Source organism: Myxocyprinus asiaticus, chromosome 5, assembly GCF_019703515.2.
Source record: "Myxocyprinus asiaticus isolate MX2 ecotype Aquarium Trade chromosome 5, UBuf_Myxa_2, whole genome shotgun sequence".
NCBI classification, from domain to species: Eukaryota; Metazoa; Chordata; class Actinopteri; order Cypriniformes; family Catostomidae; genus Myxocyprinus; species Myxocyprinus asiaticus.
In genome coordinates, this window is record NC_059348.1 from 1,931,740 (window position 1) to 2,003,828 (window position 72,089).

The 72,089-nt window shown below is 40.4% G+C and overlaps 2 protein-coding genes across 8 annotated transcripts; one reads left to right on the forward strand and one right to left on the reverse strand.

Annotated features, from left to right (window-relative positions):
- Window positions 1-4,435: 4,435 nt before the first annotated feature.
- LOC127440826 (gastrula zinc finger protein XlCGF8.2DB-like) lies at window positions 4,436-23,179 on the reverse strand. 4 transcript variants are annotated; one of them, XM_051697771.1, is made up of 3 exons: window positions 23,027-23,171; window positions 10,128-10,189; window positions 4,436-9,620 (listed from the first exon to the last, which is right to left on the reverse strand). In XM_051697771.1, exon 3 carries the CDS (start codon window positions 9,613-9,615, stop codon window positions 8,599-8,601), a length of 1,017 nt encoding a protein of 338 aa, XP_051553731.1. In that variant the 5' UTR covers window positions 9,616-9,620; window positions 10,128-10,189; window positions 23,027-23,171; the 3' UTR covers window positions 4,436-8,598. The 4 variants fall into 4 exon arrangements, with proteins under 4 accessions (XP_051553731.1, XP_051553730.1, XP_051553732.1 ...); XM_051697770.1 differs by having other exon boundaries at window positions 9,946-10,189; XM_051697772.1 differs by lacking the exons at window positions 10,128-10,189; window positions 23,027-23,171 and adding an exon at window positions 22,900-23,015.
- A 270-nt stretch (window positions 23,180-23,449) lies between these two features.
- Window positions 23,450-40,588, forward strand: LOC127440807 (gastrula zinc finger protein XlCGF8.2DB-like). 4 transcript variants are annotated; one of them, XM_051697732.1, is made up of 4 exons: window positions 23,450-23,783; window positions 23,938-24,022; window positions 38,287-38,498; window positions 38,595-40,588. In XM_051697732.1, the coding sequence occupies exon 4, from the start codon at window positions 39,331-39,333 to the stop codon at window positions 40,420-40,422; it is 1,092 nt and encodes a 363-aa protein (XP_051553692.1). In that variant the 5' UTR covers window positions 23,450-23,783; window positions 23,938-24,022; window positions 38,287-38,498; window positions 38,595-39,330; the 3' UTR covers window positions 40,423-40,588. The 4 variants fall into 4 exon arrangements, with proteins under 4 accessions (XP_051553692.1, XP_051553691.1, XP_051553690.1 ...); XM_051697731.1 differs by lacking the exon at window positions 38,287-38,498 and having other exon boundaries at window positions 39,326-40,588; XM_051697730.1 differs by lacking the exons at window positions 23,450-23,783; window positions 38,287-38,498 and adding an exon at window positions 30,964-31,195 and having other exon boundaries at window positions 24,007-24,022; window positions 39,326-40,588.
- Window positions 40,589-72,089: the final 31,501 nt, after the last annotated feature.

Consider the following 72,089-nt stretch of genomic DNA (forward strand, 5'->3'; position numbering starts at 1 on the left):
ATTTTGAAAGATTTTTATTCTTGTGAGCTGGAGTCTTTTTCTGTCATATGCAATATAGCAGCACATGCTCAACAGTCTCAGGAAGACCACATTTATTACAGTTACCTGATTCATGTTTCCCTACAATGTAAGTGCATCTGAGTGCAGATGCCCAATATGGAGCCGAAAAAATATTACTGTATCACCCTTCAATTGCCATAATTACTCCTCTAATAACCAACTTGTATTTGAATGTTGAATAGATGTTGTCCCTTTATTTCCTTGTCCCACCTCCCTTGCCACACCCCCATAACAGCACCTTTAATGAATCCTTTGGCCTTTTATTTTCCTCAATAGTGCATTGATGTTAGTTTTTAGAGGCTGTTTGGCTATATTATCCACCTCCTCATTACCCTCCACTCCAACATAAGCAGATACTCATTAAAAGACAATTATTATTCTTAGCTGAAATAATCTTCATCATTAATTAATGATGTTCAACAGCTGGTGATCAACTGGTGGCATTGGGAAAAGCAAAGGTTGTGAAACTGGCATAGCCACAGTTGGGCTAATAATGTTATGTACTGCATACCTATGTATTGAGCCTCCTTGTTTGGAGTCCATCCAAAGTGAACTAATTGAGCATTCTCATAATCCCAGCAATCCACTAATACCTTCTTAATGGGATGATTATTGAAATTACCTTTTATAGATGTCCAATACACCATTTTAAGTTGGAGTCTACGGATGTCCAAAGGCATTTCTCCCATTTCCTCTTGTAATGCTGAAGGTGAGCATCTGAACACATCACAGCATATTCTCAAAGCTTGAGATTGAATAACATAGTGATTTTCCTATCCCTGCACCAATTCTTGTAAATACTGACTGCACACACTACCTTGAGGAGTACCATTATCATTTAAGTATACATTTGAATAAATAGATCCCACCCTTGTATTGTCCGATCCAGTAAAAAATGAAGTATCCAATTATATGACCTCCCCTTGATGCAGTTTAATTAAAAGCCCTTCCACATCATGCTGTAAGCTTTTTCAATATCAAAGAACACTCCCACTACTTTATTCCCTTGAGCTTTTCTAATTTCAGCATCCGATGTGCTACATCACCTTCTTAAACCACTCTGATGTGGATAAATAAAACCCCTAGTTTTAAGTACATATGTTAGCCGAGACGTAACCATTCGTTCCATTAATTTACACAGGTTAGAATTTAAAGCTATAGGTGTATAATTTGTTGGTAGAGAGTGATCCTTCCCTGCCTTTGCAATAGAAACAATGACTCAATGCTTCCAAGAGGAAGTGAGTTTTTTTAATGGAAACCAATTATTTTCCAATTCTTTATTTCTATAGTATTAATACAGTTGTGCTCAAAAGTTTGCATACCCTTGGAGAATGGGTAATATATGTACCATTTTTAAAGAAAACATGAGTGAGCAGGCAAAACACATTTCTTTTATTTCTTATGGGATTCATATTCAACTGTAGGTTATAACAGAATGATAATCATAAAACAAAACATGGCAACAAAGAAAAAAATGAAATGACCCCTGTTCAAAATTCTGCATACCCTTAGTTCTTAAATCTGTGTATTGCCCCCTTTAGCATCAATGACAGCGTGCAGTCTTTTGTAATAGTTGTCTATGAGGCCCCAAATTCTTGCAGGTGGTATAGCTGCCCATTTGTCTTGGCAAAATGCCTCCAGGTCATGCAAAGTCTTTGGTTGTCTTGCATGAACCACACGTTTGAGATCTCCCCAGAGTGGTTTGATGATATTAAGGTTAGGAGACTGTGATGGCCACTCCAGAACCTTCACCTTTTTCTGCTGTAACCACTGGAGGGTCAACATGGCCTTGTGCTTAGGGTCATTGTCATGCTGGAAAGTCCAAGAGCGTCCCATGTGCAGCTTTCGTGCAGAAGAATGCAAATTGTCTGCCAGTATTTTCTGATAACATGCTGCATTCATCTTGTCATCAATTTTCACAAGATTCCCCATGCCTTTAGAGCTCACACACCCCCAAAACATCAGTGAGCCACCACCATGCTTCACAGTGGGGATGGTATTCTTTTCACTATAGGCCTTGTTGACCCCTCTCCAAACATAGCGCTTATGGTTGTGACCATAAAGCTCTATTTTGGTCTTGTCACTCCAAATTACAATGTGCCAGAAGCTGTGAGGCGTGTCAAGGTGTTGTCGGGTATTTTGTAACCAGGCTTTTTTGTGGCATTGGCGCAGCAAAGGCTTCTTTCTGGCAACTCGACCATGCAGCTCATTTTTGTTCAAGTATCGTCGTATTGTGCTCCTTGAAACAAGCACGCCGTCTTTTTCCAGAGCAGCCTGTATTTCTCCTGAGGTTACCTGTGGGTTTTTCTTTGTATCCCGAACAATTCTTCTGGCAGTTGTGGCTGTAATCTTTCTTGGTCTACCTGACCTTGGCTTGGTATCAAGAGATCCCTGAATTTTCCACTTCTTAATAAGTGATTGAACAGTACTGACTGGCATTTTCAAGGCTTTGGATATCTTTTTATATCCTTTTCCATCTTTATAAGGTTCCATTACCTTGTTATGCAGGTCTTTTGACAGTTCTTTTCTGCTCCCCATGGCTTAGTATCTAGCCTGCTCAGTGCATCCACATGAGAGCTAACAAACTCATTGACTATTTATACACAGACACTAATTGCAATTTAAAAAGCCACAGGTGTGGGAAATTAACCTTTAATTGCCATTTAAACCTGTGTGTTTCACCTTGTGTTTTTGTAAAAAGGCCAAACATTCAAGGGTATGTAAACTTTTGATCAGGGCCATTTGAGTGATTTCTGTTATTATTATGATTTAAAAAGGAGCCAAACAACTATGTGATAATAAATGGCTTCATAGATTACTATCCTTAAATAAAAGAGTTTTTTTGCATGATCAGTCATATTTTCAAAATCAATGCCAAAATTTCACAATTTCTGCCAGGGTATACAAACTTTTGAGCACAACTGTATGTCATGCATGACAGTCACCTAAGGACTAACACTTCGCAGTTTGTTTTAAGCATATTTTTTAATAATTTGTTTGATACCATGCATTAGGCTTATAGATGACATGTATAAGTGATGCAGGTTTTTCCACTTATATTTATTCACTGGTACAACAGAAAAAGTGCTGTGCAAGTCAAGTCATTTTTATTTATATAGCGCTTTTCACAACACACATCGCTTCAAAGCAGTTTTACAGAAAATGCAACTGTAATATCTATAAAGTCCAGTTTGATTATAATATGATTGTAAATTGTATATAAAAATAAATAATTAAGTAAATACTAATTGTATTTAAAAGCCTAGTAAGCAAGCCGAAGGCGACTGTGGCAAGGAACACAAAACTCCATAAGATGTTGCTTTTGCCATCATTCACTGTGTATTTAAGTTTGGCTTTTTCTGTATGTTGTTTCCCAATTGAATGCATGTTGTTGTAACGAATACCCAACTCGGAGGTAGGAGCTTCCCAGGTCTACTTGAAGGCAGCAAATTACCCCCTTCTTCCTCTGTTTAAATGCCAGCTCAGTTTTTAGGAGCAATGCTGCAATCTACTGTACAACATACAATCAACATATTCAGTTATTCCCTTCTGTCCTCTCTCTGTCTGATATTTCATCTTATTCACATGCTCCTGTCAGAAAACAAAGTACTGTATGTTAATGTTTGCCATTCAGAATAACAGCCATTAAATTCTGTGCATTTCACACCAATAAGTCAAACCAACTGAGATATACATCGACCTTTTACATTGCACATGGCTTTAATTTAGAAAATAAATAGAATAGATATCAATCAGCAATATTATGATCTCTATAAATCAAGTAAAAAAATTGCTCAAGGCTATGATAGCTTGACTAAAATGGGAAATATACATTTTAAATATTATTTAAATTTTTTGATAAGCCTAATTTTCGAACTCTGTTAAACTCTATGGTTCCTCATTATCATCTTAACACCTCTAAATGTCCACTGTAATATCCAATGTTGTGCGTAAATGTAATTTATGTAATACACTAAATATAATTTTAATAACATTGCCCCTTCATGTCCCATGTATTGTGCCCCCTAATGTACTGTGCAGCAGGTGGTGCTTTGTGTTTCTAATTTGTGTTAAATTTTTTTAAGTAATTTATTGGCATGATTGTGTTTACAAACAATATTGCCAAAGCATTAATACACACAACAAATAATTACAAAAAACAAAACAAATAAAAATAGAATTAAAATAAGGTGCCAAGTAATGAATAAAATAAAAGTTATACAAATAATAACAATATACACTGTATAATGTAAAATAAAATAAAAATTTAACAAAACATTAATAGAAATAGATACCCCTTGATTATGTTGATAAAGGCAGTGATTATCATTATTTTATATATATATATATATATATATATATATATATATATATATATAATGTGTTCACCTCCAAGCTTTGCCGCCGGTGCTGTTCTTTCCAGAGTTGCATGAGCAGCTTATTATGACTTGACGTTCTCCCTGTTCAGTGAGAGTTTAGGTCTCTGGTGCTTCCAACTTTGTAGTGATTGTTAAGCGCGCCATGCCACAAATTTGCGCTTCAGCCACCAAGGTCTCTGCCCCAGGAAATTGGCAGGCCTTTTACCCCTTCCATTATTATTTATTTTCACACAAATGTTGTTGCATCAGTATTCAATAAAAAGAAATACATTTTGTCTATCTTGATACATTTTTGTGACCAGAAAAAAAGGCAATTTTCCTTAAGGAGTGCCTTTAGCCCCATTGTACCCCAATATGAAAAGTGACATTTTGCTTATGTACTAGTATTTTTTAGATCTTGTTGCTGCCTTCGACACCACAGATTACGACATTCTCTTGAATAGGATTGAGAATTATGTTGGTATATGTGGACTTGCATTAGCATGGTTTAGGTCCTATTTAGCAGACAGCTACCAATTTGTCTGTGTAAACGAGGATGTCAAATCAAATAACAGTTAAGTATTGAGTGCCACAGGGATCAGTTTTAGGGCCTCTGCTTTTCTCCTTATATATGCTTCCCCTGGGAGATATGATCAGGAATCGTGGAATAAGTTTCCACTGTTATGCCGACGATACCCAACTATATATTTCTTCGAAACTTCAAGAAATTTCACAATTCTCCAAATTAGCAGAGTGTATCAATGAAATCAATGATTGGATGGCCAGAAATTTCCTTCTATTCAATTCTGACAAAAGAGAGGTACTAATTATTGGACCAAAAACCTCTAAAAATAAGCTGCAAAAATATAATTTGACTCTCGATGGATGTACTGTTACATTGTCTTCTACAGCGAAGAACATAGGTGTTATATTTGATACCAATCTGTCCTTTGAAAATCTAATTTACAGTGTTTGTAGAACAGCATTCTTCCACCTCAGAAATATTGCTAAGCTACGACACATGCTCTCTGTTGCTGATGCCGAAAAACGAATTAATGCATTCATGACCTCAAGACTAGATTATTGTAATGCATTACTGGGAGGATGTCCTGCAAGTTCAATTGGTTCAAAATGCAGCAGCCAGAGTGCTGACTAGAACCAAGAAATATGATCATATTAGCCCTATTTTATCATTGTTACATTGGCTACCTGTTAAATTTCGTATTAATTTTAAAATTCTGTTAAGTACGTACAAAGCTTTGAATGGTCTAGCTCCACAGTACTTAAGTAACCTTCTACCATGCTATGTTCCATCACGTTCATTACGATCGCAAAATTCTGGCCTGTTAATTGTTCTTAGAATATCAAAATCCACAAAAAGAGGTAGATCATTTTACTATTTGGCTCCTAAACTATGAAATAGTCTCCCTAACAAAGACACACTCACTCAGTTTAAGTCTAGACTAAAGATTCATCTATTTAGCCAGGCATACACCTAATTTATCCATCAACTCACAATTAGGCTGCTTTAGTTAGGTCTGCCGGAACCAGAAACAGTGATCATGCTCTATAACGCTGCAAAAAATGTAATGGCATCTACGCTAATATTATTCTATTTGTTTCCCTGTCTCAAACTCGGGATTCATATCCTGAGGTTACTAGAGCCGGCCAGATCCAGCTCTGTTCCTGCTTGGTGTCGGACTCCACTGCTACGTGTCTCTGAGTGATGACGACTAAGCCAGACATCACTTCAGGCTATTACGATGGACTTACCAACCATAAGACATGGGATGCTTCATATGCCACTGCCTGAACCTTGGACTTAATGACCTGTTGGTTGAACAGCGATACACCTCACTGATCTCTTCCTGCATCACCTTGGTCTAATGGTGGACTACACTCTTAAAATGGAATACATAGACTTTCAATTATTTGCCAACAAAAGCCTTCATCTGCCAACTAACAAAGGACAATGCATCAATGAGAACTTCTGCAGTTAATCCAGGCTGAACCTCAAAGACATTAGTCATTAATCTTACAGTTCATACTAAATCTTTGTATAAACACTGGCCGTTAACACTTAGTTTACTCATTTTAAAACATGACCTGCACTGCAAATAACTACTATAGGCATTATATTCATGCTGGTTAGCCAGAGGGGAACTGGCCCACACAGTGAGCCTGGTTTCTCCCAAAGTTATTTTTCTCCATTAACCAACATCTGATGGAGTTTTGTGTTCCTTGCCACAGTCGCCTTCGGCTTGCTCACTGGGGTTATAAATACAATTATTATTTAATTACTTATTTTTTAAAAATACACAATCGTATTTTATCAAACTACACAATGATGACTCTAAGACATTATAGATATTACAGTTTTATCTTCTGTTGATGCCTGATCTTCTGTAAAGCTGCTTTGAAACGATGTGTGTTGTGAAAGACGCTATACAAATAAAAATGACTTGACTGTTACTTTAGATTTTGCATATTTCAATCCGTTTGCCTATTATTTTTCCGTCATCTACTCCTGCTAAACACAGGGTTCGTGATGGAACGGATCTGTACCTTTAAGAGCGAGTGCTCACTAAAAAGCATGTCACTCACATTCCATTTCAGATTTCAAGTAATTTGAAGTTAATTTTGATTTGGACGTTACCAAAAGTGCGGTTGTCTGTGTCAGTTAGTTGTTTTCTGTGGAAATAGTTTCTGCACTTCCATCAGTTCGTCCCATTCATGGCGATCTGCAGAGACATGCTGTGGCATGAAAGGCAGGCACTATCACATCAATTATTTGACAGCGTATTGAACGAATCAGCACTAATCGCAGCCAGTGTCTCACCTCACGTGAATCCCTCCCCCCTCCCAGTGAATTTGAGGAGACACTGCCTTCCTTGCCTACTCGGAGGATTTACGACTGGCCTATGGGCGGCCAGATGTTTGTGGAGTGACACCCCTAGCTAAATGTGTCAGGAATACAAGGTCCTGTTCTATGTTTTTAATGCAGTCCATGGTAAGGCTCCTGGTTATGTCACTAGTCTTCATGCAGGTCACTAAAATCAGCTTACAGGTTACTTCCCGATCGTGCCTTTTCTGTTGCTGGTCCGAGATTGTGGAATGGTCTAACATTGGATATTAGATCCTCCTCTACTATCTTATTTGTTTTCTCCAGCTTTCAACACTTGATGGATACTTTGTTTTGTAATTTTTATCCTTGTCCACTATGTTTATGTTTTCTTTATTTGATGGTAACTCAGCAAAAAAAAAAAAAAAGAAACATCCTCTCACTTTCATCTGCTTTTATTTTCAGCAAACTTAACATGTGTAAATATTTGTATGAACATAAAAAGATTCAACAACTAAGACATAAACTGAACAAGCTTCACAGACGTGTGACTAACAGAAATGGAATAATGTGTCCCTGAACAAAGGAGGGGTCAAAAGTAACAGTCAGTATCTGGTGTGGCCACCAGCTGCATTAAGTACTGCAGTGCATCTCCTCCTCATGGTCTACACCAGATTTGCCAGTTCTTGCTGCGAGATGTTACCCCACTCTTCCACTTGCAAGATTCCAGACATTTCTGGGGGGAATGGCCCTAGCCCTCACCCTTCGATCCAACAGGTCCCAGACGTGCTCAATGGGATTGGGGCTCTTTGCTGGCAATGGCAGAACATTGACTTTCCTGTCTTGCAGGAAATCACGCACAGAACGAGCAGTATTGCTGGTGGCATTGTCATGCTGGAGGGTCATGTCAGAATGAGCCTGCAGGAAGGGTACCACGAGGGAGGAGGATGTCTTCCATGTAACGCACAGCGTTGAGATTGCCTGCAATGACAACAAGCTCAGTCCGATGATGCTGTGACACACCGCCCCAGACCCTGACAGACCCTCCACCTCCCAATCGATCCCGCTTCAGAGTACAGGCCTTGGTGTAACGCTCATTCCTTCGATGATAAACATGAGTCTGACCATCACCCCTGGTGGTCAATCCTAAACATTGAAAACATCCCTGCACAAATTGTGGTATTTCATAGCAACTTTGCTCACTGTGAAAATGTGTACAATACTTTTTTGAAACAGGAGTTAATTGGCTGAAACTCTTTCCACATGAAGGGCAGAGGTGTGGCATCTCTCCATTATGCATGCTCTCATGTGCTTTGAGGAATTGTTAAACTGTAAAACTCATTCCATGAGTTGAGCACTTATAATGTTTTTTCCTGTATGAATTCTTTCATGCTTTTTCAAGCATGCAACTCTAGTAAAGGCTTTCCCACACTCAAAGCACACATGAAGTTTCTTATTGGTATGTATTTTCTGGTGCTCTTTTAAATTGCGGACCCATAAAAAACTTTTGCCGCAATAAGAACACATGTGGGGCCTCTCAGTTGCATGAGTTTTGAGGTGTTTTTGGAGATGACTTGCCTCAGTGAAACTCTTGCCACACTGAGAACAGTGGTGTAATTTCTCTCCTGAATGCATCTCCATATGACCTACTAGGTGTGCTTGATATGTAAAACTCTTCCCACACTGAGGGCATGTGTAAGGCTTCGCTCCAGTGTGAATTCGTGTGTGAACAGCAAGGTTTCCTTTGTGTGTAAAATACTTCCCACACTGAGGGCATGTGAAAGGCTTCTCTCCAGTGTGAATTCTTTTGTGAACCTCAAGGTTTCCTTTATGCGTAAAATTCTTTCCACATTGAAGGCATGTGAAAGGCTTCTCTCCAGTGTGAATCCTCATGTGCTTCTGAAGACTTCCTCTCATTGTGAAACTCTTTCCACACTGATGGCATGAGAAAGGCTTCTCTCCAGTGTGAATTCTCATGTGATCATTAAGGTTATCTCTATGTATATAACTCTTTCCACACTGATCACATTTGTAGGGCCTCTTTCCAGAGTGAATTCTCATGTGATTCTTAAGGCTTGCTTTATGAATGAAACTCTTTCCACACTGATCGCACGGGAAAGGCTTCTCTCCAGAGTGAACTCTAAAGTGACACATAAGTTGTTCTTTAGATGTGAAACTCTCTTTACATTGAAGGCATGTGAAAAAAATTTGGGCTCCAGTTCTTCGACGTCTTTTTTGTGAGAAATTTTCAGTCTCTGAGCAACTAAAAGGTTTTTCTTCAGTTTTGAATTGAGGTTCTTCATACTGATGTTTCTCCTCCAATGTCAGTTCTTGACTTTCCTCTTTCACTTCCATCAGGTCTAAAATGAACATAGTTAAAATTAATTTCAAGCGTGAAAAATGTGACGAATAGAAATAAGTGACTCAATTTCAAATGGCAGTTTTTTATGTGATCCTCAATTGATGTTAATTCATTTAAAATTAAATTTCAAATCTGTATATTAATATACTTTGTATATATAAAATCTGGTTCATACATTTTCCTCTTGATTGTCCTAATTCAACTGTTAATTTACAGATCCTATGATGTTTTAACTTAGTCACAAAGTAACTGCATGAGGCTTTGTTACATTATGCGTGGTTTATACTAGATGCAGCCACTTGTTCACGAGGCTGTCGCCTCACCTCTGCAAAGCTCTGTTTCGCACGGTGACATGGCAATTTTTTATTTATTTTTTTCGCACGGTGCGCACTCAGTGCCTCAATCCCATTCGAGGAAAGGTCCTGCAGATGTGTTTGTGCTTTTGAGGCAGAGTAAAACTACTGCAAATAATGTTAAAAGGACAATGTTTTCACAGTGAAACGACCTGCTGCAGCTCCTCAATTGTTCTTGTTCAGAAAGACAAGTAACGCCCGTTCCTTTTCAAGTCTGAAAAAAAAAAACAACATCTAATTAATTAACACCGGTTACACATGTTATGTCGGTAGTGGTAGACTAAGGATGTGTCCGAAATCAAAGTTAGCTGTCTTGTTGCCTCGCTGCCCTATTAGTCAATGATTCAACAGACAGCTTTTGCGTACAAAAGGTACCTCCAGAAACTGGTTTCGGACAGGCTACTGAGGCAGCAAACTGAGGTTGCTAGGATACCAGCAACTGATTATCACCATCTCGTGTCCACTAAAGGTAACGCGTCTGCTTCATTCTTCCAACCGAACCACAATGGTCTAATAATCTAGGACAAAATCAAGAGAGTTTTGGCAATAACCAAGTGTATATTCCATAACTTCTATAAATACTAATTTCTTGCTAGAAATGGAATCAAAAGTTGGATGTCAACTGCCTCTTCGGCTGCCATTTTTTTTCTTCAGCTCAACCGCCGTGGATCTGCACGCACAGGAATACTGGATTTCATAGGCAGCAAAGGATACATCTATGCTATGTTTTGGACGCAGCCTGAAACAGAGTGGTTGGAATACTTCATGTGTCACTGCCTGAACCTTGGACTTAGGATGGACTTCACCAAAATTACCTGCCATAAGTTACCAGCCGGACTGCAATGCCCTTCACTGACTGTTGCCTGTACCGTCCAGGTAAAAGGATGGACTACGGTCTCTTGAAATGGAATACATATACAATGAATTAAATACCAACTAAACAAAGGCAGGGCTCCAGACTGCGACTAAAATGGTCGCAAATGCGACCAAAAATAATTGATTGTGACAATAATTTAGCATCTAGTCGCCACTGGCGACAGTTGGGTTGTGTGTGCTCATATGCAGTTTCGTCAGATATCATCTTGAGTTATTGAATACATCTTTAGAGCGCGCACCACCAGTGTGTCTCGCGCTGCTTTTCACCCGTTCTGTTGTGATGACTAGCTCGCTGCACCGCACGCAACAACAAACCCAGTGCAAGAGAGTCATGAACAAATGACTCTTTTGAACAGAGTTTTTCATGAATCACCCGAAAATAGGGATGGGCGGATCGATACTAAAGTATCGATACTTCCGATACTGATGTGGTATCAAGAATATCGATCCTCACATAAAAATATCGATTCTGAAGGGGTTTTTTTAATTAGTGATCTTATTATTTAGATTACATGAGTATTAATGCATCTCATAAGCTTCAAAAGTGGAAAAAAATTATTATATGAGTGAATAGTTGCATGGCGCCAGAACTATTTTTTTCCCTGCTCATCTTGACAAGCAGAAATGCTGAAATACACCAGCAGTCAGACAGCGCTCACACTTTCAGTCATAGCGCTTGTTCAAAGAGGGAGCAGCGCTTTCCTGAGGTAATGACAGAAAAACAGCATCTGGAGTTATTCACACTAAGTAATGACAAACCTAAACGTGACATGTATTATAAAGGGCTTGTGTGACCATTTTTACAGGTTTATTTAAATTTAGGGTTGTTAAAAAATTGATAACACTGTGTAACACAATTTTTGTTCCTGGGTAGTAAGCGTTATTTCCTAATTGCGTATGCCTCAAAGGTATAGAAAATGGCTATTATTCCCCACAAATTTGCTTTTGTGACCTGGACAGTGATATTTTAAAATGTACCTATTTCCAATGAGAAAATGGGCATATGTTGTTTTTTTCTGACTTTGTGAAAAGACACAAATTTGCCCATTTTCTCATTTCAGTTACACATCTGTAATGCTAGTTAACAAATGATACCCTTATGAAAACTACCCATGGATTTACTGTAGTAATAATGTATAAACCATGACTAGTAACCATTACTGTAGTAACTGTTTTTTTTTCCCCTTTTCTTTTTGGCAGTAACCAAGGTTTTTTACAATTAACCATGGTTTTACTACAGCATTACTGTAGAATACATATTGTACCTTGGTTTTAGTAATAGTAACCATATAATATCTATGGTTAATTTTGTGGTTTTATGGCTTATACTTACTAATTTTTAAAGGGTAAACAAAGCAGCCTAATAACTTTGTTTAGGCCTATAAATATATAAAATAATAAAAAAACGTAATAATTTAAGTTACTAATTTTATCCAAAGAATCGTAAAAATTCAGTTCATTAGAGGTATCGTATTGGTATCGGCGATTTTGGCCTAAAAGTACTTGGTATCAGATCGAAAAGAAAATAAGTGGTATCGCCCATCCCTACCCGAAAAGAACTGAGGGTTTGAACTCTGGAGCTCAGGTTAGATTCACTTTCTCAGTGAATCAGCCGTCAGTGTCCTCACATCTGGGAGTGCAGACATTTCAAAATAAGAGTCCCAAGTGTATTTCGGGCTTTTTATAATTAAAAGTCCCATACTGTGTACCACTTTTTTATTTCTTCTGTTAATTACTGATTGGGATTGGAGTAACTCAAACTGCATCTGGGATATCTTTCAGATTGCACTCGTGGTCTCTGTGTCTGGGCCATCCGGTATCCGTAAAAAAAATAAAAAAAATAAATAAAATATATATATATATATGATCAAGCTTTTGACACTTAGGACAGTTGAGGGACTTGTACACAACTAATACACAAGGTGCAAACATTCACTGATGTGCAAGAAGACAACAAACTACTATATGCATACTATCCTTTATGTAAATATCTGTATTGTAGATTGTGAAGAGCAGTACTAAATAAAAAAATCGTATCTCTTATATTTGTATAAATTATGAAAGGGGTGTGAACATTTGAGACAAAAGGGAATGCAAACCTATCTTCTCAACAATATATTCTGTTTATTAGACCTCTGATTAATGGGTTATCAGCTGTCTTCCTTTTCTTCAGCTTTCTATCTCGTTTCTGAACAGCAATCTAACTTGAGCAATTCTGTGATCTGGCGACTAAAAACAGCTAAAAACAGACCAAAACTAAAAATGTTTCAGAATAGGAGCCAATGGATCCTACGTCATTTTTTTTAGTCTGGAGCCCTGAAAGGACAATCCATCTACATGCATCTTTGTCACTAATTTTACAGTTCATACAAAATCATTTCGTTTAAACATTGGCCTCTAACATTTACTTAGTTTACTAATTTAAACCATGTCTTGTTCTACACATACTGTAAATAACTATTATTGCCATTATATTCATACTGTTTAGCCAGAAGGGAACTGGCCCTCAAAGTGAGCCTTGATTCTCCCAAGGTTATTTTACTCCATTAACAAACATCTTATGGAAGGCTTTGTTTCTTGACTCGGTCACATTTGGCTTGCTCACTGGGGGTCTAAATACAGATATTATTTACTTAAGGCACAATCTACAATTACATTTTTATCAGACTGCACAATGATGACCAAGACATTAATGCTTTAAATTCTGTTATAATTTCCTGTACAGCTGCTTTGAAACGTCATTTGTCAGTGTGAAAAGCGCTACACAAATAAGAATGACTTGAGTGGTTTAATTAAAACCCACCTCATAAGCATGATGAGATTAAAATATCTTTATTGTGTTATCATATATGATACAACTTTAAAGTTACAGAGGATGGTGTTGAGCAGACAAAAGTTCATAATAGTTCACAATTAACACACATAAACTGATAGCCTATGGGCAGCGCGACTGGCTCGTGTGCTGTAGAACAGGTTCTAGACTCGCTTTATCTAACCTTTTTGTTTTTTCATCAGTTTTGATACATATGGTAAGTAAAATACATCCAGCAGACAAACAATATGCCTTTGAATAAATACACATTTGACCACATAAACAGTAAAATTTTACATCGATAAAGTTAAAAAGCCCAGTGTCCTGTAAGATCATTCTTGGTCATTTGGTCTTATTATACTGTATATAATTTATACATGGTCGCCTGTTGAATTTTATATTTGTTACCACGATTATGTTTTAAAGGGAAAATCATTGGCGGTACAGTCACATAGTGCGGCAGTGTTCATGATTACATGATAAAGTTTATGATTCATCTTAATTACATAATACAGTACAATAGCGTGAAACATTATTGCTTTTTGTCACATTGTATTGCGTACACTGCAGCCGAGCGATCTGAGACAATGAGCCCCATGATGTCTGAGGAAGACTTCGGAAGATTTTATCCATTAGTCCGCTTTATTTCCAAATGTTCCACAGTTGCTGCTGTGTTTATTTCCTTTTTTTTTTGTAATTAACATTTTTATTGATTTATATGCACATGACAGTGGAAAAAAACTCAACACATATATAAAGAATCAACATTTTACATATAACCCTACTAATACAATTCCACCCTGACCCCTAACGAACACCCCTGTGGTCCCACATAACACACACACAATCCAAAAAAAAAAAAAAAAAAAAAAAAAATTATATATAAATAAAACAAATATATAAATAAAATAAACATACATGATTAAACTAAACTACACTCTCCACATCCCCTCCCCGAGAGTCCCCCCAAAATAACTAAATATTTGCACCATTTTTTAGCAAATAAGTCCCTCAACCCCAGCCTTCTACTTACCGCCTCTTCAAATGCAGCTACCCTGCCCATTTCCACACACCACTCCGAAAAAAAGGGTGCTCCACTTGACTTCCAGCCCCTTAAAATTACTTGCCTGCCGATCATGAGACTGGTCAGAACCCAATTTTTTATGTGATTATCCCCTAAATGCATGACCGCCCCATCACCCAAAATACAGAGTCTGGGACAAAGCAAAACCTGAGTGTTCAAAACATCACACAAATACCTCTGAACCCTCGACCAAAACTCCTGGATCTTAACACCCCCCCAAAAAGACATGGGTAGTGTCTCCAACTTCTGATTGGCATCGCCAGCAAGTGGGTGTGTCTTTAAGACCAAGCCTATATAATCTAGAGTGGGTCCAATAAAATCTATGTAAAATCTTAAATTGCATAAGGCGAACCCTTCCATCTCTAGATACAGACTTGACATTTTTAAGAATCTTAGTCCACACTCCATCCTCCAATACCAAATTCAAATCTTTTCCCATACTCTCTTGAGAAGTCAAGGCTCCATCCCCCAGACTCAGAATTAGTAGGGAGTAATACACTGATGCTTCATGGCCTTTTCCAAAAGCAGCAATCACCTCTCCCAAAGCACCTGCCGCTTTAGGGGGGTGTGTGCCACTCCCAAAAATAGTGCGGAGTAGGTGGCGACACTGTAAATACTTGCCAAAATATATGAACCAAAATGTTGAACCAAAATTTTCAAAAGGTCTCAATACTCCACCCTCATATAGGTCACCAAGTGCATTAACCTCCCTCACAATCCAATCTGACCAACAAAAAGGGGACTTATTCAGCCATATGCTCGAGGCTGCGTTTAAATAAATATCCGAATTAAACAAGCTGGACACTTTTCTCCATATCGAGTGCAAATGCAAAATAACGGGGTGTGACTTAACCTCTCCGGCTAGTTTGATCGAAAGGCTTTGTAGTGGCGAGATAGGGGCAAGAACTTCCTTTTCAATACAAAACCAGGGAGGGGCTCTCTCAGGTGGAAGCGACCAATGAGCCAAACGTCTAACCCATAAAACAAAATCTTGGGTAGGCCTAACCCACCATTATCAATTGGCCTATGTAACTTATTGAAATTTAACATGGGGCGTTTACCATTCCAAATAAAGGACTTCGCAATGCCATCAAATTGCTTGAAATAAGAGAGGGGGACATCTACAGGGAGAGACTGAAGCAGGTAGTTGAATTTTGGAATACAATTCATTTTAATAATATTAACCTTCCCAATCATCGATAAATGTAATGAAGCCCACCTGTCCACATCGCTCGAAAACCTTTTTATTAAAGGGTCAAAATTAACTAACTAAATCAGATAAATTTGCTGGGAATAAAATCCCCAAATCCTTAATGCCCTGTTTGGGCCACTGGAAGGTGCCTGGCTGGAAAGCCGTTTCTGGGCAGTATGCTGTCAGCACCAAAGCTTTGGATTTAGACCAATTGACTTAGTATCCTGAGAATTTGGAAAAGGAATTAATCATTCTGTGGAGGCAAGGCATAGATCTAGTAGGTTCAGAGACAAATAATAAAATATCATCTGCGTAAAGCAGAAGCTTATGTGCCACACCTCCCGCTGTCACCCCTGGAAAATCATCCTCCTTTCTTATCGCGGCTGCTAATGGTTCCAGGGCAAGACAGAACAATAATGGGGAAAGAGGGCAAGCCTGCCGAGTGCCCCTATTCAGAGTAAAATAATCTGAAATTAATCCATTTGTTTGTAGCTGTGTTTATTTCCTTAAGATTTCTTCTCACCTACCGCCATATTGCATGGTGATAGTGGGGGTTCTCTCTTACATCATTCTCCGAGATTCCCCAGCACACTTGAGTGCAAACACAGCACCTTTTTCAGCTCAAACAAAAGCTCTAAAAAAAACTTTCTACCTCCCTTGGGTTAAGGGAAATAGTAAGGTGTGAATCACTCTAAGGCTATACACCAATCAGCCACAACATTAAAATCACTTGCCTAATATTGCGTAGGTCCCCCTCGTTCTGCCAAAACAGCGCCAACCCACATCTCAGAATAGCATTCCGAGATGATATTCTTCTCACCACAATTGTACAGAGCGGTTATCTGAGTTACCGTAGACTTGTCAGTTTGAAGCAGTCTGGCCATTCTCTGTTGACCTCTCTAATCAACAAGGCATTTCTGTCCACAAAAATGACACTCACTGGATGTTTTGTTTTTGGCACCATTCTGAGTAAATTCTAGAGATTGTTGTGTGTGAAAATCCCAGGAGATCAGCAGTTACAGAAATACTCTAACCATCCTATCTGGCACCAACAATCATGCCACGGTCCAAATCACTGAGATCAAAGTTTTTCCCCATTCTGATGGCTGATGTAAACATTGCAGGCGGCTTGCAAATCCACAAATCCACAATCATGCCACTTTCACGTGTACAGCTCTTCGCGGCAGGCTCTGCGAGAGACAAAAATATTTTATCTTTCTATGAGCGGCTGCGGCAGCCGCGTTGGACTTTTGAAATTATTGAAATGCTTTATTCATAGTCAGTTATACAACATTTTACTGAGCTCATAGCAGACTGCTGAAAACATGGAAGAGTTGTATGATCCCTCAAAAATCTTGTAGAGATATTAATTTAAAAAAAAATGCCAGTGCTTGGGAGCTTGTGAGTGTACGAGTTTGTTACCCAGATAAAATAAAGTGCAAAAAAAAATTTTAAAAAAAATTAAGTAAACAGAACTCAGTCATGAAGTCCATGCTAGTCATAAACCATACAGAAAGTATTTTTCAGTTCTAATGAAATTATAAATAAACAAACAATAAATTATTGTGAATTGTTAAATAAGCAAGTGCCCTTTTTACTTTATCATTCGTTTATCTCATGTTCTCAGCTGATTATGACTAACTACTGATTTGACTGAACTACTGTATGAACTATATAAACCGTTAAAGAAACACAGAGAGCCCGGTTTAAAATCTGTTTGGTTCATAGCGTCTAAATTATACAACTGAGTGTTGCCAGGGTATTTCTCCACGAGGTGAGGTAAAATAGGTGAATTTTTCTCTCACAGCAATTGCAAGTCTGCTGCTGCTGTTGGTGTGTAAGAGACTTCACACAATAGATACAGTCGGCAAGGAGGCCCCACCCACTCGTGGGGGAAGCAAAGTGCTGTTACCATAGTAACTCATACATTCCTTTGAGGAAAACGGTGAGAAATTTAAAAAACGAAAAACAATATGAAAATGTGTTGTGTAGTTTTTTGCACTTAAAACAATGCCAGAAAACAGAAACTGATTGTTTATTACCTGCCAAATTACGGAAATATAAGCCCAAAGAAGAGCACTGTGGCTGCAAGCTGCTGAGCCATAAAGTAGTTTCTTAGCAGCGCCAGGTCACCTCAAGACAGAAGTTTACATTTATGATTGTAACGTTAATATTTAGTCATACGATTGGTATCTTAAAACATTTTCATTTATACCTTTTAATATGATTTATGATTATTGAAATGATTGTACACTTAAAAATGCTAAAATTTCATAGCAAGTTTACCAGAAAAAAAACACTTGTTTTCTGGTGTTAACTCATGATTATGTCTCTGCTGGAGCCACTGTTGTGAAGATATGATAATCGATTTAGGGGCTGTTTACACGACAACGTTTTCAACTAAAAACGGAAAACGTTTTATGCGTTTTGGCTGTTCGTTTACATGACAACGGCGTTTTGGGGCCTGAAAACGCAAACTTTTGAAAACGGGTTTCAAAGTGCAAGTTTTTGAAAACGATGCCGTTACCATCTCCGTGTAAACATACAAAAACGAGAATTTGTGAAAACGATGACGTCATGCGCACGCGTATTACGCGTTCAGTCTATAGGCATGCGAGCGAGTACTTCAAAACAACGCGCGAGACATTCAAAACTATAATGGCGGACTACAGGTCTGTGTTTGTGCTGCTCAAGAGCTTGAGTTTACTGATGCTTCTCCAGCAAAGTAATTATAGCAATAAAGCAACCTCATCAACCATCCAGACAAAATTGCTCGATGCTTTCGCCATCTTCATTGTTTGTATTCACCGCTCTGTGGAAGAATGCTTACGTGCGCAGGCGCGTAGTGTTTTTTTTTATAAAGTGGCATCACCAACTATTGGCCTGGCATGCATAATACAGCTTTAGTCGTTTTCGCGGATCCGTGTGAACGGAGATCATTTTGACAACGTTGTCGTCTGTACGTGAAACTTTTCAAAAACGCAAAGGAAAAACTTTTCTGTTTTTAGTACATCGTTGTCGTGTAAACGTACCCTTTTAGTCTTGAATCTGCTCCGATGTTTCCCAAATACATTAAAGCACGTATCTAGCACCGCAGCGCTCTTCTTTGGACTAAAAAAATCTGTTTTGAGTTTTTCGGCATTGTTTGGAGTGCAAAAACTACACAACAGCTTTTCATCATATTTGTCATTGTTAAAATAGCCAAATTTGTCAGACATTTCTCCCATTTTTCCTCATAGGAATGTTTGAGTAACTACTGTAACAAAGTTTTGCTTTCACCCACGCTAAACCCCCGGGAATGACGCGTTGCCAACTGTATCTATGGAGTTCTTGTTGATTGTAACTATGGCAATAGCCACCCCTGAAACCATGACGCGAGCACAGCCTTGCCTGTACATAACGCTTCCACTACGAAAGAGCGGCTTTCTGCTTTCTCAGTGCACCCTCATTTGCTTACATTCATTTCTGCCTTTTTTTTTTTATTCATGGTCCGGGGCTTTTTTAGGTCAGTAGTTAGATGGACCGATCAGATGTCTGCATATTTTCACTTTTCTTTGTGCAAAGGGCAAAATGGCACATTTACCAATTTAAATGAATATCATCTGCTAAAACCACATCGAATTATAGTCCTTACCAGGAAGATACTGTAACGTCTGTTGCTGTTTATGCCTGAGGACTTGCTATTGGCTGTTGTCATTGCATAATTAATGAGGTACGTCTGTGCAGGTCTAGGTACAGTTTGGGGTGTTATTAATTAAAAGTTATTGGGGGTAATAGTTATGTTCTAAGATTAATGTTAATTATATAATTTTATGTTATGACATGGGTTTATTTATCTGTCTAGTTGATTGCTTGAGCAAGTCATCAGTTTGATCATCATTGTCTATTAGCGTAAAGAAAGCACTGACTCAAAGGATCTTTAACCATGACATTTTTAATCGTGGTTAATAGTGAAACCATATTATAGTCTAAACTGTCACTGGAACAGTATTTAATGTCTAACTTTAAACTTATTAGACTTCAAGCAGTGCAGTTACTGACAGGTGTTTCATATGACATTGTGTAGTTAAAGATAAACATTTTGTTGTAATAGTGTAACTTTATAAAAGAATAAATAAATGAAATATGCCATTACATTTACTGTTTGTTTAGATTTTTTATTTAAAATATATAGTTACTGTAGGATCAATAATTGGATTGCATTTATGTCTCTAAAAAGTCTAAAAATAAGTCCAATAATAATGAAAACATGGACTGGGAAAAATATTACAGGTAAAAGTGAAATTCATAATTGTTTTTCAGTTGTCTCCTCAGAATGATTATACTGTAGCTTTGATACATACTGATTTAATCCTATCAGACTTTGGGTCTGTAAATTAAAATGAGCAATTTCCCATCCAGTAAAGGGCATATTAAATTATCCAGAAAAGGGCTGGGTTTCTCCATAACGTTACAACTTAAGCTTTAACAATCATCTTAACTAACGTCGCTCATTATTTTACGACGGACTAACGCCTGTTTCCCAAACAGTTCTTTATAAAGATGAACTTAAGTGCCTTGTTATGGGAGCTGTCCAGTCCAAATTGAAGCTGATCACTTTGGCCAGTATGTCCAGGTGTTTGTCTTCTCAAAATGAAAATAAGGTAGAAATACTGACAAACATGGACATGTTTGTAACCTTGTCGAGGTGCCGAAATGTATTACCAAACTATTACAGAATTTAAATAAATAAATATGGCTTTAGTAAGACAGAGTTTCAAATGTATTGATGCTCAATCATAGAGATTCAAGGAAATATGCTTTGCCAATATACAGTATTATTAAGCTTACATATTCAATTGAGGGTGCTCTAATGTTTGCATCCCCACAGAACGATCCTGCATCTAGCTGGCAGCTGCAATGACATGATTGCAAAATAACAAGATACCTTACTACTTATATCTTAATTTATTATCAAATGGTAGTGTTGCCTACTAGCTCACCTTGTACTGCACTACCATGTTTGCGTAAAACATCCTCGTGCTCTCTTGCAATGTGACGCTTGCTAACTCACAGTCTCTCCACTCCCTTTTGATTTCTTCTCCTTCCTCATTCTAAGCTTTAATTTTTACTTTGCATTTATGTATAAGGTCTGCAACTTCACTTACACGATGTTTGAACTCCATAACCTCAAACCTATTGCTTATTTCCAAAACCAGCATATCAAAAAGCGCATTCTGGGTTGAGCAAGTGGAGTGGAATCTTCAAAAAGGTGCTCTCCGCTCTAGTGGAATTATCACCGCTCCACTCAACACTCACGTGATATGCGTTGTACATACATTATGTGTGGTACTGCTTTGCTCTGGTGGTTACAAACCTTGGCGAAAGAGTTTTTTAGGTGCCACAAAACCAGATGTGATGGAGTCAACATGTTGACAGAGCAGTGTGCTTTTTTATTTGCTAATAAGACGACAGAAAATATGTTTGTATAGTCTAACTTTTTCGGCAAGACTCTCCTCTAGGGCTGCAACTAATTATTATTTTAATAATCGATTAACCTTCGATTATTTCTATGATTAATCTGATAAAAATGAAATTTTATTTCCTGTATTTTATTAAAATATGATTTTTCAAAAAACTGAAATGATAAAGTGCGTAAGGATTTGGTTTGATTTACAATATTGAATTAATGATTCTTACTCTCAAACTTTAAAAAGCCTGAATCATAAAAAGTTAAGTTTAAATGTATTACTTTCAGGGCATATGTGAAACAGTTGCTTATCTTGTAAATGTAAAAAAAAACAAAACAAAAAACAAACAAAAGCTCATCATTAAAGAGTAAATTGATACATAGGGCATGGAGTGGGACAACAGTGACTGGAGAACAGAAATGTTAATAATTTGGCCCAACTGAAAAATACATAATTATGTTAGATACATACAGTATGCTTGTACACTGTCGCTGATTATATACATTTAAGTATTTTAATATTATAGTTTTTAAAATAGTATTTTCACTGATTACATGTTTCTAAACTATTCTTTTCATAAAATTGTGTAAATAATGTTTGCAATTGTATACATTTACTAGAGATATCAGACATTACATGATGTGGCATTATCAGGACCGTTAGCATGATTATACATTATATTCAGCATTATACACAGTTTAATATAGTACAATGATCTGTAAACGCAGTGCAGACATGAGCAGGAGAAAACACTTTGAAAACCGGCACACCTTGACTGCTGAGACTTCAGTCTGATATCATGAAAGCTGCACAGTTGATTACATTGAAACTGAAATCGTGGTATGATGTTGGTCAGTTTAATCGATATGATTGCGCTTCTCCATTAAGATCGGTTTGACTGACGCGGATGCGCGTGCTCGCTTGCTCGTTAGAGTTTAACAGAGACTCGGCTGTGGTTTTGCGAAATACGCGGCTGATTTTGAATTCATAACATGTTTACATTATAAAACACAGAAAATAGCAGTAAAATGTAAGTGATGCGCTGGAGAGAAACAACTCTTAAGCGCATCAAACAGCTCAACCAGTCCACATTAAATTGTATGTTTATTATGATCTTCTTTGAAGTGTTTATCAAGTGCTCTCGTGCGCGCTACAAATTGTCTCCGTTGTTTTTCCAAACGAGTTTTATCATGCAACACATTTTTCACTGAGCTGTGAAGTGACGTCACTGGGCTGTGAAGTGACGTCACTGACGGGGCTTCTCCGTGCTCGCTGCAAATATCCAACTAATCGATAATGAAATTCGTTTTCGATGATTTCCATTATCGATGTTATTGATTAGTTGTTGCAGCCCTACTCTCCTCAAATTGCTGCTATGCTATGACAGTTGTTGATTGATAAAAATAAACCCCGCTGTAGCGCTGAGAATTGCACTCCGATACATTTCACAATGCAACGACGCGTGAAATCGAGCTTGTGTAGCAAGATGCGTCTGCGTTCACGTACTTACGTAAAGTATGTTTGGGCCTTAAATGCGTTGAGCTGCGAGCGCAAGACCCGCTGCGATTCCAAGCAAAAGTATAAACAAGGCTTTAGGTTCCTCAGTGATTAATGAAAAATCATGAATATACACCAACCTATTTGTTCCTCGGTATCTTCATTTTTTACTCTACATGGTTCTGAATCACTCTTGTCTTCACTCTCCTGTTTAATAAACTCCATCTTAACGATAATGTGTTCGCAGATTTCAGTTGATAAACCGTGAATTAATCCTGCTTGTTTGCAAAAGTGTTTTAGTCAAAATGGCGTCGGGGGCGTGTTTAATGACGTAACCTAATTAATTTTAACAAGGCAAACCTGATGGCACACACTTGGAAATTGTATGTATGATTTTTTTTTAATTGTTTTATATCCTGGCTATAATAATAATAATAATAATAATAATAATAATAATAAAGCTGACACGCACGCACGCTCTCTGTCTCTCTCTCTCTCTCTCTCTCTCTCACACACTCTCACACTCATACACACACACACACACACTAGATGGCGGTGTTGCTCCGATTGAGTGGCGGGTGATGTGTGACGTCACGCAAACATGGCGGCACACAGGCAGAACTAAACGGCTAACAATAAACGACAATAAACATTCGTTTTTTAAGCAGCACTTTTAACACAATGTATAATTGAGTCCAAGTTCCTACCTTACACAATCATGGAACCTGTTTAGCGAACGTTGGTGAAAACAAACATGTTAAACACGGTAAATTATCTTTTCAGTTGGTAGTTGTACAATTGGCTAAATAGCATTGCCGTTGTGTTTCTGTGTGGATAGTCGAGAGAGACGGAGAAATCAAGTGGAAATATCCCACATTGGACTGTACATCCTATAAAGTACGTACTTCATCATAACCAGCGCAAAAGTTCACACTAGAAGTATGCGAGTTGATATTTAGGCTAATCAATCTCACCAACATAAACGTTTCTGTACAAGCAGGAATAACTTGAGGTTTATTCACTGAAATCTGCGCGACACTTTATTGTACAGATGGAGTTTATTAAAGAAGAGAGAGTGGACGTGAGTGATCAAGAACCCTGCAGAGTGAAACATGAAGATACTGAGCAACAAATAGGTTTGTGTCCATTCTTGATTCTTCATGAATCACTGCTGAGGAACATAGTGCAACACAGCCTCATGCAGTTATAACTTGGTCACAATAGTTAGGAAAATCATAGGAGCTGTCAAATAACACAGTTGAATCATGTAGGGACAGACAGAGGAAAATGCATCTAAATCAGTGTTTCTTAATCCATTCCTGCTGGACCACTAACATAGTACATCTTGGATGTCTACTTTAACACACCTGATTGTAGGGTTGGGTAAAAATATGGAATTTTCCGATGCATCGCGATTTTCATTTGAACAATCTCGATATCGATTCTTAAATCCAAAGAGCACCCTCTCGTGAAGCTTACTGAAAGCATTGGATTATAGTTAAAAAGTACTTCAATATTTATCTTTTTCGAACCAAAATTGATCCAGCTGGAGTCGTGAAGATGACTTTTATGCTGTCTGTCTGTGATTTTTGGAGCTTAAAAACAGAAATCTCCATTCACTTGCATTTTAAGGACCTACTGAGCTAAGGTATTTTTCTAATTTTCTTCAGATGTGTTCTAGGGTGACCATATTCTGGTTTTCCAAAAAGAGGAAAACAGTGGTTCAAAACAGTGTTACTATGAATGCAAATTTTAATACAGTGAAAAAGACACTCTGTTAGCATAACATAAATATATATAAATAAATAAAATTTCCAACATTCTTTTGAATGTCCATGTACTAAAATAAAATATTTGATGCCATGAGTGTACCTTCATTTACTATTACTGTTATTTTGAATGGCCATAGAAAATGAAGCGATGTGATAATTTTACCTGGTCGCAAAAAGTAGTCCGTTAATTTACCTGATGAACTTTCACCTTTTGCTGACCTTTTATGCTTCGCAGAGCTAATGTGTGCTTCTATATCACTTGCACCTTTGTTAGCAACTGATACATAAGTGCCAGCTTTACATGTCATACATTCTGCTTCCCACGGATCTCGACATGGATGAAAGCATGATAATTTTTTTTTGCAAATCTTCTGTAAATATAACTGAAATATACCCAAATGAATCGATATCGAATCAAAGCATGTGAATCGGAATAGAATTGGGAAATTTGTATTAACGCCCAGCCCTACCTGATTGTACTAATTAGATAATATGTAGCTTGCTCCATAATTTGGACCTGATGTATAAACGTTGCATACGAACAAAATGGGAATTTTTCACGCACACATCTGAATTTATGAAATGATAATAATAATGAAAACCTGAATACAGTATAATATAGCAATTATTTTGACACTTGACAATAAATAAACAAAAAAGCCAAGGCATTGACCAACATAATCAGTCTTTCTAGCAAGTCAGTCCACTGTTGGCCATCTTTGGACTGCTCTCAGGAGACTATTTCCAGTCATGACAGTTTGGCGCCTATCTCCTGGAATGGAGAAAGACCAAAATCTCAAAAACGGTTGGTCAAGATTACAATCTTAGAACATATTTCAAATCAGCAATAAAACCTGACAATACTGGTTTCATAAATTGTGATTCTTTACCTCATATTACGCTAAAAAACGCAATTTTCCCAACTTGTATAACTAATGCGCATGCACATTTTAGAGTTGACTGACAGGTGGTGTCTGTATCTAAAAGGTGATTGGCTCTTTTAACTTTAAGGCAGGACTTCCTTTCTTCATCCGTTGACCATTGGGCGCTAAGAGCTCTTTGGTTGAGCGTTCCAATTTCTCCCATTCATTTTAATAGAAGTCGGCCATCTCTGCTAAATAATCTCTGAAATAATGCAGGGATTGATCTCTCACAACACACACACACACACACACACACGCATTAAGGGGAATTATGTAAATTACCTGCATTGACTGCATTGAATTGTTTATAGTTTGTTCTAATTGCTGCATGTTTTACCGCAGTGTTACAATGTGCCCCATCCGCGCAACTGGGATTTAAACTTGGCTCGTCACTTCTACTGGCTAGCTAATAATGAAAAGACTATGTAAGATGCTAGCTAACAGATTGGACCTTAAAATTGTACCAGGTGCTTTTCTCTCTGTTGTTTGTGAGTACGGGAAAGAGATCGTCAGACGTATCTGCCGCTCTCAGCAAGAAACATCAATAACATAAGTAGACTTTACCCAACTCTGCAAATTATTAAATAAATCACATTTTATCAGACTCAAGCTTACTATACAAAGTCATTTTTAACTGAAAATATTGAGGCACCAAATATACTGTACTTCATATCAGTGATAGTTAAACTAATATGACTGAAAAAGATAAAAATAGACCATGATGTAAATTTTACACCTCAGCCATCAGATATTTGTAGCGCAACCTCTGTATGTGACCTTTAAAGCTGGCACTTTCGTATCAATGGCAAAAAAATAATAAATACAATGAACAAGAACACTGGTGAGGGGAGAAAGCCCAAAAAAAGATCAGCCCGTGGATGTGCTCTTTAGAGAAGTAGGCTACACCTGGGAACAGCAGTAGGGCTGAAAAGTGTAGTATAAAATTCTTTTGTGTTTTTATTTAATTTTATGGCTATTATTATATGTATTAATGTTACTTTTCATTGAATGTATTAAATATATTTAATTTAATTAAATATATTAAATATATTTAATTATTACAACCCCGATTCCGAAAAAGTTGGGACAGTATGGAAAATGCTAATAAAAACAAAAAGGAGTGATTTGTAAATTCTATTCATCCTGTGCAGGGGTGGCATCACTACTCCAAAAGTGGTGCGGCAAAAAACAACAACCCCCGAGAATGCAGGATTAAATTTAGATTATCATAATGTGTAAATAAGATAAGAATGCATATGCACAGTATAATAAGCTATGAATGCATAGAAAAAACTGCATTGTGTCTTAATAAAACAGAAACTACAGTATGTACATTATATTTGTAGGCTTCATCTAATCAAATAGTGTTTCATTATTTTGTAGTGGGGTCTGGGGTTACACTCCTCTGTGAGAAATCTTTTAAAAGAACAGCACCAAAGTTTACTCAGAAATGAAAACTCCCTCATCATTTACTCACCCTCATGCCTTCCCAGATGTGTTTGAGTTTCTGTCTTCTGCTGAACACAAATTAAGATTTTTAGAAGAATATTTCAGCTCTGTAGGTCCATACAAAGTCAATGTGGCCAGAACCCTGAAGCTCCAAAAATCACATTAGTCATCATTAAAGTAATCCATATGACTCCAGTGGTTCAATGTCTTCAGAAGCGATCTTCAGTCAATCGCCAATGTAAACTTTCACTTTCCTCTTCTTGTGTTTTTGGTGATTCGCATTCTTCATACATATCGCCCCCTATTGGGGCAGGGAGGAGAATTTATGGTAAAAACTGACTTCACCCAAAAATGAAAATTAGCTGATAATTTACTCACCCTCAGGCCATCCAAGATGTATCTGAGTTTCTTTCTTCAAAACAGAATTTAAAATTTTTAGGATTTCATTTCAGGCCTCTTCCTTTAAAGGAGACCTATTATGCCCCTTTTTTACAAGATGTAATATAAGTCTCAGGTGTCCCCAGAATGTGTCTGTGAAGTTTCAGCTCAATATACCCCACGGATCATTTATTATACCATGCTGTAAATGCCTCTTTTTGGGTGGAATCAAAAACACACTGTTTTCGTGTGTGTCTCTTTAAATGCAAATGAGCTGATGCTCCCTGCCTCCTTTCCGGAAGAGGGCTGTGCCTCTACAGCTCGTGCTTCGGATACTACAGCAACAACAAATCAGAACCAATATGACTGAAAACGTAAATACCGGAGTTCAGCCATATATGTACATAAGTACAACTCTCTTATGTTCACAGAAAACGTACATAGTTTTCAAAAAGACAGTCACCTTACTGTATTGTGCATAATAAATGTGCGGTTATGAATTATACAGACAGTAAGCATAAAAATAATGACATAGCTCTGGTCTCCATGAATACAATCAGAGACAATGGTAAATTTAGCTGCATTAGCCATGGAATCAGCTAACGAGCACATTCGGAAAGGCGATTTGCAAACATTCACAAAATATAAAGTGCGATACTTACATCTTCAGGATATAAAGCTGGAACACGAACAGTTGGTACCATGCTTAAGAATAACATTTTTGGAAAATCCTGCTTTATACTGACCTTCATTCACATAGCAGTCCGGTGTAAAATGATTTGCTCAAACATACACAAATTTTGGTATGTTTTGGGGCACATTTGCTTCAAAAACAAAACTTGTCCACTGCGTCTACAGTGGCTCTGATGCCGGGAGTACATGAAGACTCTTATATTCACTTATACAGCCAACAACAGAACACTTATGACGCTTTATGAAGCAGAGACATTATTCTTCTCACCGTAGGTGCTCCAGCACGGAAAACAATGGCGGACTGTGTGTCGATCACTCATGGGAGGACCTATGATAATAGGGTGGAGTCCGTCACCAGTCGTGGGCGTGGCCTGCTCTAACGTGACGTCACTTTAGAGCGGATACGAAAACCAATCACTTTGAGACACTGTTTTAGATTAATAGAAATATAAGAAAGAGGAGTGGGTGTACTTTTAACATTGTAGGGTGGTTGTGTACACACACTGCCGACTCACATTTATGATCAAACATCATGTAAAAGTGAATTTTGCATAAACAATGCAAGTGAATGTACTCCAAAATGCATATTTAAGGTGCATCAAAATAATCCACACGACTCCAGTCGACAAATAAAGTTCTTCTGAACTCAAACGATTGATTATTTTTAGAAACAAAACAATACTTGTATACTTTTTAACTACAAATGTTCGCTTCCGTACATCTCTGTGACACGCGCTCATGAGAGGGATGACGTAAGCTCGTTGCGTGGAGGAGGAGGCAGGAAACGCATCATTGTTTACAAGAGAAACCTGCACTGACCATAGACCAAGCGCTGTTCACAAACCAAACAGTCCAAAACAATTTCAAAACAATATAAAATAAAAATAAAAAATCATTTCCAAATAATAATAATAAAAAAAAACATTACTGCAGTAAATAACCATCCTTTATTGTGGAGCAATGCCGTTACATTATCTACTTGTGCCTTTTCTTTAGCAGAAATATATAGGCTATATGACTGTCAGGAATTCAAGCCACACAAATTGTAGTTAGTGAAACCAAGTGCAAGAGAATTTACTGAGATTCACAGGATTTACAGGGTTTACGCGGTGAGATCAATGGTACAGGTGATATCACACACAAGAGAAGCTTCACGAACGTATTTATGCAGGCGGTGATGAGCGAGTGAATTGAGTGCAGGTGCGGTGAATTAGATATCGACTCTTTGTTTTTTCGATGGTCTGAAATCCTCAGGGGCAAAATGTTCACTGCACACCCTCCAATATTTGAGAGAATGTAGGGGTGTACTGATATCCAGGTTCAGCACGATAAGGCAATCAATGAAAAGTTAATATATTTTCTTTGGGGTTTCTGAAGGTTGAAGCATCCAGGATGCACACACCAAACGACCATTTTGAACAATACACTTATACAAATACAAATCTACAGCCTCCTCCTCCACGCGTGACCTTACCAATGATCTCACGTCATCCCTCTCATGAGCGCGCATCACAGAGATGTACGGAAGCGAACATTTGTAGTTAAAAAGTATATAAGTATTGTTTTGTTTCTAAAAATAATCAATCGTTTGGGTTCAGAAGAACTTTATTTGTCGACTGGAGTTGTGTGGATTATTTTGATGCACCCTAAATATGCATTTTGGACTGTTCACTTGCATTGTTTAAAGGAGGAGGCCTGAAATGAAATCCTAAAAATCTTAAATTCTGTTTTGATGAAGAAAGAAACTCAGATACATCTTGGATGGCCTGAGGGTGAGTAAATTATCAGCAAATTTTCATTTTTGTGTGAATTATTCCTTTAATTTTCTTTAATCAAAGGGGGGCAGCACTATCTTGTGCGCTAGAGAATACTGTATCCATATTTTCTGTGACTACATTAAGTTCTTCTAAACTTTTGGCATACTTAGTATTTGGGACAGATCTGGAAGATTATTAGTGAAGCAATATATAGTGGTCAAAAAGATAGTCCTACCAGATCGAAAACATGTTGGTGATTGAGTGACCTTAGCTAAGAACTACAAGTAGGAGATGAGGTACTGCTCGAAGATGTCATCGCTCTGCAGCAGAATTGCTATATTATCAACATCAGTTCCATAAAACAGAATTACATCTAGCCTATTAATATGCCAATAAGTCATATTAGTAACCCAATAAAAGCTAATTTTACATGGAGCGAGGAGTTACTACCACTAATAATGACAATAATAATAACAACATGTCAACTTTATATAGCGCTTTCAGCCAAAGCACAAACATAAAAGTACATGAAAATAAAACAACAAACAAAATATACTTACATTTTAGAACAGATCCTAAAAGTAACAAAACATAACATAAACAAACATCTTCTGTGTGAAGCAGCTGCACTTAGTAAACAAACTTCCCGTATACAGGATGGGTGTCAGTATAGAGTCCAAAACCACAAGTAGACTACTACTGATACCAATGGGACGAGTAAGAGCCAGCTAAAAAAAATCCCTTTAAAATTCCCTGTGTTAACAAAACAGTAAAAACACCACGTTTCATTTAGGAACATAAAATCCAGGTTGTTTGTGGTGATGAGCTCATTGACTAAAAAGGATTTGTTCTAAGAGAGAAGTATCTGTTTTTGGCCTCAGTAATGTTGGACTGACATCTAAATAGGCAGCGCATTTGATAGGTTTGGCATATGTCTTGAGAGGGCCTTAAGTCTTTCTATAACAGAATAGATATAGAAAAAGCTACAGGTGCACTGAGTTCCTGCTTGTTCTGTGAACATTTTGTGAATGTTGCTACTACAGTAGAGGGGACATGACACATTACTCAGAGCTGTTATCAGTTGTTTGTTTTCCACCTAGAGCAGAGGAAGGACAATGTGTGCCCTGGCATTGTGGCAGTGGCCGGAGAGCTCTTGCAGATGGTGGGGGTGGGCGAGCTGGGCCTGCAGGCTTTGGTGGTTGTGGGGCCTGCAGTTTGTATGTTGATACCTGGTGGCTCGCAACAAAGGAGTTGGAGAACTTTGTTCCAGCATACATCAGTTCCTCCATTTTCTTTGAGAAGCTCAGAAGTGGGGATGTTGGCAAAAGGGAGGACAGGTATGGTGTGAGAAGCTGTAGCTAGGCTGAAGTGTTATATTTGCTTCCTTGGATTTCTTCTAGAAAGTTGTCCTTGGGTGCTGAATCTTGGAGCAGTTTAAGTTGTCACAGTCACACTGTAGTATGCTCTGTTGGTAGGGCTCAGCCTGGATTGTGTCCCAGAGCAGTGGATGTTGTGGCTGCATTGTGTTATTGTTTTCTTTGCATCGGCCGAATGTGCATCAGTGTGTGCAAGTGTGTTCCTGTGGTCATCCAGACACTGAACAGGTGTTTTCCATTTAGGTTGAGTGGATTGGCACACGTTGCAGATGATGATGGAGGGGGAGAAGAAGATATTGTCCTTTAGCATTCTTGAAACTAGTTTGTATAGTTGGAGGTCATCTGATTTAAACAGTTCTCTTTGACTCCAGAAAAGATTAAAGTTTTCAATGTAGTTCAGACCTCTCATGTTGCAGGTTTTGCGCAGCCATGTACTTAATCTGAGCAATCAAAAAAACATATTTGTTCCATAGGCTGGGAGTGGAACACTGATGAATGGCTGAACATTCAATCTTCAAAGTGTTTCAAAGAGTTAATTGGCCCTGGCATTTTAGGGGCCCTAAGCACATTTTGAAAATGGGGCCTTACCAACATGTATAGCTCAAACACCCCAACATCAATAACTAAACAAGCTTAAACTGTGCAAATAAACAAGTGAATGTATTCAAAAGCATAAAGCTCATGCATAACTGCTTTAGAAGTGCAAAATTTAAAGAATATAATTTTCAAACTAACCAAACACATGCACTAATTAATAATTAAATTTAATGAAATTCCAAAAATTATTTACCAAATAATGGTAAGGTAGATGCTATTTACTCTTATTTTAAGTAGTGGCACATGCTACTTGAAGCCTGGCAGATAAAATGTGCACATGAATTGTACTGTTTTCACCAGAGTAGACAAAAAACATGTGTAAGCCAGGGTCAACACAAAAGGCATTTTTTACTTCTGGAGAATTCTCTGAAGATACAAACACCAGAAGGATTGAAGTACAAAACAAACTAAATTAAAATCAGGAAGCAACAAAAGCAGGATAAGAGACTGACTTGAATCTAGAGAACTCAGCAGGCAAAAATCACACTTAACTACAGAGAAAGTTCACAAAGACCAAACAAATCATACCACACAAACAGGGTTTAAACACCATAAAACAAGCTGTGAACTGAGCGGTGGTGCTGCCCTCTATCTGTGTGACATAGACATTAAAAGACCACCTGCTCTAAGGGTGGCTCCTGATACCCTTTTTGACACAACCAATGAGCTGCTGTCTAAAGTCCTGGATGAGAACAAAATGTTTTGTCTTTTATGCACGATTAACACATCGTCGGGAGCAGGAGTGCATTTTGTTCGTACCAACTAACATTTCGAAAATACGAAAACTTTAATAAATTCGAGAAGATATGTTAGAACACTTTTACAAACTATTCTGCTAGTGATTCATGAATGAGTCACAGTGAAAGTAACTCCCAACAGCTCTTCCATAAGTCCTAATCAGCAAAAGCATGCAGTGAATATTGTTAACAAAGGATGCTGTTCATTTGAAGACAAAGTTTGAATTCAAAGTTAGATCAAATTTATTTCAGTTTTAGAAGGTTTTTATTCTTTGTCAGTTTATACGGATATATCTTGTTTTTTAAACGTTTAGATATTTTTATTCTAAAATAACACAAAGATACTATATATGATAAAGGTTTAGTTTTATAATGTCACTTGTATGCTGAGGCAACGTTGAGCGTGTTTACATGCACGTTATTGCACCAATTATGCTTAATAAGCCGACAACGTGTGTGGTCAAGTAAACACCTTAAATGGCTTTTCTTTATTGGGGTAAGGTCATATACTATTGAATCAAAAATAGTTTTCACACGTAGGGATGCACTGTTGTGAGTTTTTGATGATTAGATTACCGTCTGAGAAAAAATCTTGGTTAACTGGTTTTGTGATTATTTGCACATTTTCTTATGTGTCAAAACTGAGGCAAAAAAAGTCATATATTACAATTGAATATGGTAGTGGAAGTGTTTCTTAGGGATATCTGGACTCCAAGCGCAGCCATTCAATAGGAAAAACTTAAAAAAAAAAAAAAAAAAATATATATATATATATATATATATATATATATATATATACAGGTGCATCTCAATAAATTAGAATGTCGTGGAAAAGTTCATTTATTTCAGTAATTCAACTCAAATTGTGAAACTCGTGTATTAAATAAATTCAATGCACACAGACTGAAGTAGTTTAAGTCTTTGGTTCTTTTAATTGTGATGATTTTGGCTCACATTTAACAAAAACCCACCAATTCACTATCTCAAAAAATTAGAATACATCATAAAGACCAATAAAAAAAACATTTTTAGTGAATTGTTGGCCTTCTGGAAAGTATGTTCATTTACTGTATATGTACTCAATACTTGGTAGGGGCTCCTTTTGCTTTAATTACTGCCTCAATTTGGCGTGGCATGGAGGTGATCAGTTTGTGGCACTGCTGAGGTGGTATGGAAGCCCAGGTTTCTCTGACAGTGGCCTTCAGCTCATCTGCATTTTTTGGTCTCTTGTTTCTCATTTTCCTCTTGACAATACCCCATAGATTCTCTATGGGGTTCAGGTCTGGTGAGTTTGCTGGCCAGTCAAGCACACCAACACCATGGTCATTTAGCCAACTTTTGGTGCTTTTGGCAGTGTGGGCAAGTGCCAAATCCTGCTGGAAAATGAAATCAGCATCTTTAAAAAGCTGGTCAGCAGAAGGAAGCATGAAGTGCTCCAAAATTTCTTGGTAAACGGGTGCAGTGACTTTGGTTTTCAAAAAACACAATGGACCAACACCAGCAGATGACATTGCACCCCAAATCATCACAGGCTGTGGAAACTTAACACTGGACTTCAAGCAACTTGGGCTATGAGCTTCTCCACCCTTCCTCCAGACTCTAGGACCTTGGTTTCCAAATGAAATACGAAACTTGCTCTCATCTGAAAAGAGGACTTTGGAACACTGGGCAACAATCCAGTTCTTCTTCTCCTTAGCCCAGGTAAGACGCCTCTGACGTTGTCTGTGGTTCAGGAGTGGCTTAACAAGAGGAATACGACAACTGTAGCCAAATTCCTTGACACGTCTGTGTGTGGTGGCTCTTGATGCCTTGACCCCAGCCTCAGTCCATTCCTTGTGAAGTTCACCCAAATTCTTGAATCGATTTTGCTTGACAATCATAAGGCTGCGGTTCTCTCGGTTGGTTGCGCATCTTTTTCTTCCACGCTTTTTCCTTCCACTCAACTTTCTGTTAACAGGCTTGGATACAGCACTCTGTGAACAGCCAGCTTCTTTGGCAATGAATGTTTGTGGCTTACCCTCCTTGTGAAGGGTGTCAATGATTGTCTTCTGGACAACTGTCAGATCAGCAGTCTTCCCCATGATTGTGTAGCCTAGTGAACCAAACTGAGAGACCATTTTGAAGGCTCAGGAAACCTTTGCAGGTGTTTTGAGTTGATTAGCTGATTGGCATGTCACCATATTCTAATTTTTTGAGATAGTGAATTGGTGGGTTTTTGTTAAATGTGAGCCAAAATCATCACAATTAAAAGAACCAAAGACTTAAACTACTTCAGTCTGTGTGCACTGAATTTATTTAATACACGAGTTTCACAATTTGAGTTGAATTACTGAAATAAATGAACTTTTCCACGACATTCTAATTTATTGAGATGCACCTGTATATATATATATATATATATATATATATATATATATACAGGTGCTGGTCATATAATTAGAATATCATCAAAAAGTTGATTTCACTAATTCCATTCAAAAAGTGAAACTTGTATATTATATTCATTCATTACACACAGACTGATATATTTCAAATGTTTATTTCTTTTAATTTTGATGATTATAACTGACAACTAAGGAAAATCCCAAATTCAGTATCTCAGGAAATTAGAATATTGTGAAAAGGTTCAACATTGGTGCCACACTCTAATCAGCTAATTAACTCAAAACACCTGCAAAGGCCTTTAAATGGTCTCTCAGTCTAGTTCTGTACGCTACACAATCATGGGGAAGACTGCTGACTTGACAGTTGTCCAAAAGACGACCATTGACACGTTGCACAAGGAGGGCAAGACACAAAAGGTCATTGCAAAAGAGGCTGGCTGTTCACAGAGCTCTGTGTCCAAGCACATTAATAGAGAGGCGAAGGGAAGGAAAAGATGTGGTAGAAAAAAAGTGTACAAGCAATAGGGATAACCGCACCCTGGAGAGGATTGTGAAACAAAACCCATTCAAAAATGTGGGGGAGAACCACTACGCACAGACGTATGCAAGACATGGGTTTCAGCTGTCGCATTCCTTGTGTCAAGCCACTCTTGAACAACAGACAGCGTCTGAAGCGTCTCGCCTGGGCTAAAGACAAAAAGGACTGGACTGCTGCTGAGTGGTCCAAAGTTATGTTCTCTGATGAAAGTAAATTTTGCATTTCCTTTGGAAATCAGGGTCCCAGAGTCTGGAGGAAGAGAGGAGAGGCGCACAATCCACGTTGCTTGAGGTCCAGTGTAAAGTTTCCACAGTCAGTGATGGTTTGGGGTGCCATGTCATCTGCTGGTGTTGGTCCACTGTGTTTTCTGAGGTCCAAGGTCAATGCAGCCATATACCAGGAAGTTTTAGAGCACTTCATGCTTCCTGCTGCTGACCAACTTTATGGAGATGCAGATTTCATTTTCCAACAGGACTTGGCACCTGCACACAGTGCCAAAGCAACCAGTATCTGGTTTAAGGACCATGGTATCCCTGTTCTTAATTGGCCAGCAAACTCACCTGACCTTAACCCCATAGAAAATCTATGGGGTATTGTGAAGAGGAAGATGCGATATGCCAGACCCAACAATGCAGAAGAGCTAAAGGCCACTATCAGAGCAACCTGGGCTCTTATAACACCTGAGCAGTGCCACAGACTGATCGACTCCATGCCACGCCGCATTGCTGCAGTAATTCAGGCAAAAGGAGCCCCAACTAAGTATTGAGTGCTGTACATGCTCATACTTTTCATGTTCATACTTTTCAGTTGGCCAAGATTTCTAAAAATCCTTTCTTTGTATTGGTCTTAAGTAATATTCTAATTTTCTGAGATACTGAATTTGGGATTTTCCTTAGTTGTCAGTTATAATCATCAAAATTAAAAGAAATAAACATTTGAAATATATCAGTCTGTGTGTAATGAATATAATATACAAGTTTCACTTTTTGAATGGAATTAGTGAAATAAATCAACTTTTTGATGATATTCTAATTATATGACCAGCACCTGTGTATATATATATATATAAATAGGAGGTATATAAATAGAGATGCTCCAACATAGGGGACAATACCGCTGATCTGCATCCCGGTGCAAAATGATTAGATTTGAGTCCTTGCGTTACTTCAGAACTACATAATTGTACGATTATTGTGGGAGTGCTACGTGTAGTTCTCGGTATCCAACAGTTTTTTTTTCTGCAACAGTTTATTAAAGCAATCTTTTGTCTGTCAGACACCTCACCATAAAGAATCAGCAACAGACTGCAAAATACTCTCCACAACACCTCACGAATAAACATGTGGACCATGCATAATAAAGGGAACATACATTTACTGTTCAATGTGGTGAATTTGTACACAAGCAATGCTTTAAATAATGAGGATAATATAAGACACAACTTCTCAAAGTTTACACGCTGATAGTAACTACACGTAATTGCGCTGCATCAACACGCATGAACATTAAAAAAGATGCAATTCATACCTTTAAAAGCACCACAGCAAATATTAAACTCACAAATAAAGTTTGTTGTTGGACGACTTGGGGAACATCCTGTCCCATTTGTAGGATGTGTATATTTGGCTGACTTCTGTCCTCTGACTTCTTTACATCCATTGTCTCCAGTAACCCTCATTCAAATGCTCCCAAACAGCCGATTTAAGTCACTTTTTTTGTGGATTTGAGTCTAGAAGATTGAATTCTGAATTCCTCTGTTATATTTTGCAATATGTGTGTTTAAGCCCATGTTTCATGTGAATTGAAAGTTCACGTTCAATCTGCAACACCTGGCCAAGCATCACGTGACCACCGTCCGCAACTATATCTACCGTCCTTAACCATAGCAACAGTCAGAAAGCAGCAACTGAAAAACTACATTTATATATTATATATATACATTTGTTGCTACATGTAAATAAAACATTTTATGGGTTTTAACCATTGATTCTAAATTCTTAATGTTAAATTAACCGTGAAACATTTTTAATAGTGAAACAGTTAATCGCGACATTCCTAGTCACACGTACGTTTTTGTCCATTTCCCCGATATCACTCTGCAATATCAGGTGCACAGGTTGCTGTTAAAATATGCTGGGCATTTTGTTTGCCGCAGCTCTGCCAGTGCCTTTAGTGCAGCTTTGCAGTCATCAGCCAAGAGCCCCCCCCCCCCCCCACACACACACACAATGAGAAATACATCCCAAGGCATTTGCTGCACATACTATACCTTAAAAACCATTGGTATATACATTTCTGTCCTACTATACACGCCAGCCCAACCTTGGGTAAGGTTGTGCTAGCCCAACTGGCACCATTAATGATTGCTCAGTGCCCCCGGTTCTGCATGGCACAGCCTCCCACACAACCCTATGCGTCAACCTCACCAATAACGCTAGCTAGCTTACTAGACAGACACAAGACATAGTGTTCGTACACACTTTATTTCAAACCACACAAATGTTTGATGTCATGGGCTGCCCCTCATCCCTTGGGATGGCAAGCTCAGTCATTATGACTTTTCTAGCTGATGTCGGCCATAACACTCACGTGTCCGGTTTCACAGAGGTAATAGTGGGCTCAAAAGGAAATTTCAGATGCTGGCCAATGTTGACCTCGATTATCCAATCACTTTCAGATACCAGGATTGACAGGTTTCTCTCCTTGCAGTGCCTTGCATGCCCCCTCCTTTTGAACAAAATCAATTAACTGAGGAGCATGGTGACATTTGTTTTCCTTTACTCTAAACATCTCTAGGATCTCTTCAAGCTTGTGCAGGACCTGATCATTCTGCCACCTGTACCATCCTTGCACCAAGGTGGTTTAGCAACTAGCCAACATGTGCTGCAGATACGCTGTTTGGGCCCACAGAGGAGACAAGTTTCCTCTGTGCCTTAACACTGAGACAAATTTCCAGAGCTTGGAAGGGTGTCATAGGTGGATCTTATTGGAAAACTTACCTTCCACAGGTCAGCCCACCCTAAAGCTCTTTCAGACATACTGCAGCGACTTTGCTGCTGCTGGCTGACTTGCTCTAATCATATAATCTTCCTCTTCCATTCTAGATACTTCTAGATTTGTCTGGGAGATGACAATGGTCTATCGGATCCAGGCCCTCTTTCAGCTGCTTCAAGACCAATTTCTCACTTTTTTTAATTAGCTAATTTTTTTTATAGTATTGCTGTGCATGTAAACATATTCATTTACAGTCCATATTATATCACATTTTCCTAGTGTCTCTGTTAAAAGTGGTATATCACATGTATGGATAGCAATATGTATTTGGAAATTATATGCAGATAATGTTAGTCTGATAAAAACAAGCATTGTAAACTCAATATATGTTTTTTTGGGGGGGTGGGGGAGGTTGGGGACTAAAGCTTGTTCATTTACACACCCTCTTCCAATAACTGGGATTTATGATGGAAATTAGGCAGAGGTTCTGGCATACATGCAAATGTATAAATATGAAAACTTTTGTGAATATTCAAAATCTGCACACTTTTAGGATGAAATCCAAGTTTTATACATGAGGCCCTTTAATTGTGTGTTGAAAAAGGGAAATATACAAAATATGTAGTGTTAGTGGTCCTCCAGGAAAGGACTGAGAAACACTGATCTAAATGAACATTGTGTACACGTCCCAAACTAGATTTGATTTAAATAACAAGATTTATGGATCACATAAAAATGGATTGTTGCTTTTTGTGATTAAACTGGAGTCTCCATTCTTTCTGTTCATGTCACATTTGTCCCTCTTGAATTTAATTTTAACTATTTAAAATTTTCATTTTAGACCTGATGGAAGTGAAAGAGGAAAATCAAGAGCTGACATTGGAGGAGAAACATCAGTATGAAGAACCTCAATTCAAAACTGAAGATAAAACTTATAGTAGCTCAGAGACTGAAAATTTCTCACAAAAAAGACGTCGAAGAACTGGAGCCCAAGTTTTTTTCTCCTGCCTTCAGTGTAAAGAGAGTTTCACATCTAAAGAACAACTTATGGGTCACTTTAGAGTTCACTCTGGAGAAAAGCCTTTCCCGTGCGATCAGTGTGAAAAGAGTTTTCGTCATAAAGCAAGCCTTAAGAATCACTTGAGAGTTCACTCTGGAAAGAGGCCTTTCCCGTGCGATCAGTGTGAAAAGAGTTTCGTTAAAAAAGAGAGCCTTAAGAATCACATGAGAGTTCACTCTGGAGAGAAGCCTTTCCCATGCAATCAGTGTGGAATGAGTTTCAGTCTTAAAGCAAGCCTTAAGAATCACATGAGAGTTCACTCTGGAGAGAAGCCTTTCCCATGTGATCAGTGTGGAAAGAGTTTTATTCATAGAACAAGTCTAAAGAATCACATGAGCGTTCACTCTGGAAACAGTCCTTACAAATGTGATCAGTGTGGGAAGAGGTACTTACATAAAGACAACCTTATTAAGCACATAAGATTTCACACTGAAGAGAAGCCTTTCAAATGCCTTCAGTGTGGAAAGCATTTCACAGAAAAAGGAAGCCTTGAGGTTCACATGAGAGTTCACACTGGAGAGAAGCCTTACACTTGCCATCAGTGTGGAAAGAGTTTCATTCAACGAGCAAGTTTAAAGTATCACATGAGATTTCACACTGGAGAGAAGCCTTTCACATGCAATCAGTGTGGAAAGAGTTTCATTCATAGAGCAAGCCTGAAGTATCACATGAGAGTTCACTCTGGAAACAGGCCTTACAAATGTCATCTGTGTGGAAAGAGTTACTTACATAAAGACAGTCTTAATGATCACATCAGAATTCACACTGGAGAGAAGCCTTTCACATGCCATCAGTGTGGAAAGAGTTTCATTCATAAAGCAAGCCTTCAGAATCACATGAGAGTTCACTCTGGAGTGAAGCCTTTCCCTTTATTTTAATTCCTACTGTGTGTTTTGATTGCAGTCCAACTCAGGAGCGTGAGAGTTTATGGTTGAATGGTGTACATTAATAATGTCATTTATTTGTCTTATAACCTACGGACACTTACTGTATATGTAATGTGGTAATTGTACATCATGTAATTATCAGAAATAAAAAAAGAAGCCGAAACTTGTTTTGTGTGGCCTATTTAATGAGCACAGAAGTTAAATTTACTCAAGTAAAATCAAAGGGTTTCAATGTTGTATTGCAACTCTGTAGTATAGGCTTATATCTAAAGATTTTATTAGAAGCATCAACCTCTTCATGGTACAAGGATTATTGAAAAGCTGAATATGATTTGACACAATCCTGGATTATTCTGTGGAAGCTTCAAAGCTTGTTTATTTAACATTAATAAATGTTAGACAGGATTAGACAGGTTTGGGGAGTAACGGAATACATGATTACGGGATTACGTATTTAAAATACAAAATATAAGTAACTGTATTCCACTACAGTTACAATTTAAATCATTGGTAATTAGAATACAGTTACATTCAAAAAGTATTTTGATTACTGAAGAGATTACTTTGCATTTTATTGTCATTTGTTTCATTTAATATTTAGTCCTTTCAGATGGAAAACATTAGAATTAGAATGTCGTGGAAAAGTTCATTTATTTCAGTAATTCAACTCAAATTGTGAAACTCGTGTATTAAATAAATTCAGTGCACACAGACTGAAGTAGTTTAAGTCTTTGGTTCTTTTAATTGTGATGATTTTGGCTCACATTTAACAAAAACCCACCAGTTCACTATCTCAAAAAATTAGAATATGGTGACATGCCAATCAGCTAATCAACTCAAAACACCTGCAAAGGTTTCCTGAACCTTCAAAATGGTCTCTCAGTTTGGTTCACTAGGTTACACAATCATGGGGAAGACTGCTGATCTGACAGTTGTCCAGAAGACAATCATTGACACCCTTCACAAGGAGGGTAAGTCACAAACATTCATTGCCAAAGAAGCTGGCTGTTCACAGAGTGCTGTTAACAGAAAGTTGAGTGGAAGGAAAAAGTGTGGAAGAAAAAGATGCTCAACCAACCGAGAGAACCGCAGCCTTATGAGGATTGTCAAGCAAAATCGATTCAAGAATTTGGGGGAACTTCACAAGGAATGGACTGAGGCTGGGGTCAAGGCATCAAGAGCCACCACACACAGACGTGTCAAGGAATTTGGCTACAGTTGTCGTATTCCTCTTGTTAAGCCACTCCTGAACCACAGACAACATCAGAGGCGCCTTACCTGGGCTAAGGAGAAGAAGAACTGGACTGTTGCCCAGTGGTCCAAAGTCCTCTTTTCAGATGAGAGCAAGTTTTGTATTTCATTTGGAAACCAAGGTCCTAGAGTCTGGAGGAAGGGTGGAGAAGCTCATAGCCCAAGTTGCTTGAAGTCCAGTGTTAAGTTTCCACAGTCTGTGATGATTTGGGGTGCAATGTCATCTGCTGGTGTTGGTCCATTGTGTTTTTTGAAAACCAAAGTCACTGCACCTGTTTACCAAGTAATTTTGGAGCACTTCATGCTTCCTTCTGCTGACCAGCTTTTTAAAGATGCTGATTTCATTTTCCAGCAGGATTTGGCACCTGCCCACACTGCCAAAAGCACCAAAAGTTGGTTAAATGACCATGGTGTTGGTGTGCTTGACTGGCCAGCAAACTCACCAGACCTGAACCCCATAGAGAATCTATGGGGTATTGTCAAGAGGAAAATGAGAAACAAGAGACCAAAAAATGCAGATGAGCTGAAGGCCACTGTCAAAGAAACCTGGGCTTCCATACCACCTCAGCAGTGCCACAAACTGATCACCTCCATGCCACGCCAAATTGAGGCAGTAATTAAAGCAAAAGGAGCCCCTACCATGTATTGAGTACATATACAGTAAATGAACATACTTTCCAGAAGGCCAACAATTCACTAAAAACATTTTTTTTATTGGTCTTATGATGTATTCTAATTTTTTGAGATGGTGAATTGGTGGGTTTTTGTTAAATGTGAGCCAAAATCATCACAATTAAAAGAACCAAAGACTTAAACTACTTTAGTCTGTGTGCATTGAATTTATTTAATACACGAGTTTCACAATTTGAGTTGAATTACTGAAATAAATGAACTTTTCCACAACATTCTAATTTATTGAGATGCACCTGTAAATGATGCAATCCAAAGTGCATTTGAACAGCGGTGAAACACTTTCTTATGATGTGTTACATTCATATGAGCAGACAGAGAAGTAAGTTTGAAGTAAGTTTGGAGCAGAAGAAATAGAAATAAACTTTGTGTAAATTGTCAGCTTTACGCTAAGCTAAAATGCTATTTCTAACCATTTTACATGCACGTTACCAGGCATGATCATATTTTTTCATCAAGAAAATTCACGTTGGATCATAATTTCTTTTTTTCTAGTAAGACCTTTGATATTAGCGCAAAAATTGTATTTTTGATAATCATTTTTGTATTGTTTTCCTGTAAAAATATCTTAAAATCCTTAGAACAAGATCAATTTGATTTATCTTGTTTTAGAAACAACACTACATTAGATATTTAGGTTTTTCAGAGTTTTTATAGTCAAAACAAGTGAAAAAATCTACCAGCGCTGAAGAAGTAATCCAAAGTATTTACAATACGTTACTGACCTTGAGTAATCTAACAAAATACATTACAAATGACATTTTACAGCATGTATTCTGTAATCTGTGGTGGAATACATCTCAAAAGTAACCCTCCCAACCCTGGGATTAGATCATGGCTTTATAAGCATAGGCAGAGTTTGAAGGGTGCCAGGGGTCTCCAGAGGCGAAATTGTTTTATCATTATTTCATAAGAGTTAGTGTAATGAATAATATTATTAATATATCATTGAGCACCAAAACTAAGTAAAATTTGGCATTAGGGGTGTCACGATTCTGAAATTTGACTAACAATTAACTATCAAACAAATAATTGCGATTATGACTTTTAATTTTCTGTTTTAGGGCTGTGACGATTGTCTCGTTAAGGGCTTTCTCAATTGTCATATAAATTGTCATATTTTTTTAAGGTGTGCTCTCTATGTCTGCTTCATTCACCATAAGAAGTCATTTTTACATATTTAACTTCAAATTTATAAATCAAATAATAAAATAGGAATAAACTATGATTTACTTTTAAGGCTTTAAAAACTTATGAATTACATGAAAAATAAAAATATCAAAATATTTTTTAAATACTTAAAATATCTTTTTGGTCAACTTTAGTTTTGGTCAATTTTACATTTACACTTGTTTTTTGAACTCATTTATTTTAAAATTTTAAATAAAAAATATTTTTTATATAAATTGTATTATATTTATATAATATGTTTATTATATTATGCAATAGTAAAAAATGTATCATCTTCATCTACTGATGAAGATTTTAGACACATTGTGGAACAACTAGATCTCCCTAAACTGATGACTGAGCAAAAAAAATTATCTTGATTCTGAGATAACCTTGGAGGAGCTTGATGAGGTAATTAAGGCCCTGCCTACAGGAAAGGCTCAGGGACCAGATGGTTTTGCCACTGAATTCTTTTAGATCTTATGCTACAGAACTAGCTCCACTTTTGTTAGAAATTTTTACGGAATCATTAAAGAATGGAAAGCTTCCGCCAACCATGACACAAGCCCAGATCAGACTGATTCTTAAAAAGGACAATTAGTGCTTTGTTAGAAAAAGATCTAATGTTTAGTAGCCTTACCTTCATATGATGTTTATCTTTAATTTTTTTGTTTTGTTCAAGTTTGACCTTAATCAAATTTTTTCTAAATGATTTAGTGAGAGTTTTGTGTTTGGTAGTTCAGGGAACAGACACAGTCATTATGTGTTGTAGTTTATGTGACCTGTGTGACGTCTCAAGGCAGCTAGCAGACGTTCAGATTAACCAGTTTGTCTGCTTCCTGACCTGGGCCCCAGTTAGACAAATACTTTCATTATTAAGACTATGAGCCAAATTACTAGAGAGGAGAGCGGCACCTTCCCTTAGCAGGTCAGGTCTACCCCCAAAAATCTTCCAGTTATCTATAAATCCTATTCTATTCTCCAGACATGACTCAGACATCCAGCCATTCAGTGACACTAATTCTACTATAAACTTCGTCACCACAACGAGCAGGGAGGGGGTCAGAGCATATTACAGTGTTTGACATCGTTTTTGCAAATTCACACACCTCTTTAAAATTATATCTAGTGATTTCCGACTGGTGAAGCTGGACATCGTTAGTGCCGACATGAATAACAATTTTAGAAAATCTACGTTTAGCATTAGCTAGCACTTGTAAATTTGATCTGACATCAGATGCTCGTGCCCCCGAAATGCATTTAACAATAGTGGCTGGAGTCTCTAATTCCACGTTCCTTACAATAGAATCACCAATTATTAGGGCTCTTTCAACATGATTCTCAGTGGGTGCATCACTGAGTTGGGAGAATTGATTGGAAACCCTAAAAGGAACGGGATAGTGGTGTTGCTTTGCTGAGCGAGTATGCTGCCGAGACGTCACCCAAATGCCCTGCTGCGGGGGCTCTACATCCGGAACAAAATGTCTGTGTTGCTCGCTGTACTACCCACATCTGAAACAGTATCTACCAGCTTCTCTTTCTCACTGACCTCCACTAACATTCAGATGCGTGTCTCTAACTCATTAACCTTCTCTGTCAGCCTGACTAATTCCTCACATTTATCACATGTGAATCCCTCACTGCTGATGGAAGAAGCTATTGTAAACATGTGGCATGCAATGCAGGAAGAACTAACATGAGCAGATGCAATGTCTTACCGCTATTGATTGTTGTTGTTTGTTGTTCCTGAGCAGTGAGGGTTTGAGATCTATGTGAATCCCTCATGTAATTGTTTGTTGTTATGGTTGTCCTTGATAAGCGGTGCTTTGAGATCGATGCAATAATCCATGTAACACAGAGGAGAAAAACGGGTGCGCACAGTAAAATGCATGCAGTTTAATCGTGATAAAATTAGAAAGCAGATGCACGTGGAAAATGCACACAGTTGAATCGCGATAAGAGAATAATGCAGGGGAAAACCAGATGCGCGCTGAAAAATGGCAGATATTAAGGATTAAAAGCTGAAAACAGATAGATAAGCGATGCTAAAAAGCTAGCAGGCTACAAACACAGACTCGAGCTAGGCACCAGCAGCAACAGGTAAAATATACACAGATGAAACAATAGAAAAGCGGAAAAATCCGAAACACGTGGTAAAATGACAAAGGATAAAACGACGAATGTATGAGAATAAGCAATGCTAAGCAGGATACAAATACTCATGCAGCGTGCCATCACCAACAGCAACAGGAATAGTAATATGGTAGTGCACGGATTTTAGTGAGTCTGATTTTTATAAGTATTTACAGCTGTGCCACCTGCTCCGTACTGTTTTTGGGAGTATTTTACACCCTCCTAAAGCAGCAGATACTCTGGGAGTGGTGATTACTGCTTTTGGAAAAGGTCATGAGGCATCAGTGGATTACTCCCTGCTAATTCAGAGTCTGGGGGACAGGACTTCAACTTATCTTAAGATGTTATGGGAGAAAGATCTAAACTTGGTATTGGAGGAGGGAGTGTGGGCTAGGATTCTAAATAACATCAAGTCTGCATCTAGAGCAAGGGTTCTAGACCTATGCAAGGGTTCACCTTATGCAATTCAAGATTTTACATAGAGTCTATTTAGATTGCATAGACTTGGTCTTAAAGACACACCCACCTGTTGGCAATGTCAAACAGAAGATGGAGTCACAACCCATGTCTTTTGGGGATGTGTTAAGATCCAAGAATTTTGGTTGAGGATTCAGAGTTTTATATGTGAGGTATTGGGCTCTCAAATTTTATTTTGCCCCAGACTCTGTATTTTAGGAGATGGGGTGGTCATTAATTTGGAGAATAAGCACATAAAAAACTGGGTCCTAACTAGTATTATGATTGTCAGACAGATAATTTTAAGGGGTTGGAAGTTGGCTGGAGTGCCCCCATTTCAGGAGTGGTGTTCAGAGATGGCCAGGATGGCCGCTTTTGAGGAGGGGGCATCCAGAAGACTGGGGAGTTAGACCTGTTTGTGGAGAAATGGGGCAAGGATCTGTCTTTTTTGGAGGGCTCTCGGGGAGGGACAGTGGAGGGAGAGGTGTAGTGGATGTGTGTGTTTATTATATATATATTATATGTTGATTCTGTTTGTATGCATTTTGTTTTTCATTGTTAAATAGTTGAATCAATACAAAATGTTAATCACAAAAAAAAAAAAAAAAAAAGATGTCCATATATGTGTACAAAAGACTAACAATTAAAATTAGCACAGATGGGTGCAAAAACGGTCAAGAAATGCCTTCAAAGCAGCACAACAGCAAGAGAGCAAACAAACAGCAAGATGAAACAGAATGGGGGGCTCTTTTTTAGAGTAATAACTTGACATGGCATCTTATGATAACTGTCAAAACCATCCATCTAGTGCAGGTTTATGTAGAAAAACATTTAAATCCAGATAGGCACATGAAGATGTCCTGTGTAAGTCCCCTTTGGTGTAATCTCTCATGACAGGCCCACTCTCTCATTCACATGTGACTGACTGTGAGCACCAGTGGGCAGGGCCAAGGGTGCAATGACAAAAAACAGGCACTGCTGTCTTGCTGAAGAGGCAGTCCTATGCAGATATATTTGGTCCTTGTGACATCATAAGTTCCACAAATTCCAAACCAGCTGTTTCTAGAGCCTGGTTTAAATAAATGCTCTTTTTCTATTAAAGAGGAAGTTTTCAGTTCTGAAACTTACAGTATGTTTTTATAGTACAATGATCTCTTATGTCAAAAGATCAAGGAAAATTTGATTCCTCGTGACATGACCCCTTTAAAGGTTTCTTTTGAAGACAGTCAACATGTTCAGTCCAGGACTTTTGGTGTAGTTCTCTATCACTTTTATACTGGACTTTACATTTTAGGTTCTGAGTCATGTTATCTTCACAAATAAAGATAGACAATCTTTATATTTGGGCTTTGACAAGATTTTATGTAACAAGCTGCTGATTCACTTGACAATAAGATTAGTTTTACAGTTGTGCTCAAAAGTTTGCATACCCTTGGAGAATTGGTAATATATATATCATTTTTAAAGAAAACATGAGTGAGCATTTAAAACACATTTCTTTTATTTCTTATGTGATTCATATTCAACTGTAGGTTATAACAAAATGGCACAATCATAAAACAGAACATGGCAACAAAGAAAAAAATGAAATGATCCCTGTTCAAAAGTCTGCATTCCATTAGTTCTTAATACTGTGTATTGCTCCCTTTAGCATCAATGACAGCGTGCAGTCTTTTGTAATAATTGTCTATGAGGCCCCAAATTCTTGCAGGTGGTATAGCTACCCATTTGTCTTGGCAAAATGCCTCCAGGTCATGCAAAGTCTTTGGTCGTCTTGCATGAACCGCACGTTTGAGATCTCCCCAGAGTGGCTCGATGATATTAAGGTCAGGAGACTCTGATGGCCACTCCAGAACCTTCACCTTTTTCTGCTGTAACCACTGGAGGGTCAACTTGGCCTTGTGCTTATGGTCACTGTCATGCTGGAAAGTCCAAGCGCATCCCATGCGCAGCTTTCGTGCAGAAGAATGCAAATTGTCTGCCAGTATTTTCTGATAACATGCTGCATTCATCTTGCCATCAATTTTCACAAGATTCCCTGTGACTTTAGAGCTCACACACCCCCAAAACATCAGTGAGCCACCACCATGCTTCACAGTGGGGATGGTATTCTTTTCACTACAGGCCTTGTTGACCCCTCTCCAAACATAGCGCTTATGGTTGTGACCATAAAGCTCTATTTTGGTCTCGTCACTCTAAATTAAAGTGTGCCAGAAGCTGTGAGGCGTGTCAAGGTGTTGTCGGGCATATTGTAACCGGGCTTTTTTGTGGCATTGGTGCAGTAAAGGCTTCTTTCTTGCAACTTGACCATGCAGTTCATTTTTGTTCAAGTATCGTCGTATTGTGCTCCTTGAAACAACCACACTGTCTTTTTCCAGAGCAGCCTGTATTTCTCCTGAGGTTACCTGTGGGTTTTTCTTTGTATCCCGAACAATTCTTCTGGCAGTTGTGGCTGAAATCTTTCTTGGTCTACCTGACCTTGGCTTGGTATCAAGAGATCCCCGAATTTTCCACTTCTTAATAAGTGATTGAACTGTACTGACTGGCATTTTCAAGGCTTTGGATATCTTTTTATATCCTTTTCCATCTTTATAAAGTTCCTTACCTTGTTATGCAGGTCTTTTGACAGTTCTTTTCTGCTCCCCATGGCTCAGTATCTAGCCTGCTCAGTGCATCCACTTGAGAGCTAACAAACTGTACTAGATCTATGCTTTGCCTCCACAGAATTATTAATTCCTTTTCCAAATTCTCAGGATACAAAGTCAACTGGTCTAAATCCGAAGCTTTGACTCTGACAGCGTACTGTCCAGTAATGGCCTTCCAGCCAGGTGCCTTCCAGTGGCCCAAACTGGGCATTAAGTATTTGGGTATTTTATTCCCAAGAAATTTGTCTGATTTAGTCAGAGTTAATTTTGACCTTTTAATAAAAAGGTTTTCGAGCGATGTGGACAGGTGGGCTTCATTACATTTATCGATGATTGGGAAGGTTAATGTTATTAAAATGAACTGTATTCCAAAATGTAACTACCTGCTACAGTCTCTTCAGTAGATGTTCCCCTCTCTTATTTCAAGCAATTTGAGAGCATAGCAAAGTCCCTCAGATTACATTTTAGTAAGCTGCATAGGCCGATTGACAAACATGGGCTAGGCCTACCCAAGATTTTGTTTTATTATTATGCGTTCGGTCTCAGACATTTGGCTCACTGGTCGCTTCCACCTAAAAGAGCCCCTCCCTGGTTCTGTATTGAGCAAGAATTTATTGCCCCTGTTTTGCCATGGCCTTTCTATCAATCTAACCAGAGAAGTTAAATTACACCCCGTTATTTCACATTTGCACTCAGTATGGACAAAAGTGTCCAGAGTGTTTAATTCAGATATTTATCTAAATGTTGCCTCGAGCTTATGGCTAAACCCCCAAATATAAGTCCCCTTTTTGTTGGTCAGAGTGGATTGCGAGGGGGGTTAATACACTCGGTGACCTATATGAGAGTGGTGTGTTGAGATCCTTTGAAAATTTGGTTCAATATTTTGGGATCCCCAGATCTCAGTTTTTTAGGTATCTACAGCTGCGCCACTTGCTCTGTACTATTTTTGGGAATAGCATACACCCCCTGAAAGCAGCAGACACTCTAGGAGAGGTGATTACTGCTTTTGGAAAAGGTCATGAGGCATCAGTGTATTACTCCTTTTTAATTCAGAGTCTGGGGGACGGAGTCTCAACCACTCTCAAGAGATTATGGGAGAAAGATTTAAACTTGGTATTGGAGGAGGGAAAATTGGCTAGGATTAAAAAAAACCATAAAAACTGCATCTAGAGACGCAGGGGTGCACCTTATACAATTCAAGATTTTACACTGGTTCTATTGGACCCCCTCTAAATTGTATAGGCTTGGTCTTAAAGACACACCCACCTGCTGGAGATGCCAATCAGAGGATGGAGATATAACCCATGTCTTTTGGGGGTGTGTTGAGATACAGAAGTTTTGGTTAAAGGTTCAGAGTCTGGTGTGTGATGTGTTTTCAGGCAATTCAGCACCGACTGAGCACGCTCGTTCTTGAGACGAACGGTCATAGCGACCGAGTCCAACTCCATCCCAAGAAAAGAGATGCTCTGTGCCGGGGCGAGCTTGCTCTTTTCCCAGTTGACCTGAAGCACCAATCAGCTGATGTGGCTGAGCACCAGGTCCCTGTGTGCACACAACAGATCTCGAGAGTGAGCTAGGATCAGCCAGTCGTTGAGATAGTTGAGAATGCGGTGGAGCTGATGTTGCCACCGCAGGAAGGTCGCCACGGTGACGGGCAGATGGGGTGCACGATCTTGAACCACAGTGGGGCAAGATATGCTGGATGGCCTCCGTCTGCTGCTTTACTGTCGAAAACTCGACGGTGTTGCCGAAAAGGCCAGCCTGGGAAATTGTGGCATCAAGGAAGCGCATCTTGTCGGCCTCCCTCATCTCGACTAGATTGAGCCAAAGGCGGTGCTCCTGGACCACCAACGTGGACATCGCCTGCCCGAGAGCTCGCACTGTGACCTTCTGTGACCAGCTCCTGCATTACTCCCAGGTCAGGACCACCATCATGCAGCTCTTTCAATGCCTTGGCCTGATGGACCTGCAGGAGGGCCATTGCATGCAGAGCGGAGGCGGTCCGCCCCGCGGCGCTGTAAGCCTTTGCCGTCAGAGACGATGTAGTCTTACAGGCCTTGGATGGGATCCTAGGACAGTTCCACCAGGTGGCGGCGCTCTGCTGGCACAAGTGCACCGCAATCACCTGCTCTACCTGGAGAATGTCCGCCCCGCCGTCGTGGGTGATGAGAGCAGCAGAACTCGAAAGCCCGGTCCGAGCAGTGAAAGGTGCCCGCCATGACTTCACGAGTTCTTCATGCTCTTCCAGGAAGAAAACGCACTGGGGTGGAGCATGGCCGTGAGCGGCGCTCTGATCCCAGGAACCAATCATCAAGCCGCGAGTGTTCAGGGCAGGGTGGAGGGTTCCACTCTAGCCCGACGCACGCGTCAGCGCGGGCAAGCATGGCAGTCAGCTCAGCATCAGCCTCAGACTGGGTGACCATACCCGAAGGCGGAAGCCCAGCCGAGTCCTCCGCATCGGACTGAAGCAGCCTGCTTTCCGATGCTGCTATTGAGATCTCATCCTCTCCCTGAGCACCGAATGAGAGGTCAAACCCGCTCTGAGCATGCTGGGAACTGGGATGTCCATGGGGATTCACCCGGCAGAGTTACTTCCGTTAAAGTCCCCAAATCGCCCCCAGCGCTAACCGTCGCGTTCTTGTGCCCGCAGGCAGAAGAACCACGGCAGGGAGAGGCTGCAGTGGTTTTCCCTCTGAGGACGGAAAGCCGTGATCGCAACGTGGCCATGGTCATGCTCTCGCAGTGTGGGTATGAACCATCCACGAATGCCCAGACACGTAAGGCAGCGATCGTGACTGTCAGAAGCGGAGAGGAACTGCACATAACCGGAAAGGCATTTTTTAAAAAGATGCTTTCCATCAGTGCCCACTCTTTTAGAGGATATATACTCTTTTAGAGAAAATATATGCTCTTTTAGCGCTCAACACATGCTGCCGAAGCACCCATGGGCGTTCTCCACACTTATCTGCGTGAGAGGGGAGAAACCACTGTGATGTGCCATAGAATTCAACAGCCTTGTGAGACAGTTTGCTTTCTTACAGAGGCGAATGCATTGGCAGTGGAATACATCAACACCGCTTGGCTCCGAAGAGAAAATCTGAATGAGTGGTTGCACGGCCGCTCCTTTTATACCCGTATGTCCGGGGGAGTGGCATGCAAATTCCACTCGCCAATTTTCATTGGCCTTTTCTCAAAGATCAGAGGTGTTTGGGGCTCCCAAAAGTGACCCCTAGTGTCACTACATCGACACAATGTCGAGTGAGTGACAGATAGGGAACTATTGAGCTTGAAGATAAAGATCGATGTGATGACCCCATCTCCACTGATGAAGTCATTGATTCTATTAATCATCTTAAAAATAATAAGTCTCTGGGGAATGATGGAATAACCGCTGAGTTTCACGAGGCGTTCTCTGAACTATTAGCTCCTTCTAGTCTATGCAGAAAGTATTGCAAAAATATCTCTTCCTCCAAACTTGACGCAAGGCGTGATTACGCTGATCCCAAAACCTAATAAGGATCCTATGTTAATCAATAGTTGACATCCAATTTGCCTTTTAAACAATGATTAAAAGATTTTGGCACAAATGTTTGCCCAAAGGCTGCAGAAAATTATGTGTTATTTTTTTAATGAATGCCAATCTGGCTTTATAAAAACAGGTACATTTCTAATAATATTCATTACAATGATTCACAATGATTATGGAATATTAAAAGCCAAAGAGAATAAATAAGTCTTTAGAGCAGACTTCAAGGTTGAAATGGAAGGTGTTAATCTGATGTGCAAGGGTAAGCTATTCCATAGTTTCGGCCCAGCGACTACAAATGCGCGATCACCATGTTTTGATCTTGGCACAGAGAGTAAACCAAAATCGGAAGATCTCAGAGTTCTTGACGGAATATAAGGCTCGAGCAAGTCTGACAAGTATTTAGGGGCCAAATTATGTAGTGCTTTGTATGTACTGTATGTAGTGAACACAGTACAATTTTAAAGTCAATTCTGTACTTAACAGGAAGCCAGTGCAAAGCAATTAGAATAGGTATAACTGACTCGTACTTGTGAGTCCCCATGATAAGTCTGGAAGCTGCATTTTGTACCAGCTGTAGACGAGAGAGGGAAGAATGAGAGACACCGTAGTAAAGCGAACGGCCCCGGCGTGGAGCCCACCGCAGGAAGCAGACACCATCCGTCTCATAGCCGGCCGCCAAGAACCCAAGGAAGGCTTCGAAGCGCCCCTGAGACGGGCGACCCAGGGACGTGGAGACCCGCTTCTATGGAGCTGGTAGACAGACCACTCCATCCCATGGTGGAGGGCCGGGAGGAGAATTTTTGTTTCATATTTCGCCGCATGCCCAAGAGGCTGCGGTACCCAAAACTTCAACAAAAGAGTGGTTTTCTTGTTCCCTGGGTCACATGTCAGGTGCGCATGGCCGTCATCATGACCGCCGTCCACCATCCCATTTTGGCAGGTTTGCCGCTCCAGTGGTGGGCCCCCTTGCCCCTGCGCACCCAGCTGTGGCACAAACATGCCCACACCGGGTTGGTTCCTATGGACTGCGGGGACGATATTCCTCCTCCCCCCTCTTTGACCAATCTTATGGTGGGCGTCAGGAGCCAGGTAAGTGCTTCGATGTCTCTGGACTCAGCATGGCCACGGGGTTCGAGCCTCCTCGATGTGGCGCCTCAGGCTCTGCCCCGCCACGAGGCCCCACCCGCCGGTACGTCTGACGTGATTGTCCCCTTGGTCGCCCTTGCCCGGAGTATGGACGTGTGGCTCGCGCTTTCCAACCCGTCACAATGGCTGACCCGGACCGTCCGACTCGGCTACGCGATTCAGTTTGCTAGGCGCCTGCCCAGGTTCAGCGGCGTCCGCTTCACCTCGGTGAAGGGCGAGAACGCCGCTACCTTGCGTGCGGAGATCGCTATCCTTCTACAGACGGGTGCAATAGAGCCTGTCCCTCCCGAGATGAAGAAGGGGTTTTACAGCCCCTACTTCATCATACCGAAGAAAGGTGGTGGGTTGCGACCAATCTTGGACCTGCGAGTACTGAACTGGGCCTTGCACAGACTCCCATTCAAGATGCTGACGCAAAAACACATTTTAGCGAGCGTACGGCATCAAGATTGGTTCACAGCGGTAGACCTGAAGGACGTGTACTTCCACGTCTCGGTCTTACCTCGACACAGACCCTTCCTGCGGTTTGCTGTCGAGGGCTGGGCGTACCAGTACAAGGTCCTCCCCTTCAGCCTGTCGCGTCTTCACGAAGGTCGCAGAGGCAGCCCTTGCACCGCTAAGGGAAGTGGGCATCCGCATCCTCAATTATCTCGATGACTGGCTAATCCTAGCTCACTCTCGGGATGTGTTGTGTGTGCACAGGGACCTGGTGCTCACGCACCTCAGCTGACTGGGGTTTCGGGTCAACTGGGAAAAGAGCAAGCTCTCCCCGGTTCAGATCATCTCTTTTCTCGGCTTGGAGTTGGACTCAGTCTCGATGACGGCGTGCCTCACAAACAAGCATGCACAGTCGGTGCTGAACTGTCTGAAGGCGTTCAGACAGAAGACAGCGGTTCCACTGAAACTTTTTCAGAGGCTCCTGGGGCATATGGCATCCTCAGCGGTGGCCACACTGCTCGGGTTGTTGCATATGAGACCGCTTCAGCACTGGCTTCAGACTCGAGTCCCGAGATGGGCATGTTGCCGCGGGACACATCACGTGGTCGTCACGCCGATCTATCACCACCTCTTCAGCCCTTGGACCGACCTTGCATTTCTATGGGCAAAGGTTCACCTAGAGAAGGTCTCCAGGCGCGTCGTGGTTACGATGGACGCCTCCAAGACGGGCTGGGGCGCCGTATGCAACGGGCACACAGCCGCCGGCTCCTGGACTGGCCAGCGGCTGCGTTGGCACATCAACTTCCTCGAGTTGTTGGCAGTACTGCTCGCCCTGCGGAGGTTCCGGCCGTTGATCCAGGGCAAGCATGTGTTGGTCCAGACAGACAACATGGTGACGGTAGCATAATTAATTATAATTATAATTGTATTTATTTATCACATGTTATACATTTGCACATATACAGTGAAATTCTTTTTTTTCACATATCCCAGCTAAGCTGGGGTCAGAGTGCAGGGTCAGCCATGATACAGTGCCCCTGGAGCAGATAGGGTCAAGGGCCTTGCTCAAGGGCCCAACAGTGGCATCTTGGCAGTGCTGGGGCTTGAACCCCTGACCTTCTGATCAGTAACCCAGAGCCTTAACCGCTGAGCCACCACTGCCCCTCATCAAGTGTCAAGGTGGTCTACGCTCCCATTGCATGTCACAACTTGCCTGCCGTCTCCTCCTCTGGAGTCAGCAGTGCCTCAAGTCGCTGCGAGCCACTCACATCCCGGGTGACCTCAACACCGCGGTGGACGCGCTGTCATGACAGGCAACGCTCAGGGGAGAGTGGAGACTCCACCCCCAGGTGGTCCAGCTGATTTGGAGTCGATTCTGTCGAGCACAGGTAGACCTGTTTGCTTCCCGGGAATCCTCCCACTGCCTGCTTTGGTATGCCCTGACCAAGGCACCCCTCGTTATAGACGCGCTAGCACACAGCTGGCTCCCCCTCCACCTTGAAGGTGTATTTAGCCGCCATTTCGGCATATCACGATGCAGTGGATGGTAAGTATTTGGGGAAGCACGACTTGATCATCAGGTTTCTGAGAGGCGCTAGGAGGTTGAATCCCTCCAGACCACACCTCATCCCCTTGTGGGACCTCTCTGTAGTCCTTCGGGGTCTACGGGGAGCTCCCTATGAGCCCCTGGAGTCAGTTGAGCTTAAGGCACTCTCTTTGAAGACTGCCCTCCTGACTGCGCTCACTTTCATCAAGAGGGTAGGGGAACTGCAGGCGTTCTCTGTCAGCAAATCATGCCTGGAGTTCGGTCCAGGTTACTCTCACGTGATCCTGAGACCCCGACCGGGCTATGTGCCCAAGGTTCCCACGACCCCTTTTAGTGATCAGTTGGTGAACCTGCAAGCACTGCTCCAGGAGGAGGCAGACCCAGCTTTGGCGTTGCTGTGTCTGGTGCATGCTTTACGCATCTATTTGGATCACACGCAGAGCTTTAGAAGCTCCGAGCAGCTCTTTGTCTGCTTTGGTGGACAGCGGAAAGGAAGCGCTGTCTCCAAACAGAGGATCGCCCACTGGGTCATTGACGCCATCGTGATGGCATATCATCCTCAGGACGTGTAGTGGCCTCCTGGGCCCTGACCAGTGGTGCCTCTTTGGCAAACATCTGCAGAGCAGCGGGCTAGGTAACACCCAACACCTTTGCGAGGTTCTACAATCGAGAGCTGGTTTCGTCCCGTGTATTGTCAGGTACGAGCAAGTAAGTGCCGGGACAGCTGGCCGGGTGTACCGCTTGCGCATAGCACCTTTCCCCTCCCTTGAGGTGAAGATGTGCGCTTTTGACCCCCAGTTGTGTTCACAAGCTGTGATCCCTGGATGACTTTCCTCCTTAGCCCTGTGGCAGATGAGTTTGTGGAGAAACTCGCTGGTGGCCCAGTACGTGTGCTAATTAGGCACTATACTGGGGTTGGTGCTCCAAATGTGCTGGTTCCCCGTAGGTGACCCCATGTGATATCTTCCTCTAAATCGTTTCCTTGTCGGTAAACTGCGTCTTCCTTGGGCAGAGGCCCCTCTGCCCCTGGTCAACATGTTTATAGAAACTCCTCCCCCCTTGGGTAGGACCTACTTGTCATACTTCCAACAAGATTCGGCAAGACAATGTGATGTATTTTCACTCAAAATACCCCCCCCATCTCTGGGCAGGGTGTGGTCTTCCCCTTGGGAGTGACACCCCCCCCCCCGATGTAGACATTTATGGCCCCCAGTCTGTTAATAAATTCTTTTTGGGGAGAAAAAAGAGGAAAAGAGGCCACGGCTGGGCTAGCCTTTCCCTATTTGTTTGGCAATCGACTTGTTCCCAAAGGACCGTTCGACACTCATAAGAGCATTGGGGGAGGTTACGTGATGGCCTGGTGTGCTGGCTACGAGGCACACAGCGGTCTGCCCGTCTCGCACTGCCAGTCCACGTAACACAGTTCAGCTAGTTGTAGCATTTTTTATAGGGACCCCTAGTGTCACTACATCGACACAACGTCGAGTGAGTGACAGATAGGGAACATCCTGGTTACTTTCGTAAACTCCGTTCCCTGATGGAGGGAATGAGACGTTGTGTCCCTCTTGCCACACCACTGAACTACCCGCTGAAATGGCCGGGACCTTGTCTCGGCTCCTCAGCACAAAACCTGAATGAGTGGTTGCATACCAGCTCCTTTTATACCCATATGTCCAGGGGAGTGGCATGCAAATTCCACTTGCCAATTCCCATTGGCCTTTTTTCAAAAAGCAGAGGTGTTTGGGGCTCCCAAGAGTGACCCCTGGTGTCACTACATCGACACAATGTCTTGTTCCCTCCATCAGGGAACGGAGGTTACGAAAGTAACCAGGACGTTTTACTTTAGTGAGAAGGCGAAGACTTTACAACTGTACTAATTTGTTTATCGAATTTTAAATTATTTTTAAACTGAATACCCATGTTTCTGGCGCAGTCTGTTTTATATGAAGCAAGAGGACCAAGGTCAAGGTCAACAACACAGTTTTCTTAGGCCCAAATAGAATACTTTCTGTTTTATTTTCATTTAGGTTCAGGAAGTTACTTGCAAGCCATAACTTAAGTTTTTTTAGACAGTCCAACAGGGTTGTAAGGCCGATTTATCATTTTGTTTTAGTGGAAGATATACACTATATTGCCAAAAGTATTCGCTCACCCATCCAAATAATTGAATTCAGGTGTTCCAATCACTTCCATGGCCACAGGTGTATAAAATGAAGCACCTAGGCATGCAGACTGCTTCTACAAACATTTGTGAAAGAATGGGCCGCTCTCAGGAGCTCAGTGAATTCCAGCGTGGTACTGTGATAGGATGCCACCTGTGCAACAAGTCCAGTCGTGAAATTTCCTCGCTACTAAATATTCCACAGTCAACTGTCAGTGGTATTATAACAAAGTGGAAGCGATTGGGAATGACAGCAACTCAGCCATGAAGTGATAGGCCACATAAAATGACAGAGTGGGGTCAGCGGATGCTGAGGCGCATAGTGTGCAGAGGTCGCCAACTTTCTGCAGAGTCAATCGCTACAGACCTCCAAAGTTCATGTGGCCTTCAGATTAGCTCAAGAACAGTGCGTAGAGAGCTTCATGGAATGGGTTTCCATGGCCGAGCAGCTGCATCCAAGCCATACATCACCAAGTGCAATGCAAAGCGTCGGATGCAGTGGTGTAAAGCACGCCGCCACTGGACTCTAGAGCAGTGGAGACGTGTTCTCTGGAGTGACGAATCACGCTTCTCCATCTGGCAATCTGATGGACGAGTCTGGGTTTGGCGGTTGCCAGGAGAACGGTACTTGTCTGACTGCATTGTGCCAACTGTGAAGTTTGGTGGAGGGGGGATTATGGTGTGGGGTTGTTTTTCAGGAGCTGGGCTTGGCCCCTTAGTTCCAGTGAAAGGAACTCTGAATGCTTCAGCATACCAAGAGATTTTGGACAATTCCATGCTCCCAAATTTGTGGGAACAGTTTGGGGATGGCCCCTTCCTGTTCCAACATGACTGCGCACCAGTGCACAAAGCAAGGTCCATAAAGACATGGATGAGCGAGTTTGGTGTGGAAGAACTTGACTGACCTGCACAGAGTCCTGACCTCAACCCGATAGAGCACCTTTGGGATGAATTAGAGCAAAGACTGTGAGCCAGGCCTTCTCGTCCAACATCAGTGTCTGACCTCACAAATGTGCTTCTGGAAGAATGGTCAGAAATTCCCATAAACACACTCCTAAACCTTGTGGAAAGCCTTCCCAGAAGAGTTGAAGCTGTTATAGCTGCAAAGGGTGGGCCGATGTCATATTAAACCCTATGGATTAAGAATGGGATGTCACTTAAGTTCATATGTGTCTAAAGGCAGATGAGCGAATACTTTTGGCAATATAGTGTATCTGAGTGTCGTCTGCATATAAATGAAAACATACTTGATAACATAAACATTGTAAACATACAATGCTTGAAATTGCCAAAAAAAAAAACTGAAGATTTCATATAAAAGTGACACTACAGTCTTCAAAGACAAAGGACAACTGGCTCTAACAAGGACAGAAAGAGATGTGGAAGGCCAGATGTCCAACTAAACAAAAGGATAAGTACATCAGAGTCTCTAGTTTGAGAAATAGACGCCTCATATGTCCTCAGCTGACAGCTTCATTGAATTCTACCCACTCAACATTAGTTTCATGTACAACAGTAAAGAGAAGACTTAGGGGTGCAGGCCTTATGAGAAGAATTGCAAAGAAAAAGCCACTTTTGAAACAGAAAATCAAAAAGAAAAGCTTAGAGTGGGCAAAGAAACACAGACATTGGGCAACAGATAATTGGAAGAGTGTTATGGATCTTAAACCCACTGAGCTTTTGTGGGATCAGCTAGACTGCATTGTGCATGAGAAGTGCCCGACAAGACAGCCACATCTATGGCAAGTGCTACAGGAAGCGTGGAGTGAAATGTCACCTGAGTATCTGGACATACTGACCGCTAGAATGCCAAGGATCTGCAAAGCTGTCATTGCTGCACATGGAGGATATTTTGATGAGAACTCTTTGAAGTAGTTTAAGTTGTTCAAATTGTAATAGTAATGTTTCACATTATTAATGTCCTGACTATACATTGTGATCAGTTGAATGCCACTTTGGTGAATAAAAGTACCAATTTCTTTCCATAAGAGCAAAATCTGTACATAATTCCAATCATTTGGCCACCAGTGTATTTTAATTTACAGACCAATTTTCAAGCAATTTCACGTTCTTTATTAGTTTAGATTTATTCTTAAAAAGACGGGAGTCGGGAGTGAGAAGCTTGCTAGGTAATTAGGCCTACATCACGTACACAGACAAAAATGCCCAAAACCACCAAAACCTGAAGCAGAGAGGATCAGAAGTGTGCAAAGTAAAAATGTCAAAAAGACAGTTAAATTTGCTATCCTTTTTCAAAAGAAAAGAAGAGCCACATGATACTTCTAAACGAGTCAGGATGGCTACAACGACACACATGGTGGTTGCAGTGGTAGCCAGCAGGAGCAGCTGCAGGAGGCTACCATGGCAGCAGCTAACCAGGTTCACCGACAGGAGCAGGACGCTGCCACAGGAGCAGGACGCTGCCACAGCAGCGGCTAGCCAGGTTCAACAGCAGGAAGAGGTACAACGCAGGTCGGATTTGGAGGGAGAGGAGTGTGCTTTCAGCAGAGAAGAAGAGTTTGGGACGTCTAGTGACAGGTCAAGGATGGGATGGGATGCACAACTATTTGGACAGCAGCTCAGTTCATGGTGAAGCAGAACTACTACCCCTGTCTTGTATTGGAAAATTCAAGTTTGGGCTGCACAGCATGTAAGGTGGTGGGATCTTTGGGGCCAGAAAAGTCAGGGGGGATGAAACTAGCAAAGGAATGGGTCACATGTACATTAACCTCATCTGCTTTGGATATTAAAATCAGGCACTCAACATGCCTGGACCAAGGCTCATTTAGCAGCAGCAAACATTCTTGATAAGGTGAAAGGAGACACCTTAGTACAGGCTATAGTTAATAGTCAGTCTGAACAGATAGCCACTACAGCTCGAGTTTTTCTGCACGGTGTACAAGAAGGCTAAACGCCACAGACACACAAATGGCTTTGAACATGAGATTGATTGCCAAGAGTTAAATGGAGCTGATATGGGTAGAATTATACATTCCAATGTTGCGTGTGCAAATATACAGAAACATATTTCAGCAGAAATGAAAAGAAAACTGTTTGAAAAAATAGTACAGTGTGCACCCAAACTCAGTTTAATGCTGGATGAGTCTACCAGTTTAAAAAAAAAGAGCTCCTTGATCATATACCTTAGGGTTCAGTTGCCTGATATGGACCAGCCTGCAAACATTTTTACTGAACTCGTAGAGCTAGATGATCTAACTGCTGAAGGAACTGTCTGTCATCTACTGTATTATCTGCTCTGGAGCACCTACATTTGACTTGAATTTCTCTCTAAAACCCTCATTGGAGTAATCTGTGATGGTTCTTCTGTCATGTTTGGGTGCAAAAGCAGAGTAGTAAGTAGGCTCAAGGCTATTTTCCCTAATATTACTGTTTGGCACTGCTCGGCCTATAGGCTTGAGCTCGCAGTAGGCGATGTAGTGAAAGAGATGGGCACTATCAATTATTTTACAATATTGATTTCAATTTATAGCACATCTAACAAAAACCGAATGGAGCTGAGGGAGTCTGCAGAGAGTTTAGATGTCCAGCTATGCAAAATCGGTCAGATATTAGACACTAAATGGGTGGCATCAAGTTTTAGAACAGTAGAAGTGGAGGTCACGTGACGCCATGCAAGAAGCAGACGTGTGAGTGACGAGCTATGCGCACTTTGCAAAATGTTTAATTATTTTCATGTTATAATCTGGTGAAATTTGATACACCCAGTTACACATTTGCTCTTTGACGCAAAACATGGCAAAGAAGTCAAAATCCTCGGGCTCTGGAGACATTAAAAGACACGTACGTGTTCAGGATGAAAGCCCCAACAGGCCTACAGACCGGGGACTCGATTTGGATGGTGCGGCAGGAGAGGTGATCCAGCGTCAGTTGGTTACGGCGATGAAAATAAAATTCTCTGAGTTTGTTACAAGAGTGACTGATGTTGAGAGATAAATTGATTGTCTGGAATCTTCGGAGAGGGAATTAACCGCTAATCCACCCATGACCAAAGTTGATTTGGAACATCTCCTTGAAAAGCTTGAAGATCTTGAGAATAGAAGCCGCAGGAATAATGTTCGAATTGTTGGAATTCCTGAGCATGAGGAGGGCAGAGATATGGTGAAATTCCTAGATGAGCTTTTCCCAAGTCTGCTCGATATAACAGGCCACAAGCTGGAAATCGAGCGAGCTCACAGAGTCCCAGCTCACAGATTTGCTGAGGGAGATAGGCTCCGATCGATTCTGGCCAGTTTTCTGAGATCATGCGATAAAGATCTTGTGTTGCGCCAGGCAAGGAGCAAAGGGAAGCTTTCTTGGAAGAACCAAAATATTTTCTTGTTCCCAGACTTTGAGAGTTCGACTAGAGAGAAACACGATCGGTTCAAGGAATGTAAGAAACTCTTACATCAGTGAAAGATAACTTTTGCTCTGATGTTTCCGGCCAAACTGAGAATAGAAACTATTCGCAAAGTATTTACATGTCCCAATCAGGCAATATCTTTTATTGAATCAGTGGGTGAGTAAACCATTGGGTGTTTCTCATGTGAGTGGGTCGACTTGCTGTACTTACTCTGGCTTTTGAGGAAGCTGGGCGTCATTTTGGTTTCTTTTTTCTTTTTGCGTTGGCTCCGCCGAGTGGCTGGAGTTGGTTTTGTGAATAACACTTTTCCTTAAAGAAAATTTTGCATTGACGAAAGATTACTTTTGCATTGAAGTTCCGGTCAGTTTGAGAGTGGACACTACGGATGACCACAAAATATCTACATGGTCACAGAAAGAATGTCTTTTATAAAGTTGACGGATTGTGTAAGTCATGATATATATTTTTATGCGGCCTCCGAGTGAATTGACTCGACCATCCAGGGAACCGGGATGCCGTTTTTTTTTTTTTTTTTTAAATTGGTTCCGCCTAGCGGCTGGAGTTTATTCTATTGAATAACATTCCTTTGGAACAGCTGTGGATTAATCTGTTCGTTCTTCATGCTTATTCCTCCTGCTGGCTGGAGTTTGTTTTGTTGAGTATTTTTGTGGGACATTGGAATGATTACGTCATCCGCTGAACTCATAATAGCCGGCTCACTGAACATTCGTTTGTCTGTCCGAGGAATCTGAGCGGTTTTATATCAGCTGGAATTTGTTTTGTGGAGGATCACACCTTTGAGGCAGTTCTGTGAATTAATCTACACATTCTTTGTGTTCATTCTTCCTACTGGCTGGGGTTTATTTTACAAAGTATTTTCTGTTATGTAACTTTGCCTCACAAATTTGTGAGGCAAAATTGAGCAATCCGATGGCAAAGTTGTCATGGGGGCTCGTGGGTGTTCATGGACCTTTTGAGTTTAGAGAGATTGTCGCTGGTTGGCGCTTTCTTGCGCGGGGTTAATACGCACGTTTTTCTTTTTTCTGTTTGTTTTGTTCGGGGTTTGATTGTTTCACTAATGGGGAATGTGGTCTGTATAATTATGTTTTTGACACACAATTTATTTTTTCTATTATATCAAAATGTCAGATGTTAATATGAGTGTACTATCTCTCTCCACATGGAATGTAAATGGGTTGGGGCACCCCATAAAAAGAAGGAAGGTTATTACTTTTCTTTAACGTAAGAAATATGATATAGTGTTTCTTCAAGAAACACATCTCTCCCCGCAGGAAGCTGAAAAATTTGGGAAGATATGGGGTGGACATGTCTTTTTTAGTGCTGGCCCAAGTAAGAGCAAGGGAGTCATTATATTGATTAATAAACATCTACAATTCAAATGTCTCAAACAGACTAAAGATAAATTAGGGAGAGTCATTATTGTTTTAGCAGAAATTCAAGGGCAAAGATTGATTTTAGCTAATATTTACACACCTAACATTGATGATCAGGGCTTTTTTATAAATCTTGAAGGGATGCTGCAAACCGCTGGCACCCCTCATGATATAATATTGGGAGGAGACTTTAATCTTTTGATGGATTCAGTCCTTGATCACAGTGAAGCAAAAGTGTGTAAACCCCCTAGAGCAACACTGACGCTTCACAGGATGTGTAAAAATCTTGGTCTTACAGATATTTGGAGACTTTTGAACCCATCTGGTAGGGACTATACATTTTTTTCATCAGTCCATAAGATTTATTCTAGAATAGATTTTTTTTATATCCAAATCCCTCATTTCATCTGTTGTTGATTGCTCAATTGGAAATATCTTAGTCTCAGATCATGCCCTGGTGAGTTTAGAGGTGTTGCCATATCCAGAGAAAAAGAAATCATACAGTTGGTGCCTTAATGTGTCCCTTTTGCAAAATCCTGATTTCCAACAAATGTTAAAGACTGAAATCAATGTTTATATGGAGACCAACTGGTCCTCAGTATCCTCTGTGGGTGTGGCCTGGGGGCACTTAAGGCAGTTCTTAGGGGACGGATCATACAGTATGCCTCATTCATCAAAAAATCCAAAGCACGAGAACCCGTGGAGTTGGAAGAGAATGTCGTATGTCAGCTGATAGCCTCAGAGAATTGACCTGATTGAAATATAGATATAATACTATTTTGTTGCGGAAAATGGAGTTTTGGTTATTCAGGGCAAGACAGTCATACTTTGAGTCATGTGACAAAGCAGGGAAGCTTTTGGCTAGATATATAAAGCAGAGAGAGTCTCTATCATTCCCTCAGTGAAATCTGCTTGTGGTGAAATTTTTACCTCAGTCTTTGATATTAATAATGCCTTTAAAGAGTTCTATCTTAATCTTTATAGTTCCACGTCTTCATCTACTGATGAAGGTATTAGAAATTTTGTGGAACCATTAGATCATCCTAATCTGATGATTGAGCAAAAAAACTCTATTGATTCTGAGATAACCTTGGAGGAGCTTGACGAGGTAATTAAGTCCCTACCTACTGGCAAGGCTCCAGGGACAGATGGTTTTGCCACAGAATTTTTTAGATCCTATGCTACAGATCTGGCTCCACTTTTGTTAGAAGTTTATACTGAATCATTAAAGAATGGAAAGCTTCCTCAAACCATGACACAAGCCTGGATCAGTCTGATTCCTAAAAAGGACAAAGATCCAAGCGAGTGTAAAAGTTACCGTCCAATCTCCCTGATCCAACTAGATGTAAAAATATTGTCAAAAATTCTGGCTAACCGATTAAGTAAAGTTATGACATCTTTTATACATATAGATCAGGTGGGGTTTATTCGGGGCCATAGCTCTTCTGATAACTTAAGGCGTCTCGTCAATATCATGTGGTAAGTAGCGAATGATCAGTCTCCGGTCGCTGCCATCTCACTTGATGCCGAAAAGGCATTTGATACGGTAGAATGGGATTATCATTTTAAGATTTTGGAAATGTATGGGTTCGGGAGTACATTTATTGGTTGGATTAAGTTACTTTATAGACACTCTGTAGCAGCGGAACAAACAAATGGATTAATTTCAGATTATTTTGCTCTGGATAGGGGCACTCAGCAGGGTTGCCCTCTTTCCCCTTTATTGTTCTGTCTTGCCCTGGAACCATTAGCAGCCACGATAAGAAAGGAGGATGATTTTCCAGGGGTGGTTGCGGGAGGTGTGGCGCATAAGCTTCTGCTTTACGCAGATGATATTTTATTATTTGTCTCTGAACCTACTAGATCTATGCCTTGCCTCCATAGAATTATGAATTCCTTTTCCAAGTTCTCAGGATACAAAGTCAGTTGGTCTAAATCTGAAGCTTTGGCTCTGACAGCCTACTGTCCAGTAACGGCTTTCCAGCCGGGCGCCTACCAGTGGCCCAAACAGGGCATTAAATATTTGGGGATTTTATTCCCAGCAAATTTGCTTGATTTAGTTAGTGTTCATTTTGACCCTTTAATAAAAAGGTTTTCGAGTGATGTGGGCAGGTGGGCTTCATTACATTTATCGATGATTGGGAAGGTAAATGTTATTAAAATGAATTGTATTCCAAAATTTAACTACCTGCTACAGTCTCTCCCTGTAGATGTCCCCCTCTCTTATTTTAAGCAATCTGATAGCATAGCGAAGTCCTTCATTTGGAATGGTAAACGTCCCAGATTGCATTTTAATAAGTTACATAGGCCAATAGACAAAGTTGGGCTAGGCCTACCCAAGATTTTGTTTTATTATTATGCGTTTGGCCTCAGACATTTGGCGCATTGGTAGCTTCCACCTGAAAGAGCCCCTCCCTGGTTTTCTATTGAACAGAAAGTCCTTGCCCCTATTTTGCCACTGCAAATCCTTTCTATCAAAGTAAACGGAGAAGTTAAATCACACCCCGTTATTTCACATTTGCATTTGGACAAGAGCGGCCAGAGTGTTTAATTCGGACATTTATTTAAATGTTGCCTCAAGCATATGGCTAAACCCCAAATTATGTATCACCAAGTCCCCTTTCTGCTGGTCAGAGTGGATTGTGAGGGGGGTTACTACACTCGGCGACCTGTATGAGAGTGGAGTGTTGAGATCTTTTGAGAATTTGGTTCATCATTTTGGGATTCCCAGATCTCAGTTCTATAAGTATTTACAGCTGCGCCACATGCTCTGTACTCTGTTTGGGAGTAGCATACACCCCCCTAAAGCGGCAGGTGCTTTGGGAGAGGTGTTTGCTGCTTTTGGAAAAGGTCATGAGGCATCAGTGTATTACTCCCTGCTAATTCAGGGTCTGGGGGATGGAGCCTTGACTTCTCTCAAGAGAGAATGGGAAAAAGATTTGAATTTGGTATTGGAGGATGGAGTGTGGACTAAGATTCTGAAAAATGTCAAGTCTGTATCTAGAGATGCAAGGGTTCGCCTTATGAAATTTAAGATTTTACATAGATTTTATTGGACCCCCTCTAGATTATATAGGCTTGGTCTTAAAGACACACCCACCTGCTGGCGATGCAATCAGAAGTTGGAGACACTACCCATGTCTTTTGGGGGTGTGTTAAGATCCAGGAGTTTCGGTTGAGGGTTCGGAGATGTTTGTATGATGTTTTGAACATTCAGGTTTTGCTTTGTCCCAGACTCTGTATTTTGGGTGATGGGCGGTCCTGAATTTAAGGGATAATCACATAAAAAAATTGGGTTCTGACCAGTCTCATGATCGGCAGGCAAGTGATTTTTTTTCATAGTGGTGTGTGGAAATGGGGAGGGTAGCTGCATTTGAGGAAGCGGTAAGTAGAAGGCTGGGGTTTAGGGACAGTGTAGAGTGTGGAGTGTAGTTTGGTTTAATCATGTACACTTATTATTTTATTTATTTATTTATTTATATATATATTTTTTTGCATTGTGTGTGTGTTATGTGGGACCACGGGGGTGTTCGTTAGGGGTCAGGGTGGGATTGTATTAGTGGGGTTTAAATGTAAAATGTTGATTCTTTATATGTGTGTTGAGTTTTTCACTGTCATGTGCATATAAATCAATAAAACATTTAATTACTAGAACAGTAGAAGCAGTGTGGAATTACTACCAAGCACTTTACAAGCATTTTAAAACAGCAACAGAGGATCCCTCCCACGATGGCATTATGAAGCAAACATACAGTGGACTTGCAATGCGCATATCTTCCAATGCATTTGTTAATAACCTAGGCATCATGTGCGATGCATTGCAAGAATTATCTGAATTATCACTCGATCTTCAAAAAAGAGAAAGTACCATCATTTCTGCATACAAGGCAATTTGTAGGGAAATCAGGGTATTTGAGGCCATGTCGGAGCGGCCAGGGTGCTAGACTGAACTCAGCCAGAGGGGAATTGAGGATGACTCTTTCCAGGGCGTCACACTGAATGGAGGAAAACGCAGCGACAAAACACTTAACCAGAGGCAGATTTTCCTAAGTTTGGCTAAGAACTTGGAGGATCGTATGTTATCTCAAGGGGGGCTGGATGCCGGATAAAACTGGATATAACAAGTTTATTGAGGATTGAAGGTGCTTTACGCATAGTACTGGCCCGAGAACACTAGTGCAATGTATGGAGAGACTGCAGTTGAATCGCTGTGTCAGCACTTTGACATTGACAGCCCATGTGCAGTCATTCGGGCCTATAGAGAGTACAAAGACGCTATGTGAGAGGCAGACGTGTGAATCATGAGCTCTGCGCACTTTGCTGTTTTTTTTATTATTTTCATGTTATAATCCAGTGAGATTCGATACACCCAGTACATATTTGTTCTTTGAAGTAAACATGGCAAAGAAGTCAAAATCCTCTGGATCTGGAGACATTAAAAGACACTTATGTTCTCAAGATGAAACCTGTGGGCCTACAGACCGGGGACTCGATTTGGAAAGCTCGTCAGGAGATGAAATCCAGCGTCAACTGTCCAACATCTCGGTGATGCTGACAAAGGTTGTTGCTGACTTGGAGGATCTCGTTGTAATACGTTGATCGATTATGGCAATGGAAACAATATTCTCTGAGTTGGTCACAAGAGTGACAGAAGTTGAGAAACAAAGAAATTATCTAGAGTCTTTGGAAAGGGAATTATTCGATAATCCGCCCGCGTCCAAAATAGTCGTGGAAAATTTTTTGGAAAAACTTGAAGATTTGGAAAATAGGAGCCGAAGGAATAACATACGAACTGTTGGAATTCCTGAACATGAAGAAGGCTGAGATATGGTGAAATTCCTAGATGAGCTCTTCCCAAGTCTGCTTGACATAACAGGCCATAAACTGGAAATCGAGTGAGCTCACAGAGTCCCGGACAGGCCCCGATCAATTCTGGCCAAATTTCTGAAATCATCCAATAAAAATCTTGTGTTGCGACAGGCAAGGAGCAAAGGAAAGCTTTCTTGGAAGAATCACGATATTTTCTTGTTCCCGGACTTTGTGAATGCGACAAGAGAGAAACGCGATCGATTTAAGGATCGCTTTTGCACTGATGTTTCCGGCCAAACTGAGAATAGAAACGAAGGATGTTCGCAGGGTATTTACGTGTCCAAAGCAAGCACTGTCTTTTATAAAAACAGTGGGTGAGTAAGCCATTTGGGGCTTTTCATGTAGCTCCAGAGTGGATTAACTCGCTGTGCTTACTCATTGGCTGTCTGAGGAACCAGGGCGCCATTTTTGTTTCTTTTTGCATTGGCTCCGCCTAGCGGCTGGAGTTTGTTTGTGGCATGACTCCTTCAAGAAACTTTTGCATGGACGGATGATCACTTTCACACTTAAGTTCCCAACCAGATTGAGATTGGACACTAAGAATGACTGCAAAATATATTCATGCCTACACAAAGGATATCTTTTATAAAGTTGACGGACTGAGTAAGTCATGGTGTATTTTATTTTATTTTTTGCATTATTTTTTTTTATGCAGCCTCCAAGTGAATTTGACTCGCTCAATACACACTTGACCATTCGAGAAACCGGGGTGTCGGTTTTGTTTTATGTGTTTGTTTTTTTTTGTGTGTTGGTTCGGCCTGGCGACTGGAGCTTGTTTTGTGGAATAACACTCCTTCGGATCAGCTGTGGATGAATCTGATCGTTCTTTGTGCTTACGCCTCCTGTTGGCTGGAGTTTGTTTTGTGGAGTATTTTTAAGGGACATTAGAATGATTACATCATCTGCTGCACTCTTAACAGCTGGCTCACTGAACAATTGTTTATCTGTCTGAGGAAACTGTAGCGATTTCTACTCAATTCACCGGTGACGTAGTGATTTTGATCACGGCAATATATGCCGATGCAGAGGTCCTTTGTGGACTGGGCTACGCTGCTGGAGAGGCCGTAAGGGTCAGATAAGGTCCCTCAATGCTGGGGCCCTTTTTCAGCTAGAGTGCAGCAATATAGCAATAAAGCAATATAAAAGGTTTTGCTCACAAAAGCTTAACCTCAACTATCTTGTAGCCTCTTTCCTTGTCAGGTCAGAAACTCAGGACGTGGTGTGTCTGCTAATGTCTCCTTTCCCGTCGAGTTGGAAACACAGGGCAAGGGTGTGTCTACCCGGGGGACATATTTATCCCTTTCTGATGAGGAGGAAGACTGAAATTTGGCACCTTTACGATCCTGGAGTGTGATTGGCCACTGGTGCCTGAAGTGGCCACGGTGTTGCCCATCCTAGTGTGGAACTCATTTGCATAGCATAAAGTACAGTGTTAAAACAGTGTCTTTAACGTTTTACCCATTAATTATTTCTTTACCAAACCTCTTTTAAATTATTAAAGGCATCGTATGGAACAGATAGAGACCAAACACGATAAGAAATGGTTAAGTCATTGTTCATGCATTCGTTTATCTCTTAATATGTCTGTCCCGTGAACTGTTGTGTTAACAGTCAATAACCATTAACATAAACTGTGCTTTGCATGAAGATGAAGTGGATGTGTTGCAGTATATATTAATTTAAGGCCTTCAAACCTATAGATCAATAGAATAGATTTCTGTGGCCCTCCACTGCTGCTGCATCCAGGAGGTCCTGAAGGAATTTATGGCAGTTCTTGCTTAAACCTTAGGAATGAGTTTGGCGTGTGCAGAAGGTCCCCTTCCTGCCCTGTAAGAGGTGTCTGGCAGTTGTCTTAGCATCTTATCTGATGTTGCTGAACATTTGTTTATGTTCATTCACCAAGGATCCAATCACAGGGAGGTACATCTTCTTCTACACCGGCAGTTAGAGAGGGGCCCTGCCATAAACTGGTCCCTGGAATGCCATCTTAACTGATGTTCACCACATCTCCCCCCTGCTCGGACTGATCGAGGACCTGAAGTTGTTGATCTGGGTGATGTACTAAAAGGGGAACAGCAGGAACAAAACACAAACCTCACTTCATCCTTCGACCATTGGCAGTTTGAGTAACTATATTTTAATAGTTCATATACTAAATTTAGTGAGTATACTAATGATATCCTGTATCAGTACTACTAAACAGGTTACACATGAACCTACATGTAAAGAAAGGGAAACTATGGATAGTCAAAAAGAGAACTATAAAGACTATTCAGTGAGTGGTGTCTAGAGAATAAAGCAGTTTCCTGCTAATTCCGTCTAGTCAGTGTTGCTTGTTATAGCAGGAGAAAGCTCAGGGAGTGGTCTGCACATATTAGATTTGAGCTCAAGAGCTTCACTAAGTCTCACCCTTTTCTGCTTTGACAGGCTAGCCTGCAGTTTGTGGATTTGCTGGTACAGTATCCACACCAGGGGACCCATTGTAGCCCACCCACATAGTGTGAAGATAAGTAATAGGCTGTCACTGATATCTCACCCCCAAGTGAATGGCACCTTCTTAGGTTTTGGCTCCACAGGTGTAGATCGGAGGCTACCTAACTGGAGACTGATCTTTGCTAATTTAGGTCCCTCAAACAGAATTTGATTCCTGAGTGACTTATCTACTTCCAGAGTGTGTCCTTTAAAGGCATCCACTATTTCAAACTCCACATCATGCACATCAGCATCAAGATGGTATTGAACTAAATGTTTGATGTAGAATTTCTCCTACTGGGATTTGAGCTGTATCATGGCGGTTATATGTCATTATGGCTTCACTAACAGGTGTATTAACTAGGCACTTATTTCCTGCTCTCTCAATTTGGGTGGTCGTCGCATCCTCCCTGTGTGTAGCAACAGCATTGCATTTGTCTTCCGTGATTAACCTTTTAATGCCACATAGGCCTTCAATGGGGTCTCTTACGATAGGTTTACTTGGGCATAGCCAGTGAATATCTTTGACATCTGTACACATATGTAGGTTAAGTGTCAGATACATGTCAGGATTTTCATCTTAATAAGCTATGAGTGAGGGTGTCTAAATTTGTATGTGTATATCTTGAGACAAAAACCCTACGTTTAACACCGATTTACCTGTATATGTTTTTAGTGTCAATTATCGGGAGGTTTAACAGGAAACCAATTTCTTTAGCCTATGGGTTAACATGGATTGGTATAGCACTTCCCAGGCTGTAAGCTAAATGTACCTGTAGTGTTTGCATGGTTCCCTGCAATACCAGACTCAAGATATTCTTCACCCCCCTGTGGCCTCTGCAGGGTTCATCATGGGGATGCAGGAGCATAACCCCCCTGTGTGCTGTAGGGACCACCCATCGAGGTGGTGTATTCTTATCAGGAGAGTATACTAGCAAACCCTTCTCTAACTTTATATGGTGTCTGATAAGGCTCAGTTATCGGATGCTCTACTGGGTTAGAAATGAATAGGTAAACAGTGCCGATCACAGGGTCTTGTTTTTGCATGGCAATAAGGTCAGTATCTGCTAGCTGTCTGCCTATCATTACAGTCTGAGGAGTGTTATCAAGGGTTGTCCCTGCTTCCTTTGCTTGCCTACGTGTGACAGCATTAACACTTATAAGAGTAGGCTCTGATGTTGGAAGCCACTCCTCCTGGAACTGCCAGGGGGTACCTGCTATGGCGCCTGCTTTGGCTAACTGTTGCTGAACTTCTGAATCAAAGCCCGGGTATGGTTCAGCGCACTTTTCTGCATCTTTCTCACAGTTCACTGGTGCATGCGACTCTTGGGCCATCACAGTATGTATCGCTATCTCACCGTCACTTTCAAAGTCTATTCTACACATAGCTCCCACAAA

Coding starts and splice junctions, on each gene's coding strand:
- LOC127440826 (XM_051697769.1), bottom strand. CDS start 23,111: ATGGAGTTTATTAAACAGGAGAGTGAAGACAAGAGTGATTCAGAACCA. Junction 9,621..23,026: donor AGATACCGAGGAACAAATAG/GTTGGTGTATAT, acceptor TGTTCATTTTAG/ACCTGATGGAAGTGAAAGAG.
- LOC127440807 (XM_051697730.1), top strand. CDS start 31,018: ATGGTGGGGGTGGGCGAGCTGGGCCTGCAGGCTTTGGTGGTTGTGGGG. Junction 31,196..39,325: donor GTTGGCAAAAGGGAGGACAG/GTATGGTGTGAG, acceptor TTTTCATTTTAG/ACCTGATGGAAGTGAAAGAG.